At 44.6% G+C, this 72,089-nt stretch overlaps 1 protein-coding gene across 1 annotated transcript; it reads left to right on the forward strand.

Moving 5' to 3' along the window:
* The first annotated feature begins 13,893 nt into the window (after nt 1-13,893).
* LOC138645945 (parvalbumin beta-like) lies at nt 13,894-42,759 on the forward strand. Its single transcript, XM_069735423.1, has 5 exons — nt 13,894-13,975; nt 14,800-14,864; nt 34,613-34,745; nt 34,937-35,046; nt 40,976-42,759. The coding sequence occupies exons 2-5, from the start codon at nt 14,804-14,806 to the stop codon at nt 41,002-41,004; spliced, it is 333 nt and encodes a 110-aa protein (XP_069591524.1). The 5' UTR covers nt 13,894-13,975; nt 14,800-14,803; the 3' UTR covers nt 41,005-42,759.
* Nucleotides 42,760-72,089: the final 29,330 nt, after the last annotated feature.

The raw sequence follows: 72,089 nt of genomic DNA on the forward strand, positions 1-72,089 counted from the left end.
AACCAAACAATCAACTCTTGTTGACCGTTTGCTTCTGGCATTCCCTGCACACAGCGCCCGTGATCGTTCTCACACGAGCTGCAGGGGCCAGCAGACCAGAGGAGTTAGAGGGGCAGAAATCAGAAGTGGCGTTGGCCAGAGGGGTTTTCTGACCAGGTTGTGGAGTGATTTTGCTATGACCGCAGACAGGACAGGTACTGCAGCATCAATTCAAAGTGACAGGAGACAACATTTGTCCAGTATGGTTACAAACTATTTTTCATCCCTTATCGATGTTCTCCCTCAACCCTCATTCCCATTTGATTACTGGGCATCAAAATTAGACACCTGGCCAGAATTGGCAGAATATGCATTGCAGGAGCTTGCTTGCCCGGCAGCTAGTGTCCTATCAGAAAGAGTATTCAGTGCTGCAGGTTCAATACTAACAGAATAAAGGACTCGTCTGGCTACCCAAAATGTAGATGATCTAACCTTCATTAAAATGAACCACAACTGGATTTCGAAATCTTTTGCCCCACCTTGCCCGGCTGACACCTAGCTTTCCTATGAAAAGGTCTTGCCTGTGGACTATTCTGAATGCCTTTTCCAATCTCGTAATTTTCTGCACCTGATTGTCCAGCATACGACATGTTTACACCTCACTAAATGGCCAAACTCCCCACACGGGGCCGTGGTATCGACACTTGGCGACAGCACCCGTGAGAGTGCTGTTTGTCTGAAGAGGTGGGTGTGCCCGCTTTTGGTCGACGGCACTGCCACTGGGTCCCTCCTAGTACAATAAAGTGTCTCTGGCGGTGGTGGTGCGCACCCAACGTCAGACACACCTTTGTAATATGAGGGGCCCTGGGCCTGTACCGCCGGCCACAAGACAGTCCCCCCCCCCAGCTCAAACAGTGCTCTACCACTTGCAAAATTATCTCACAGCTCCACCAATGTTTAGTCTATGCGCTGACATCCTTCAATGCCTGCCACTGACAATACCATTGTATTGACATTTTTGTTATGTTAGGCCTTCGAAGCCTGTCTGCGGTCACTCCTTCCACTAGGCCTCCACTGACCACACCACTGCTGCCCGTGTACCCCTGGAACCAATTTAAAATTGCCTACAGCCATGTGTTATTATTTTAGGCCTTCGATGCCTGTCTGCGGTCACTCCTTACAATATGCCTCCACTGACCACACCACTGCTGCCCGTGTACCCCTGGAACCAATTTAAAATTGCCTACAGCCAGCCCAATTTTTTTATTTTAGGCCTTCGATGCCTGTCTGCGGTCCATTCTTTCTACTACTACTACACTGACCAGGCCACTGCTGCCCGTGTACCCCTGGAACCAATTTAAAATTGCCTACAGCCATGTGCTATTATTTTAGGCCTTCGATGCCTGTCTGCGGTCACTCCTTACAATATGCCTCCACTGACCACACCACTGCTGCCCGTGTACCCCTGGAACCAATTTAAAATTGCCTACAGCCAGCCCAATTTTTTTATTTTAGGCCTTCGATGCCTGTCTGCGGTCCATTCTCTCTACTACTACTACACTGACCAGGCCACTGCTGCCCGTGTACCCCTGGAACCAATTTAAAATTGCCTACAGCCATGTGTTATTATTTTAGGCCTTCGATGCCTGTCTGCGGTCACTCCTTACAATATGCCTCCACTGACCACACCACTGCTGCCCGTGTACCCCTGGAACCAATTTAAAATTGCCTACAGCCATGTGTTATTATTTTAGGCCTTCGATGCCTGTCTGTGGTCACTCCTTCCACTAGGCCTCCACTGACCACACCACTGCTGCCCGTGTACCCCTGGAACCAATTTAAAATTGCCTACAGCCATGTGTTATTATTTTAGGCCTTCGATGCCTGTCTGCGGTCACTCCTTACAATATGCCTCCACTGACCACACCACTGCTGCCCGTGTACCCCTGGAACCAATTTAAAATTGCCTACAGCCATGTGTTATTATTTTAGGCCTTCGATGCCTGTCTGCGGTCACTCCTTCCACTAGGCCTCCACTGACCACACCACTGCTGCCCGTGTACCCCTGGAACCAATTTAAAATTGCCTACAGCCAGCCCAATTTTTTTACTTTAGGCCTTCGATGCCTGTCTGCGGTCACTCCTTCCACTAGGCCTCCACTGACCACACCACTGCTGCCCGTGTACCCCTGCAACCAATTTAAAATTGCCTACAGCCATGTGTTATTATTTTAGGCCTTCGATGCCTGTCTGTGGTCACTCCTTCCACTAGGCCTCCACTGACCACACCACTGCTGCCCGTGTACCCCTGGAACCAATTTAAAATTGCCTACAGCCATGTGTTATTATTTTAGGCCTTCGATGCCTGTCTGCGGTCACTCCTTACAATATGCCTCCACTGACCACACCACTGCTGCCCGTGTACCCCTGGAACCAATTTAAAATTGCCTACAGCCAGCCCAATTTTTTTATTTTAGGCCTTCGATGCCTGTCTGCAGTCCATTCATTCTACTACTACTACACTGACCAGGCCACTGCTGCCCGTGTACCCCTGGAACCAATTTAAAATTGCCTACAGCCATGTGTTATTATTTTAGGCCTTCGATGCCTGTCTGCGGTCACTCCTTACAATATGCCTCCACTGACCACACCACTGCTGCCCGTGTACCCCTGGAACCAATTTAAAATTGCCTACAGCCATGTGTTATTATTTTAGGCCTTCGATGCCTGTCTGTGGTCACTCCTTCCACTAGGCCTCCACTGACCACACCACTGCTGCCCGTGTACCCCTGGAACCAATTTAAAATTGCCTACAGCCATGTGTTATTATTTTAGGCCTTCGATGCCTGTCTGCGGTCACTCCTTATAATATGCCTCCACTGACCACACCACTGCTGCCCGTGTACCCCTGGAACCAATTTAAAATTGCCTACAGCCAGCCCAATTTTTTTATTTTAGGCCTTCGATGCCTGTCTGCGGTCCATTCTTTCTACTACTACTACACTGACCAGGCCACTGCCGCCCGTGTACCCCTGGAACCAATTTAAAATTGCCTACAGCCATGTGTTATTATTTTAGGCCTTCGATGCCTGTCTGCGGTCACTCCTTACAATATGCCTCCACTGACCACACCACTGCTGCCCGTGTACCCCTAGAACCAATTTAAAATTGCCTACAGCCAGCCCAATTTTTTTATTTTAGGCCTTCGATGCCTGTCTGCGGTCCGTTCTTTCTACTACTACTACACTGAGCAGGCCACTGCTGCCCGTGTACCCCTGGAACCAATTTAAAATTGCCTACAGCCATGTGTTATTATTTTAGGCCTTCGATGCCTGTCTGTGGTCACTCCTTCCACTAGGCCTCCACTGACCACACCACTGCTGCCCGTGTACCCCTGGAACCAACATCAGAAAATATAAAAATAAGTATTTTGCTTATAAAAAAGAAAATACTGGAGAGATATCAAATGCAGACATTTTAACATTAAAAACAAACACATACAACAAAAATCTGGTACAGTACTAAAAATGGCCACCAGCTACAATAACTTTCTCCTGCAAGTAGTTAACTGAAAGTTTTTTTCAATTTAAAACACAGATATGGCATCCACCGAGTGTTGTCCTGTCGCGTCTTCTTTATATTATTGCCAAGAAGATGCAAAACAATGAAAATAATAAAATCATTATTTACCAAAAAAATAGAGTAAGTCAAAACCACATCGCAAATAAACATTCATTACAAATAAAGAAGCAGGGCGCGTCCGAGGGTGAGTATATACCTAATAAGAATATAATCACCCTCGGACGCGCCCTGCTTCTTTCCGACAGCCTTCCTTCCTAAGAATCAGCCCTTCCGTGGTGTAGAGAGAGGGTTTGTTACACTCCAAGGTGTTCCCCAGGTTGCCTTTCCTGAGCTTCGATCTTCATGCTCTCGTTTAGTAGTTGTCGGAAAATAGGCTGCATTAGGCCTACAAATTGGGTATGGGGTGGAGAGAGATGGTGTGTTACACTCCAAGGTGTTCCCCCGGTTTCCTTGCCATTGCTTCGGTCTTCCGGCTCTCGTTTAGTAGTTGATGGAAACTACGCTGCATTAGGCCTACAAATTGGGTATGGGGTGTAGAGAGATGTTGTGTTCCACTCCAAGGTGTTCCCCAGGTTTCCTCGCCAATGCTTCGATCTTCATGCTCTCGTTTAGTAGTTCTTGGAAACTACACTGCATTAGGCCTACAAATTGGGTATGGGGTGTAGAGAGATGGTGTGTTCCACTCCAAGGTGTTCCCCAGGTTGCCTTTCCTGAGCTTCGATCTTCCGGCTCTCGTTTAGTAGTTGTTGGAAACTACGCTGCATTAGGCCTACAAATTGGGTATGGGGTGTAGAGAGATGGTGTGTTCCACTCCAAGGTGTTCCCCAGGTTGCTTTTCCTGAGCTTCGATCTTCCGGCTCTCGTTTAGTAGTTGTTGGAAACTACGCTGCATTAGGCCTACAAATTGGGTATGGGGTGTAGAGAGATGGTGTGTTCCACTCCAAAGTGTTCCCCAGGTTTCCTCGCCAATGCTTCGATCATCATGCTCTCGTTTAGTAGTTGTTGGAAACTACACTGCATTAGGCCTACAAATTGGGTATGGAGTGTAGAGAGATGGTGTGTTCCACTCCAAGGTGTTCTCCAGGTTGCCTTTCCTGAGCTTCGATCTTCCGGCTCTCGTTTAGTAGTTGTTGGAAACTACGCTGCATTAGGCCTACAAATTGGGTATGGGGTGTAGAGAGATGGTGTGTTCCATTCCAAGGTGTTCCCCAGGTTTCCTCGCCAATGCTTCGATCATCATGCTCTCGTTTAGTAGTTGTTGGAAACTACGCTGCATTAGGCCTACAAATTGGGTATGGGGTGTAGAGAGATGGTGTGTTCCTCTCCAAGGTGTTCTCCAGGTTGCCTTTCCTGAGCTTCGATCTTCCGGCTCTCGTTTAGTAGTTGTTGGAAACTACGCTGCATTAGGCCTACAAATTGGGTATGGGGTGTAGAGAGATGGTGTGTTCCACTCCAAGGTGTTCCCCAGGTTTCCTCGCCAATGCTTCGATCATCATGCTCTCATTTAGTAGTTGTTGGAAACTACGCTGCATTAGGCCTACAAATTGGGTATGGGGTGTAGAGAGATGGTGTGTTCCACTCCAAGGTGTTCTCCAGGTTGCCTTTCCTGAGCTTCGATCTTCCGGCTCTCGTTTAGTAGTTGTTGGAAACTACGCTGCATTAGGCCTACAAATTGGGTATGGGGTGTAGAGAGATGGTGTGTTCCACTCCAAGGTGTTCCCCAGGTTTCCTCGCCAATGCTTCGATCATCATGCTCTCGTTTAGTAGTTGTTGGAAACTACGCTGCATTAGGCCTACAAATTGGGTATGGGGTGTAGAGAGATGGTGTGTTCCACTCCAAGGTATTCTCCAGGTTGCCTTTCCTGAGCTTCGATCTTCCGGCTCTCGTTTAGTAGCTGTTGGAAACTACGCTGCATTAGGCCTACAAATTGGGTATGGGGTGTAGAGAGATGGTGTGTTCCACTCCAAGGTGTTCCCCAGGTTTCCTCGCCAATGCTTCGATCATCATGCTCTCGTTTAGTAGTTGTTGGAAACTACGCTGCATTAGGCCTACAAATTGGGCATGGGGTGTAGAGAGATGGTGTGTTCCACTCCAAGGTGTTCTCCAGGTTGCCTTTCCTGAACTTCTATCTTCAGGCTCTCATTAAATTGTGGTTAAACGGAACAACTGCATTTGGCGTACTAGTTGGTTTGGGGCCTACTATCGGTGTCTGCCACTCCTTGCTGTTCTCCTGGTTTCCTGTCCTGAAATTCCGTTTTCAGGCGCTCGTTAAGTAGTTGTTAATGTTAGACTGCATTTGGCCTACTAGTTGGGTTGGGGCCTACTATCGGTGTCTGCCACTCCTTGCTGTTCTCCTCCACTGAACAAAGCTGTGCCGCCTGTTTACTACGGTTGCCAATTTTGAACTGCATTTCGACTACTTACTGATTTGGGCCTACTCTCTGTGTCAGCCTCTCATTCCAGTTGTCCTCCACTGCAATGCCCCCTGGTTATTCCTGTGTTACCAATTTTGAACTGCATTTAGCCAACTTTATTCTTTGGGCCTATATCTGTGTTTCCTCCTCATCCTGCCCATTGCCCAGCCAGTGATAGATGAGTCTGCTGGTACATTGACCCATAACGCAACATTCCCCGTGCACGCTACACAACAACATTGTGACCCTGCTGAAAGTCAGGTTGCTCTTCCCGCATACCATACCACCTTACACGGGGACAAAGAGGAAGGTGCAGATGAAAGTGCAGGTTCCTTCATCAGGTGGGGGGAGGAATACTAGTTGGCGACGTCACTGGCACAGGGCCTCTCATAGTACGCAAAAGTGTTGCTGCCGGTGGGAGGCGCCCCCGCCGTGCAAACACACCACTGTACTTTGAGGGGCCCTGTGCCAGTGCCAATGCCAACGAGTGGGCCCCCCCTGCTTGCTCAGGTTCACAGCACTTGCAAAGTTGAAATACTTACCTCTCCCTGCTCCACTGCCGTGACGTGGTCCAGATTTCCTGGGCCCACTAATTACTTGAACCAGCCCTACCCCACACAACTTTAGCCAAATGACCCCCAATTTCAAATGCCTTCCAATTATTATAAGGTAAATTACGCTTGACAAGCTTCATTAAGAAGAATGGATGGTTTTGACATTAAAATGGGCACTCTAGGTGTTTTCCTGGCCCCCACTCACTGCCGACTATGCTGCCCCATTGACTTGCATTGGGTTTCTTGTTTCGGTCGATCCCGACTTTACGTCATAATCGGCCGATTTCACTCGATCCGACTTTTGAGATAGTCGGGTTTCGCGAAACCCGGCTCGACTCTAAAAAGGTCAAGGTCGCTCAACTCTAGTTACATATAATTAATGCATAAAAGTTTCAGTACTTCAAAACATTATTAGTTTTGCTAATATAACAATAATTCAAATAACTTAAACATCTAAACACTACTGTGAATTATAATCATTTACAGAAATTCCACCACAAAATTTGATTCTCATCAAGTGACCACTTTTTTTTGCCTGTCTCTTGTTCTCCTGCATCAGATCCTCTCTACAGTTGTCCAACAGTAATCTGCAAGAATTGATGGATTCCATTTTCCTTGACATATTTTCTCCATAGCTGCAATATCTTGGTGAAATCTCTCAGTATGGCCCGATGCTACGGGGATGCTTTTTATTGCAAAAACTAGTTTTTTGCATCGCCATATTTTGAGAGCGATAATTTTTTCATATTTTGGCTGACAGAATCATTTGATGGCTTGTTTTTTGCGGGACAAGCTGACGTCTTTATTGGTACCATTTTCAGGCACATGACTTTTTTGATCACTTTCTATTATGATTTTGTGAGACAGGATGAACAAAAACCAGCAATTCAGGAATTGCCTTTTTTATTTTTTTTTTTTATACCATTCCGCGTGTGGTCAAATTGGTAAGGCAGTTTTACTCTTCGGTTCAGTATGATTATAGCGATACCCAATTTATATTTTTTTAATGTTTTGGCGCTTTTACACAATAAAAAACTATTTTATAGAGAAAATAATTATTTTTGCATTGCTTGATTCTGAGAGCTATAACATTTTTATTTTTCTGCTGATGGAGCTGTATGGCGGCTTGTTTTTTGCAGGACAAAATGACGTTTTCAGCTGAACAATTTTTATTTACATTTGTCGTTTTGATTGTGTTTTATTGCACTTTGTGTTAGGTGGTATGATGAAGTTTTTTGTTTTTTTATGGTGTTCACTGAAGGGGTTAACTAGAGGGCAGTTTTCTAGAGCAGGTCGTTATGGATGCGGCGATACCAAATATGTGTACTTTTAGTGCTTATTTTATTTATCTACATAGATAAATGTATTTATTGGAAAAAAAATGTTTTGTTCTTTAGTTGAGGATTTAAAAAAAATATTTTAAAATTTTTTAATAATTTTTTTTTAACCTTTTTGATATTGTACCAGGATGGGCCATTACTATATAGCATCAGATAGCTGATCTTATACTCTGCAATGCTTCTGCACAGCAGGGCATCAGAGCAGAATCTGACAAGCAGGGGAGGAGGCATCAAAGGTCCTGCTCTGAGCAGGCAGTGACACGCCACCTTCCCTGAAGGACCCTGCAGCCATCTTGCACCCGGGGATTTCCATGGAGACCATCAGGACAATGCCATCACATGCTCCTTGATGTCGCTGTCACTACTGACAGCGGTATCAGAGGGGTTAAATGCCCAAGATCGGTGCTAGCAGCGATTGTTCTGCCTTCCTCCACGTATGATGCTGTGTGGATTCCAGCATACAGATAAACCTTCACCCACTTCCTCAGTAAACAGACTGTATAGGTTCTTAAGTCTATTTCTTTTCTAGCTTCCTATCCAACCCCCAGTTTTACCAGAGTGTGAGGAGTGACCCAATAGATAGAACCTTTTGCTCCCCCTGGTGGCTGGAGTGTGAAGTGTAGTGTGTGACTGTGATACCTGGTCAAGTAAACTCTTTTAGTACAATCAGACGTACCATCACTCCCTCTGGTGGAAGAGCGACAATACTGCATGACCAGGACTCTGGGGCGCTGCAGCTGCATAACTATTCTACCACAAACATGAAGGTACATTTGTGCCTCACCGAAATCTGCTTATCAAGAGCAATGATCTGCAGGAAGAGAGCCAGGAACACCTGTGTAAGACTTAAAGGTCCAGAGGAAAATGGCTACAACATTCTTGTCCGGGAAAACAGGGGGCGGTTCTAGTCAGAACACAGGGCTTAAAGCGAAATGCTCCTGAATCCAGGAACAGGATGAATGTGTACCTAATGACCTCTAATGGTGACAACTGGTACTACATTGTGAATTAACTTCTGCACATTAATGGGCAGAACAACGATCATGGGCATTGCGGTGGAGTGTCAGATCTCACATACAGCTGAACCCTCATCTGATCGCTGTGGAGCTTAGCGTGAGGCCGCGTGATTGCGGCACCATACATATACTGCTGTTTGCAGGAACGCAACTCCAGCAGAGCAGTATATGTACGGAGCATGTCGAGAAGGGGCTAACACCTGCGGGTAGAGTGGTTCTCTACCCTTGGCTGTTAACTTGTTAAATCCCACTTTCAATCTCTGACAGGCGGGGCGTACATCAATCCAGTATCTGCTGATGAACCCAGTGTCTGCCATTATGATAGCCCAGTGAACGCCGGCCGATCATAGGAGATCGTGATTTCTGCTATACATAGCAGTGCTAATGTACTGCTGTGTATAGCACAGGCAATCACACAAATGCAGCTTCAAGTCTCCTAGGGGCACTATTAAAGTAAAAAGTGAAAAAAAGTTTTTACAAATATGAAAAAATAAAAAAACCCACAAAAGTTCAAGTTGCCCAACTTTTGCCCCATTGAAAATAAATGGTTAAGAAATGTACGATCTATCAAAATACAAAATAAATTACTCCAATCGTCAAAAAGCGTAATGATGAGACAAAAATCAAAACACCTGAATCACATTTTTTGGTTGCAGCAAAATTGCAATAAAATGCAATAACAGGTGATCAAAACATCTATCTACCCAAATGCCCTCACACAGGCTCATATCCCAAAAAATTAAAACGCAAGGCGTCTCAGAAAATGGCGAATAAGGCAAAAACATTTTTTCATACAAATTTTGGAATTTTTTTTCATCACTTAAATAAAAAAAATAAACTACTTGTGTTTCGTATCTGTGTACTTGTACTGACCTGGAGAATCATACTGCCAGGTCAGTTTTAGCGTATAGTGAGCATGAGAAATAGAAAACTCAGACAATTGTGGAATTGCACTTGAACGAAAATGAGAGCCATTATTCACAAATGGCGAAAACATGGAACAGTGGTGAACCTTCCCAGGAGTAGCCAGCTGACCAAAATTATCCCAAGAGCACAACGATGATCCATACTAGAGATCACAAAAGATCCCACAACAACATCCAAAGAACTTTTTTCCAACAGAGTGCTTTTGGTCCTACTGTAACAAGATAATCAGGTTTTAAATACATCAGATAGTCATTACATACATCAGTTAGGATTGCTCTATATGGGTATACCTTGACATTTGGTGGAGCAGCTTAGTATACATTTTTTTGCAAAAAAAAACGAATCAACCAAACACTCTGTTTTTTGCATCTTTTTACTAGCTCTTGCTTATTACTGTGATTTTTTTTTACAACAGAGTGTTTTTGGTCTTACTGTGCTCTTTTGTGTCTTCAAGTTTCTTGGTGGTGTGTGAACATGTTCCTACAGACTTGTTCACTGTGCAAGTAGCCCATGTGTTTCGCTTTCCATAATTATTCTCTTGTGTCTACAAGACTGGGGAGGTATCCACCACTCCTTGTGACTCATTTGCACAAAAGTTGTTCCATTCAACGTGTCCACATGGACATTCCCTCTCTGAACCCTGCTTATACAGATAATATACAGATGATCAGGTTTTAAATACATCAGATAGGGATTACATACATCAGTTAGGACTGCTCTATATGGGTATACCTTGACGTTTGGTGGAGCAGCTTAGTATACATTTTTTTGCAAAAAAACTTATCAAACAAATACCCTGTTTTTTCCATCTTTTTACTAGCACTTGCTTATTACTGTTTTTTTTTTTTTTTACAACAGAGTTTTTTTTGGTCTTACTGTGCTCTTTTGGGTCTTCAAACATCCAAAGAACTGCAGGCCTCATTTGCCTCAGTTAAAGTCAGTGCATGGCAGAGTTCCAAGACGAAAACCATTGCTATGCATTAACTTAAAAGGCTCATCTCAGTTTTGCCTTAAAACATCTTGCTGATCCCCGAGGCTTTTGGGAGAATACGACAAGACTGACAAGACAAAATTTGAGCTTTTTGGAAGGTGTTTGTCCCATTACATCTGCCGTAAAAGTAACACAGCATCTCAGAAAAGGAACTTCATACCAACAGTAAAATATGTAGTGTGGTGGTCTATGGCTATTTTGCTGCTTCAGGACCTGGAAGACTTGCTGTAGTAAATGGAAACATGAATTCTGCTGTGTACCAAAAAATTCTGAAGAAGAATGTCCGGCCATGTGTTCGTGACCTCAAGCTGAATTGCTCTTGGGTTATGCAGCAGGACTATGATCTAAAACACACCAGCAAGTGCACTTCTGAATAGCTTAAGAAAAACAAAAGACTTTGGAGTGGCCTAGTCAAAGTCCTGTTCTTTATAAAACCTTAAATACTGTAAATATTTATATCTTTGTTATTATAAGTGGATTTTTGCAATATATATCCTGACTCCAATATTAGCAGATTTAATTAATATGACATGTTCGTATACAACATCTTTCTGGACTAGTTAAAGTGATAATCTCAGTTATTATGGATATCTTCATTTTTTACTTATTACTGTTAGAAAAATGGTCCATATTGCTTTTATGTATTCTTATTTGATCAAAACACATATAAGGTGCAGGAAAGTATACCGTAAACTATAACTTTTTCCAGGTAGTGCACAATATACCTATTAACACATATGAAGTAATCTGCTAAAAAGTTAGTTTGTTCTCTTTGGCTTCTTTCAACATGCCCACTCTTGGTTAAAACTTGTGTCATTCCTCTTTGATCTTTAGGTTTGCCTTCCTGGTCTTGTCCCTCAGATGTTCTCTTTCTATTGCTGCACATATCTTTTGGTAATAAAGTTCTTTGTCTGCTCAAATGGCTCTATTTAGTCTTTTACTGATGTTGTCTGCATCCTGCTTGTTACCTTTTGCTTTTGCTATTTGTCCTTCTTCAGTTTGCTTTAGGGTCTCTTCTGTTAACCAAGACTGCGAGGGTCTCTTTTGCCTCTAGGGGAAGCAAAAGGGTAACTTGATTGCATAGACAAAGTTCCTCCCATCTCAACATGAAAATATTATCAAGGGACAGGGATTATTTCACACACATCCCTGACCACTGCTTCTGCGAAATAATTTAGTTTTAGTAAGAACTCCTTCTCTACTCCCCTATTATCTCCTCTTCGCACAATCGCATACAAGATTTCTCTCGTGCATCCCCCCTACTCTGGAATTCTCTACCACAACATATCAGACTCTCGCCTACCATCGAAACCTTCAAAAAGAACCTGAAGACCCACCTCTTCCGACAAGCCTACAACCTGCAGTAACCACCGACTGACCAAACTGCTGCACGGCCAGCTCTACCCTCACCTACTGTATCCTCACCCATCCCTTGTAGATTGTGAGCCCTCGCGGGCAGGGTCCTCTCTCCTCCTGTACCAGTTGTGACTTGTATTGTTCAAGATTATTGTACTTGTTTTATTATGTATACCCCTCCTCACATGTAAAGCGCCATGGAATAAATGGCGCTATAATAATAAATAATAATAATAATGCTATAACACTAACAATTATTTGATTTCATCTGAGTAGAATGAGTATTTATTCAAATGATAGGTAGGATAAAATTTCATGCCCCTGTGTATATTAAATATTTGGATACGTTGCTATAACATCATATGCAATCCATAGATGATTCTCACGAAATTGCATCTCCTGAAAAGATTATACTATATATTCAGTAACGCTAATATATCTGGGAAGGTGTCGAAAAAGAGTTGTTAAATACAGATCTATCCACACACAATTTTTCACTCATATGACTTATTCCTGTCAATATTGGTCTGAGTCAAAAGGTGATTTTATTTTTATTGATTTTTTAAATGAGTGATACAGCTCTGGCAAAACATTAAGAGACCACTGCACCATTTTATAAAAATCAGCTTCTCTACATGTCTGTCAGCCTGAAAAATAGCTTTTAAGCATGCCAAAGGAGTTAAAAATAAAATTCTTGAGTGAGGAAAAGAAGGGCTCAATTCTGGCTTTACTTGCAGAGGGACACAGTGAGCGTCATGTTGCCTCCATCCTTAAAATTTCGAAGATGGCAGTCCATTACAACAAGGTAAAGCAGCAGACATGGGGACAACAAAGCTACAAAGCAGCAGAGGGCAAAAACAACTCTCCACCGACCGGGATGACCGTCATCTTATTCGAATGTCACTTTGCAACCACAGGATGACATCAAGTGACCTACAAAATGAATGGCAAATGGCAGCTGGGGTGAAGTGCACGGCAAGAACACAGGTTGCCGATTGCTTGGCATGACAACCCGTAGTCTGCAGGAGACCCCTGTGGTTGTCATTGCTGGATATCCATGAGCACCACCCAGTGGCCAGAGCTTATAGCAAATGAGCATTTTGAAGTACACACAGCAGGGCTGAAGCCCAGCTATGTGCAGCACAGGTGATCAGAAGATCACAGGTTTTAGTCTCTCATTATAACAATTAATATTTCAGCGTTGGAAGGGACCCCAAATAAAAGAGCCACATTGACAGAATGCAGCATTAGTGCTGCACAAGGTGGCTCTTTTAGTTAAAAATGCTTTGTGGTGAAAAAACATTCAACATTTGTAAAGGGGGGGACAGGTTCCCTTTAAATAAAAAAGAACCTATACATGTTTAGTATCTACAAACTCGTAATGGTCTGGAGAATCATAATTGAAGGTCAGTTTTAGCATTTAGTGACCATGGTAATAATAAAATAAAAAAAATAGTGTGGAATTGCACTTTTTTTTACAATCTCACGGCACTTTGCATTGTTTTATGTTTTTCAGTACACAATATGGTAAAACCAATTAATTCAAAAGTTACAGAAACCATTTGTTTGCAGTTCTAAGCTACTTGTAGAAGGATTTGTAATTAGGTATGATGAAATCAAGGCTATTAATCTTCCTCCAACAGATAATAACTTTGTGACTTGTTTTGTTATTTAATGTGTTCCACCCTATATGTGGTGTATATATAGAGAGCGATGAGCGGTCTGTATAACTGAATATTTACTACATCGAGAATACAACTACATCGAGAATACAACTACATCGAGAATACAACTACATCGAGAATACAAGTAACAGGTGAGTATACTGATGTACAGCAAAAGATAATGTGGCACTGAGTTAAGGAAAAAATGTAAGAGATGTTATATAATTTTATCTAAAATTTACAAAAGTAAGATAGAAATAATAGCTTTATTGGCTGATCAGAAAAAAATAAAATTACAAGTTTTCCGAGGCCAGTGAATCTTTTATCAGGCAAGTTATGACAAACCTGCCAGATGAATGGTCCTTTAATCTAGAAAAACCTTCATATATAATTTTTTTGGTAAGCTTATAAAAGTATCACTACAGTAATACTTTTACCTTTTGGAAAAAAAAAGGTGTTAAAGGGGTTTTCCAGGCACAGGACAGAGGTTTTTAGTCCCTCTGACTGCAGATTTCCAAACTGTGACAGGGTGCGGTGAGGACGCCGTTACTACTGCCCACGCAAGTCAGTGGCCACGTGGCTGCAGGTACAGGTGTGTCTCAAAAAATTAGAATATCATTAAAAAGTTAATTTATTTCAGTTCTTCAATAAAAAAAAGTGAAACTCATATATTATATAGAGTCATTACAGAGTGATCGATTTCATGTGTTTATTCTGTTAATGTTGATGATTGAGAAGCACCTGTATGTGATTTGCATGCTTGCAAGAGTGCAGCATTTTTGTCCCAAGCTAGGACAATCCCTTTAATGTCACAGTTACGTATTCTGTAATATACGCACATTGTGAACAACTGACACTGGGTTAGAATAAAATATTGGATTTTTTTAATTTATAATCACTGCAACCCGTGAAGCAGAATAGTGAAGGGTTTGGAAATTTTTACAATTGTAAATTTTCTTTTTTTCTATACTTGCAGCACAATGTCTATGTCTGACATTTTTTCTGCTGAGGATATTAATAAAGCTTTTGCTCCTATAGATGGTAAGTGACAGATTACTTTATTTATCGTTTATTATAGTGGTTACTGTTTATTGGGCCAGGCTCAGATGAGCTCCATAGTATCACAGGGGGTTAGATTACACTATTCTCTGCCATTTTTCGGATGAGACTCACAGTTCATCCTTATTATATCCGTTTTTTTACGTATACATGGCAATTGTTAACAGAATAAACTATTTGGTCTTGTAGATTTTTTTCAATTTTTTTCAATTGTTGATGTATAAAAATGGAGGTATTATATTTTGTGGGTAATGTGTGGGTATGTGCACATGGACCTGCAGAGTTTTTTAACCCCTTTACCCCCAAGGGTGGTTTGCACGTTAATGACCGGGCCAATTTTTACAATTCTGACCAGTGTCCCTTTATGAGGTTATAACTCTGGAACGCTTCAATGGATCCTGGTGATTCTGACATTGTTTTCTCGTGACATATTGTACTTCATGACAATGGTAAAAATTATTTGATAGTACCTGCGTTTATTTGTGAAAAAAACGGAAATTTGGCGAAAATTATGAAAATTTCGCAATTTTCCAACTTTGAATTTTTATGCAATTAAATCACAGAGATATGTCACACAAAATACTTAATAAGTAACATTTCCCACATGTCTACTTTACATCAGCACAATTTTGGAACCAAAATTTTTTTTTGTTAGGGAGTTATAAGGGTTAAAAGTTGACCAGCAATTTCTCATTTCTACAACACCATTTTATTTTAGGGACCACATCTCATTTGAAGTCATTTTGAGGGGTCTATATGATAGAAAATACCCAAGTGTGACACCATTCTAAAAACTACACCCCTCAAGGTGCTCAAAACCATATTCAAGAAGTTTATTAACCCTTCTGGTGCTTCACAGGAATTTTTTGAATGTTTAAATAAAAATGAACATTTAACTTTTTTTCACAAAAAATGTAATTCAGCTCCAATTTGTTTTATTTTACCAAGGGTAACAGGAGAAAATGGACCCCAAACATTGTTGTACAATTTGTCCTGAGTATGCCAATACCCCACATGTGGGGGTAAACCACTGTTTGGGCGCATGGCAGAGCTCGGAAGCGAAGGAGCGCCATTTGACTTTTCAATGCAAAATTGACTGGAATTGAGATGGGACGCCATGTTTCGTTTGGAGAGCCCCTGATGTGGCTAAACATTGAAACCCCCCACAAGTGACACCATTTTGGAAAGTAGACCCCCTAAGGAACTTATCTAGAGGTGTGGTGAGCACTTTGACCCAACAAGTGCTTCACAGAAGTTTATAATGTAGAACCGTAAAAATAAAAAATCATATTTTTTCACAAAAATTATCTTTTCGACCCCAATTTTTTATTTTCCCAAGGGTAAGAGAAGAAATTGGACCCCAAAAGTTGTTGTACAATTTGTCCTGAGTACGCTGATAGCCCATATGTGGGGGTAAACCACTGTTTGGGCGGATGGGAGAGCTCGGAAGGGAAGGAGCGCCGTTTGACTTTTCAATGCAAAATTGACAGGAATTGAGATGGGACGTCATGTTGCGTTTGAAGAGCCACTGATGTGCCTAAACATTGAAACCCCCCACAAGTGACACCATTTTGGAAAGTAGACCCCCTAAGGAACTTATCTAGAGGTGTGGTGAGCACTTTGACCCACCAAGTGCTTCACAGAAGTTTATAATGTAGAACCGTAAAAATAAAAAATCATATTTTTTCACAAAAATTATCTTTTTGCCCCCAATTTTTTATTTTCCCAAGGGTAAGAGAAGAAATTGGACCCCAAAAGTTGTTGTACAATTTGTCCTGAGTACGCTGATAGCCCATATGTGGGGGTAAACCACTGTTTGGGTGGATGGGAGAGCTCGGAAGGGAAGGAGCGCCGTTTGACTTTTCAAAGCAAAATTGACAGGAATTGAGATGGGACGCCATGTTGCGTTTGAAGAGCCACTGATGTGCCTAAACATTGAAACCCCCCACAAATGACACCATTTTGGAAAGTAGACCCCCTAAGGAACTTATCTAGAGGTGTGGTGAGCACTTTGACCCACCAAGTGCTTCACAGAAGTTTATAATGCAGAGCCGTAAAAATAAAACAAAATTTTTTTCCCACAAAAATTATTTTTTTAGCCCCCAGTTTTGTATTTTCCTGAGGGTAACAGGAGAAATTGGACCCCAAAATTTGTTGCCCAATTTGTCCTGAGTGCGATGATACACCATATGTGGGGGGAACCACTGTTTGGGCACATGGGAGGGCTCAGAAGGGAAGGAGTGCCATTTGAATGCAGACTTAGATGGAATGGTCTGCAGGTGTCACATTGCGTTTGCAGAGCCCCTAATGTACCTAAACAGTAGAAACCCCCCACAAGTGACACCATTTTGGAAAGTAGACCCCCTTAGGAACTTATCTAGATGTGTGCTGAGCGCTTTGACCCACCAAGGGCTTCACAGAAGTTTATAATGGAGAGCCGTAAAAATAAAACAAAAATTTTTTCCCACAAAAATTATTTTTTAGCCCCCAGTTTTGTATTTTCCCGAGGGTAAAAGGAGAAATTCGACCCCACAATTTGTTGTCCAATTTGTCCTGAGTGCGCTGATACCCCATATGTGGGGGGGAACCACTGTTTGGGCGCATGGGAGGGCTCGGAAGGGAAGGAGCTCCATTTGGAATGAGGACTTAGATGGAATGGTCTGCAGGTGTCACATTGCATTTGCAGAGCCCCTAATGTACCTAAACAGTAGAAACCTCCCACAAGTGACACCATTTTGGAAACTAGACCCCCTAAGGAACTCATCTAGATGTGTTGTGATAGCTTTGAACCCCCAAGTGTTTCACTACAGTTTGTAACGCAGAGCCGTGAAAATTAAAAAAAAAAATCTTTCCCCCCAAAATTATTTTTTAGCCCCCAGTTTTGTATTTTCCCGAGGGTAAGAGGAGAAATTCGACCCCAAAAGTTGTTGTCCAATTTGTCCTGAGTACGCTGATACCCCGTATGTTGGGGGAAACCAACGTTTGAGCGCATGGCAGAGCTCGGAAGAGAAGGAGCGCCATTTGGAATGCAGACTTAGATGGAATGGTCTGCAGACGTCACATTGCGTTTGCAGAACCCCTAATGTACCTAAACAGTAGAAACCCCCCACAAGTGACCCCATATTGGAAACTAGACCCCCCAGGGAACTAATCTAGATGTGTTGTGAGAACTTTGAACCCCCAAGTGTTTCACTACAGTTTATAACGCAGAGCCGTGAAAATAAAAAATCTTTTTTTTTCCCACAAAAAATATGTTTTAGCCCCGAGTTTTGTATTTTCCCAAGGGTAGCAGGAGAAATTGGACCCCAAAAGTTGTTGTCCTATTTGTCCTGAGTACGCTGATACCCCATATGTTGGGGTAAACCCCTGTTTGGGCACACGGGAGAGCTCGGAAGGGAAGAAGCACTGTTTTACTTTTTCAACGCAGAATTGGCTGGAATTGAGATCGGACGCCATGTCGCGTTTGGAGAGCCCCTGATGTGCCTAAACAGTGGAAACCCCCCAATTATAACTGAAACCCTAATCCAAACACATCCCTAACCCTAATCCCAACAGTAACCCTAACAACACCTCTAACCCTGACACACCCCTAACCCTAATCCCAACCCTATTCCCAACCGTAAATGTAATCTAAACCCTAACTGTAACTTTAGCCCCAACCCAAACTGTAGCCCTAGCCCTAACCCTAGCCCTAACCCTAATCCTAACCCTAGCCCTAACCCTAGCCCTAACCCTAGCCCTAACCCTAACCCTAGCCCTAACCCTAGCCCTAACCCTAGCCCTAACCCTAACCCTAGCCCTAACCCTAGCCCTAACCCTAACCCTAGCCCTAACCCTAGCCCTAACCCTAGCCCTAGCCCTAACCCTAACCCTAGCCCTAACCCTAGCCCTAACTCTAACCCTAGCCCTAATGGGAAAATGGAAATAAATACATTTTTTTAATTTTTCCCTAACTAAGGGGGTGATGAAGGGGGGTTTGATTTACTTTTATAGCGGGTTTTTTAGCGGATTTTTATGATTGGCAGCCGTCACACACTGAAAGACGCTTTTTATTGCAAAAAATATTTTTTGCGTTACCACATTTTGAGAGCTATAATTTTTCTATATTCTGGTCCACAGAGTCATGTGAGGTCTTGGTTTTTGCGGGACGAGTTGATGTTTTTATTGGTAACATTTTCGGGCACGTGACATTTTTTGATCGCTTTTTATTCCGATTTTTGTGAGGCAGAATGACCAAAAACCAGCTATTCATGAATTTCTTTTGGGGGAGGTGTTTATACCGTTCCGCGTTTGGTAAAATTGATGAAGCAGTTTTATTCTTCGGGTCAGTACGATTACAGCGACACCTCATTTATATCATTTTTTTATGTTTTGGCGCTTTTATACGATAAAAACTATTTTATAGAAAAAATAATTATTTTTGCATCGCTTTATTCTCAGGACTATAACTTTTTTATTTTTTTGCTGATGATGCTGTATGGCGGCTCGTTTTTTGCGGGACAAGATGACGTTTTCAGCGGTACCATGGTTAGTTATATCTGTCTTTTTGATCGCGTGTTATTCCACTTTTTGTTCGGCGGTATGATAATAAAGCGTTGTTTTTTGCCTCGTTTTTTTTTTTTTTTTCTTACGGTGTTTACTGAAGGGGTTAACTAGTGGGCCAGTTTTATAGGTCGGGCCGTTACGGACGCGGCGATACTAAATATGTGTACTTTTATCGTTTTTTTTTTTTTATTTAGATAAAGAAATGTATTTATGGGAATAATATTTTTATTTTTTTTTCATTATTTTGGAATATTTTTTTTAATTTTTTTTTACACATTTGAAATTTTTTTTTTTTACTTTTTTACTTTGTCCCAGGGGGGGACATCACAGATCAGTGATCTGACAGTTTGCACAGCACTCTGTCAGATCACTGATCTGATAGGAGTGCAGGCTGCTTCACAGTGCCTGCTCTGAGCAGGCTCTGTGAAGCCACCTCCCTCCCTGCAGGACCCGGATCCGCGGCCATCTTGGATCCGGGGCTGGAGGGAGCAGGGAGGGAGGTGAGACCCTCGCAGCAACGCGATCACATCGCGTTGCTGCGGGGGGCTCAGGGAAGCCCGCAGGGAGCCCCCTCCCTGCGCGGTGCTTCCCTGTACCGCCGGCACATCGCGATCATCTTTGATCGCGGTGTGCCGGGGGTTAATGTGCCGGGGGCGGTCCGTGACCGCTCCTGGCACATAGTGCCGGATGTCAGCTGCGATAAACAGCTGACACCCGGCCGCGATCGGCGGCGCTCCCCCCGTGAGCGCTGCCGATCGCATATGACGTACTATTGCGTCCTTGGGAAGAAAAGCCCACCCCACATGGACGCAATAGTACGTCTAATGGCAGAAAGGGGTTAAGCAGAAGATGCTTCAGGAAACATTGGCATCATTTATAGGGGGTTTTCTGTCTTTTCCTGAACGTTTTTCCAATGGTATTGCCTGGCTCCTTTTTTTTTTATGGCTTTCCCATGGTTTCTGTGATTTTCTTTTTTTCCTGTCATTTTCTAGTCTGTTTTTTTTATTCTACTGAATAATAACATCTGCTATCTCACTAATGGGAAATTCAGTGTTCGCTGAATACAGATCTTACCTTAGATTTGACAATTTTAATTAATGGCTGATCAATTTTGGCAGAGAAAGAAGCACATTCTTCTTATAAGATATATTACAAAGTTACTGATTTTCATGTGTACTATTGATTTATTACCTACGACGGTTACTGTTTAACCCTTTCACACCTGAGCCTGTTTTCACCTTTGTGACCGGGCCAATTTTTTTCAATTCTGACTACTGTCACTCTATGTGGTAATAACTCTGGAACACCTCAAATGGATCCCGCTGATTCTGAGGTTGTTTTTTTTTTTCCATGACAAATTGTACTTCATGTTAGTGGTAAATTTAGAAACATTTTTTTTTTTTGCATATATTTGTGAAAATATTGAAAATTTGGCAAAGATTTAGAAATTTTTGCCATTTTCAAACTTTGAATTTTGATGCCTTTAAACCAGAGAGTTATATCACAGAAATGAATTAATACATAATCTTTGCCTCATGTCTACTTTACCTGCATCATTTTTTAAACATATTTTTTCTCAAAACCGCATTGTGCGAGTTTATTAACCCTTCGTGTGCTTCACGGGAATTAATGCAATGTGGAAGTAAAAAAATTAAAATTTTAACTTTTTTTTCCACAAAAATGTTACTTTAGCCCCAAATTGTGCATTTCACAAAAGTAATATGAGAAAATGCACCATACAATTGGTTGTGCAATTTTTCCTGAGTACGTCGATACCCAATACGTGGGGGAATACTACTGTTTAGACACATGTAAGAACTCGGAAGGGAAGGAGTACCATTTGCCTTTTGGAATGCAAAATTGGCTGGAATCATTAGCGGATGCCATGTCACATTTACAGAGCTCTTCATGTGCTTAAATAGAGGAAACTCAACACAAGTGACTCCAATTTGGATATTAGAACCCTCAAGGAATCTATTTAGATGTATGGTGAGCACCTTGAACTCTCAGGTGCTTCACAGAATTTTATAATATTGAGCAGCAAAAATAAAAAAAAAATCCAATTTTTCCCACAAATTTACTTTTAGTCCCAAATTTTTCATTTTGTCAAGGGTAACAGGAGAAAGTGGACACAGCTCTTTTCCTCCTCTCTGACTAATCTTATTTGCAGGCATTATACCTACTAATTCTATTGATATGCTTGATTGTTGTCAGGGTTGGGCTTTTGGATTTGTGAGCCGGGTGAAGTTTTTGAAATACAGAGTTCATATGTTTAAGATTTAACCATTGCACTAGCACTTTACTTTTTTCTACTCCTATGAGTTTCCTGCATTTCAGTATGCCCCCTCCGCCTTCATCATTTAAAAATCTTTACAGTTTGGGGATCGGCTGCCGGATGACACCAACTGTTACAGGTGTATCCTGCACATTTGAATGCTCCATCTTTTTAGGCTTTGCATATATTACATTCATCTATATCCCTTACTGTTGGATCGGTTTATATATTGCTGGGGTCCCCCTTTTTTGAAGGCTTTCTAGCCCTGTATTTTTTATGACTTGAATAAAAAGAAGAGGCAAAGCCTCAGCCAGCTTACCGATTCGCTTCACAGGTGCACGGAACTCGTTCTGACCAAACGTGTCTTCACTCCAGAGTATGAAAAAAAAAAAATTGTAGTTCCAGTTCCTTTAAAAATTTCCAATTCTTTATTAATCCATTAAAAATGCAAAGTCCTTGTACAGCGTGGATGTTGATACAGTGGATACAAATAAACAAGCAACGCGTTTCGATCAGATATGATCTTTTTCACAGCTTGAACTCGCCCTCATCTGTGAGTCTTTTTATTTAGTGTTACTTCTGTTCTTACATGGTTAATTAATCCACCTGGTAATGAATACCAGATCCACCCCCATTAGATTTCATTGGGAATTTCTAAAGCACTTATACTGCACACTATTAAAAATATACATGCACAACGCAATACACAAACATAGTGATAAAAATTTACAAATAGTGATACATCAGTTCATTTTTCCTGTTTAAGCCTTTCGGATGTCTCGTATGCAAGTTATAGATCCAGTAAGCTTCTTTCGTCAGAAGACGCCTTTTTATGTCACCTCCACGCACCGGTTTTTTAACCTGTTCTATTCCCTGTACCTTCATTGCGGACAAATTTCCCGCATGAAATGTTGTAAAATGTTTGGCTACCATTGAGATATTGAGGGCGGATCTGGTATTCATTACCAGGTGGATTAATTAACCATGTAAGAACAGAAGTAACACTATATAAAAAGATTCACAGATGAGGGGGAGTTAGTAGTGTATAATTCAGATTATTCGTCAAACTCAATCTGACAGGTGCCCCGCCCCCTATCAAAGTGTATCAAAGTGTGTAACCCCTCCCCTCCCCTTGTCTGACGGCTGGTATCCAGCTGTCCCTCCTTGTTTGATTCCCCCTTTTGATATCGTTTAATATAGTTTAATTTGTTGTAGTTTTGATATTATTCCCGTATTTTGTGGAATAACACATGTTTATAATTATAGCCTAGTCGTGTATTTATTTTACACGTGGTTTATAACACCTTTCTCATTTGTTTTATATTAGATTTTATACGTAGCCCCGAGTTTGATTCTGTAAGCTTTGTTTTATTCACAGTGTATTCATATAGTCCAGAACTTAAAGCTGTTTATATGTGTCTCTACTGAACACTAGTACTAAATGGTGAACATTAACTAAATGTTTATTTTCACAAACAGAGAATCTGCTGTGGGTCAGCGGTTTATAACACCTAGGTCAATTGTTGTTGTATTTGCTATCCCTTCATGCTGTTTGGCGATCTTTGTGAAGCAGAACTTTGTTTTATAACACATTTGTACCTGTATTGTACCTGAAGGTTATGTAGGCTTATCTGCGGTTCAGAGGTTTAAAGAAAAGTTAGTGTGTCCTGTAGCTGTCTATTTGTTTTTGTATTCGCTTCCTTAGAAAACTTATGTGTTTCGACGGATCATTAACAGTAAATTGTAAGCTGTGTTTATTCACAGTGTAGCAGATTTTCTCCTTGTGTCTGTATATATATACAACACACGCAAGTAAGAAGCGGTGTGTTTTATACAAATAAAAACCAAAGACACGATATTGTAAAAATGTAAAAAATTTTATTTCTCACAATAAAACAGCATCTCAAAGACATTTCAATACTATAAAAATTCTTACAGAATATAAAAAGTAAAAAACATTAAATAGTACAATGAACATACATCATTACACTTCTTACAAAATAATTAATATAGTGTTACAAGGCGAGTACAGCATTTTAGCCAGTACATTCTTTACATCGTGAGCCACATGGTTTGTAGCATCGGTAGAGACCTTTTTTTAGGTAGCAAAGTTCCACGTGTGGTACCTAATGACGGGGAATGTAAAGATTGAATTGTACGGGGTGCCGCCGCTAACTTCAGCGGTGTAGATACAGAGCATGTCTCACTGTTGGTAATTTTTAATTCATCTAAAAGCTTCCTAGTAGCGTGGTTACCCACAACTGTAGACGGCATATTTAGCTCGGCCATAGCCTGCATAAATGAATCCCAACCCGGCGGTAAATTTCTACTGTTCAGAGCATGACTCTGCGTTTTACTACGTACCAAATCCAGTAAGTTAGACCCGGGTATTACGGATCCTTTGAAAATAAATTCAGCATTATTATTCCATGCTGTGACATTTTTATTCTGCAGCAACCTGTTTAGTAAAAATTCAGCATTCTTTTTATATCTTTGGTTTATATGTCCGACAATTTCAGCGATCTCATGATTTTTATCAGAGTCGGTATTTGGCAATTGCTGCTGACCAGGATCAGGAGGGCTAACGAGATTTAAAGCCGTTACTTCTTTTGAGCTGTGCCTCGTATGTACCAAGTAGCGTTGTAGCACAGAGCTATACATTTTAATTTTCACATCATCGGGAATGTCACGACGCTGTAAAATGTCGCTAATTTCACCATCAAGGCGTCGAATAACACTGTCGCGTATGTTATCTGTAGTACCGGGTCTTAGTTTGTCTAGCTCCTGTTTGGGGACTAGATACATTTTCGTTGCATGCTCCATTATCTTCCGGCGATCAGGCTTGTTATTATTGGAATTGCAAAAGCTAAAAGAAAGCCGATAAACCCGCCGGCCTGTTTTAGTAGGCGCTTCTTTTTCTTTATGGGCTGAGATCTGTCGCTCAGGGTTTTTATAGCTTTACGCCACTTCTTTAATATACCTTTTTGGCGCTCTTTCAGCGGAATCCTGCCTTTTAAGATATTTAAAGCAATCTCGCCTATGGCTGTAATTAAATCATTGCTTGCATCGCGCAAAATAGACTTTCTGACAGCGGGGGTTGCTTTCACTAGGGTTTTTAAGAGAGCCCAGTTTCGCCGGAGCCTCTCAGACATCTTTACAGCACAACGCACACAGCGTAGAATGTCTGATACCGGGTAAAATTCACTTTTTAGAAGTGTTTTTCTTCTGAACATAGACAGCGGGCAATGCGGGTGGAAACAACCCAGTCCTTAAACGCAGATCCTCAGGAGTATTAGCTCTCAAATCTACAAGCAAATACCCGTAAGGCTCCCGCGTGGCATCCTCAAAAGCTTCTAGGAAAAAACGTGTTTTTCCGGGATACATCTGACGAGCTAGAGTTAAAATTTGTAATTTATCTCGGGGGTTATTAAAAAGCACCATGTACTTTGTGTTTAAATTTATCGTACGGCTTTTCTTACCCTGACAAAATATGTTTTGCACCAGGTAGAAAATGCTGAGATTTCTGTGGTGCACATACTTGGTAAAGGCTTTTTCTATCTCACAATTCTCACTAGCACTCTCCATGAGATCATCAACAATCGCCAAATTCACCTTCTCTGGTGGGAATAATTCGTCATCTACGAATGTATTCGGCAGACCCTCCACAAATCTGGCGTGGGGAAAAGAGAGAGAGATTTCATCATATAGTTTTTGCCAACACGAATAAAACCATACAATATTATCAGGTTTCTGAGAAAAATTAGCTTCAATATTATATAGCAGCTGTTTTACAAAATAGCTCTTTCCAGAATTAGACGGGCCTGCTAGAATGCACGAGAACGGGTGTTGCAGACGCGTATCCATCACAATACTCGACTAATACCCAAAAGGTAATGTTGTGAAATCGTCTAATAGTCGCCGCTTTGTATAAACGCACTTTTGTGTTTTGCGTAATGGCCTTGTTTCAATATCCCAGTACTTTTTATTTCTCACAATGGACGCCTGCTGTACGACAATACGTTTCTGAGTTTCTGCGGCAGAATTGCGCGGGTAGTCCAGAACTAGATCTTTCAGACTGTTGAAATTAATAGATTGAGAGTTACCAACATTTAGTGTTATCCCCTTAACTTTTAAGACAGTTTTACCGGTGTTGAGTTTGTAGCCGTAAGTTTTGGGGCCCGCGGATACAAATTCTGTGATGTGTGTACCATCGGGAATTTCACTGGTCAGCTCCCCCAGGTAATCGCCTAAAGGCGGTTGCCACTCACCATCTCTCTGTACAAAAATAACTGAGTCTGTGTCGTGATAAAGGCACCTCTCCTGCAGCCGGTCCAGCAGCGAATAGAGCTCTAACCGAGCATACGCTGTTGTAAAACACGCTATAAAAATGTTTGTGTTTTTGTTGAGTGTGTGGTGGCCTTTTGCATATTTCCAGTTAATGGTTGCGGTGTCATCATCAAGGAAATGTAACATCGAAATGTCATAGTAAGGCAGGAACAAATACTTAAAAAGCTCATCTGGATCCCTAACAATGCTGGTACATGATAGATTAGATCTCTGAGCAAACTTTCCCCATAAAGAATTTAAGAAAAGCTTGGAGATCTGTCGCTTAGCAGGGTTGACAGCTATATTTTCAGGCCATAATTGGACACCTTCTTTTTCAAGAAAAGAGTCAATGTACTGCCGTTTCTTGGCGTCATCAGTGCACCAGCTAGGATAACCAGAGGCTTCCTGATTCTTATACTAAGCAAATCATGGGTAATACGGCTAAGTCTTTCTATATTAATTATGCGCCACAAATATGATTTATGCGGTAAAACTATATTACACAGCCCCACTAAATATACCGCTACTGTATAAATATGACTATAAATATGTCTATGTTAAACAAAACACATGTAGTAAGTAAGCGCTGCATGCGCTAGTTAGGGCGTATTAACAGTTATTAACTACTGTATTACATAAATTATGTTATAATAGTTGCCCGCGGATAAGTCTTTCTATATTAATTATGTACCACAGAATATGTTTTATGCAGTAAAACTATATTATACAACGATACTAAATATGCAGCTATCCTCCAGTATAACACTAACTTATTAAACAAATAACACCCTTAATTATGGTTTAGAGATGCATAGTTAAATATAATTAAGCATTTGCGAATAATAAGACAACTGGCATATATACTTACATTTAGAATAGCTCTGCTTTTTTTAGTCTAGTCGGACTTCTGGTGAATGTCTGATGTACTGTAGTGGGACAGTCAGCTGTATTTATCCTGAGTGTCAGAAATCAGCTCACCTGTTAACACCCAGAAACACACCCAGTTACGCCCATCACACGCCTTCTGTTAACACCCAGAACACAACCATACATGCAATTAATGCATGCATTAACTCACGCATGATATAGCCGGATTAAAACAGGAATTTTTATACAGCTGAATTTCTGAAAGAAGCAGGCTGTTGATTAACGAGCCACAATCATTTTAATCAATCATGACGTCTAAATCGTATGATGCCATATTAGAAAAACAATATTTTACAAGCCAGGCACCCGGATCATTCTCGGATATTGACAAATTATTTAGATCTGCAAGAGCGTGCGGAATAAAGAAATCTGATGTTATTGCTTGGTTGAATAAGCAAGACACCTACACGCTACACAAGCCTGCTAGAAAACGCTTTTTGACAAATAAAATTTACATCTCGGCCATTGATGCGCAGTGGCAGGCGGATCTCGTAAGTTTAATTGACTATTCAAGGGAAAATGATAATGTCAAATACATCCTGACGGTGATTGATGTTCTATCGAGATACGCATGGTGCGTGGCCTTGACAAACAAGACAGGCGCTAGTGTCGCCAGATCGTTCGAATTAATATTTCAAAATGATAAGCGCATACCGAAGAAACTGCAGACGGATCGCGGCAAAGAATTTATAAATTCATCACTCAAGCAACTATGTAATACGCACAATATTCATCACTTTTTTACAAACAATGATGTAAAAGCCGCTATGGTCGAGCGTTTTAATCGCACATTAAAAACCCGTATGTGGCGCTATCTTACGCATCATAATACCTTTAGGTATATTGATATTTTACCGGATTTACTGCATAGCTACAACCATACGTACCACTCAACGATCCGCTGTAGTCCCGAGTCTGTGTCAGAGAGAAACGTGATGCAAATCTGGCGCAATATTTACAGTTCTACTATTACTAATAAACCGATTAAACCGTCTTTAACGGTTGGCTCTCATGTGAGAATATCGCGCTATAAATCGCCCTTCTGTAAGGGCTATGGAAGACATACAGCGAAGAGATTTTTTTAATTACCGCCGTCTCCAATAAATTTCATAAACCCCTTTATAAAATCAGTGATTTAGCCGGGGAGCCTGTAGAGGGGTCATTTTATAAGGAAGAGCTGCAAAAAATACCTATGGATGAGGATCGTGTCTACAGAGTAGAAAAAATTTTGAGAAAAAAACGTTTCAGGGGTGTGAGTCACTGCTTTGTCAAATGGCTGGGCTACCCCGAAAAATTCAATAGTTGGATCCAGGCCTCGGAGTTGACAGATATATAACCATGGAAGCGGGCTCATTTTTCGTGACATTACCCAGTAATTTGTCAATTAAAATCTACCCTGAAAACACAATATCTGAGTACAATACCAAGTTAGCGCGGGCCGTTCATCTTTCGGCAGATTATGAGGTGGCGTTAACGGAAATACAGTACCCCCATACGTGGAACACGTTTGATGCTTTTGAAGGGAGCTTCTACGCGGCTAAACACGGCGAACCGTTAGTACAGTATCACATAAAATCAGGATTTTACTCGTCCATTCCTAAGCTAGTTGGCACGGTCAATGCCTGAATAGAAGCGCTGTATTTATCTACGCCTGCCTACAGAATACGGTATGATGAGCTACGCCGCGAGGTGATCCTGACCGACCCATCCCCTATACAGTTTGCTCTGGGTACTAAGCTAAAATTTATTTTCGGACTGCAGACCGTCGATGACTCCCCCGTTGCTTTAATGCCGTGGAATCGCCGCTTTTACCCCGATTCAAAGGCTGGTTTTTATTCGCTTTTTGTATACACTGATATAATTCAACATCAACTTGTAGGTGACAGTTACGTTCAACTGCTACGAACCGTAGAAGTTAGCGGCGATGATAATGATATTGTCACGGTGCGCTACTCACGGCCCGATTACATACCGCTGTGCAAGCAACACTTTGACTCCATAAACATTACAGTCATGTCGGACCAGGGCACGCCAGTTAAATTCAGATACGGCAAGTGTATAGTGCGATTACATTTTAGACCTCGCCAGCATTGACACGATAAAATGTTGTCTCAAAGGGTGTATGGAGATCCTGCTGTTTATGCCCGCTACTATACTGCCCAGTCGGGGCACGGACTAGAGGGGTTCCGCGGGAGCGAGTACATGTATGGCTCTGGACTGGCAGGACTATTTAAAGGCTTATTTCGTCGCGCCGTGCCGCTTTTCAGAAAAGGCTTAGAATTAGTAAAACCACACGTTCGGACGGCTGCCCGGAACATCGCTGCAGATGCCGTGACATCAGCATCGACGGCCCTTATGAAAAGGATAAATACATCAACCCAGCAAGACGGCTCTGGGATAATCTATGTCGCTAAAAAAGCCCAAAAAAGAAAGCGGCGCGTTTGCCCTCCTTTACCGCCGATGCTCATGAATAAAACTACATCCAAGAGACGGCCCCGTCAGAAACGAGTAAGACGCTCTGCGGACGACATCTTCTAATCAGTTACCATGGCTTTCCTGCATGACGCTTCTGTAGAGTGCGCAAAATCTGAACTGGATATTTTTGCCGTACCACCGACTCAAACAAGTATCGAGAAATCTCTATTTGTAGAAGTACAGCCGGTTGCTGCTCTGTCAGACAATGGACCGTTGGAGTTTTACATATCTGGTAGCGGTGATTATTATTATGATCTGAACAACACGCTGCTGTACATAAGCTGTCGCATCGTGAAGCAGGATAATACGGCCATCGCCGATGGTGCGCGTGTGGCGCTCATAAACTACCCTCTAGCCACTCTTTTTAACCAGGTCGATATTACTCTGGGAGACCGACTTATCTCACAATCGGACAATCTCTACAGCTATAGAGCGTACATAGAGACCCTTTTAAATTACAGTTCACAGACGCTGGCATCACAATTTACAGCCGGTTTGTTCTATAAAGACACTGCGGGGCATCATAATGACAGGCGCCTGGATGGTGCAAATGCGGGATTTATCAAAAGAGCCAGTGCCGCCTCTCGCTCAAAACCCATCGACCTTTTGGGACCCATTTTTGGGGATATATTTAACCAGCCAAAGTTAATATTGAACGGCCTTGACCTTAAGGTTAAGCTGTCAAGAAATAAGGATACTTTCTGCCTCATGTCCGCAGAAGCCGAGCCGCTGAAGGTACAAATCTCGCAGGCGGCTCTCTATGTGAAAAGAGTGCAGGTATCACCGGCTGTCCGAATCGGCCACAGCCAGGTCCTCCTAGCCGCTACAGCCAAGTACGCTGTTGACCGAACATGCCTGAAAGTGTACAGCATCGCCGCAGGGACACGGATCACGAACCACGAGAACCTCTTCCTAGGACAGATACCAAAAACTGTTATATTGGGGTTTGTAGATAATGAGGGCTTCAGCGGTTCTTATACAAAAAACCCGTTGGACTTTCACCACTACCACGTCAACCACGCGGCATTATATCTGGATGGTCAGCAGATACCCGCGAGGCCTTATAATCCTAATTTTAATGCTGATTTAGCCATCAGAGAATATATGGCGCTTGCCCATATATCGGGCAAGCAAAAGGCTGATTGTGCCATGGCGATAGATTGTGAAGAATTTATGGCTGGCTTCACGCTATTTGCTTTTGATTTATCGCCTGATCAAGAGCCTGGAGGCCATTTCTCGCTCATTAAAACAGGTAATCTGCGTGCTGAAGTCCGCTTTGCGATAGCGACACCCCACACGATAAATATGATTGTCTTTGCAGTCAACCACACCATTCTGGAAATTAATAACAGGCGAGAGATCTTGTACGATTTTAATTAAGCAACGATGGACAGTCTGCAGCTTACAGTTGTAGCGCGGTCCGATAATTATACAGACCGCATATTCGCCGGTGTGTTTCCGTGTGATTTGCTTCCGGAAGAAAGAGTGACTCAGAGACCCGCGGCATATATTGTGAATACAGACCCGGCGAATCAAGCTGGTCGCCACTGGATATTAATCGTACTCTGCGACGATAAGATGGGCATATTTTTTGACAGTTACGGCTTCCGTGCGGATAATATTATCTTTCCACGCGCTTTTGTGACATTCCTGAACAAGAATTGTTATTCTTATTGTTATCAGAGCGCACAAATTCAAGATTTGTATAGCCGTGTATGCGGTCATTATTGCATATATGTATTATACCATTTAGCGCGAGGCTTTCCATTTAAGAAGGTTTTACAGCACTTCACGTCTGACTTGCAGAATAATGATCGAACCGTATCAGGTTTTGTGACATCAAGATTTTCAGACGCAGTCCTTTGTTCATCGTGTCGTTATCAGATTCCGCAAAGATGCATTTGTCAGCATTATGCTGTTAGTTAACTTAAAGTGTGTTTCCTTTTTTCTGTTTGTGTAAAGTGAGTGCGGTTAGCTTAAAATGTATTCTTTATTTCCAATTAGTTCTGACAATAAAACATTTTAATGAACATAACACGCTGTATGTAGTCGTGCAGATCCTAGGATATAATTATATACCATAACACCTCCAAGCAGCTGACCCGCAGATAACACCGCTGGGCCACAGATAACATCTACAGGCACAAATGTGTTATAAAACAAAGTTCTGCTTCACAAAGATCAGCAAACAGCATGAATTTGTACAAAAATATGACCCTCAGAAAACACAGATGACCCTCAGATAACACCTACATGCACAAAGATCACCAAAACAGCATTGCTTTGTACAAAAAAATATGACCCTCAGATAACACAGCTGACCCCAATTTAGTTAATGCATAGTAGAGGTACAAATAACTTCTCAGATGCCATCTTCAGGACACAAAAAAAGAGAAAGCAAATATCAAACATTCTGCGTTATAAAAACCAATGCCTGGGCACATGACCCGCAATAACCTTCAGGTACAATACATGTACAAACAGAAAAGCTGCCTCTTCTGCTTGTGAAAATAAACATTTATTGGGTACCAGCAATTGACCTAGGTGTTATAAACCTCTGAACCGCAGCAGATTCTCTGTTTGTGAAAATAAACATTTAGTTAATGTTCACCATTTAGTACTAGTGTTCAGTAGAGACACATATAAACAGCTTTAAGTTCTGGACTATATGAATACACTGTGAATAAAAAAAAAGCTTACAGAATCAAACTCGGGGCTACGTATAAAATCTAATATGAAACAAATGAGAAAGGTGTTATAAACCACGTGTAAAATAAATACACGACTAGGCTATAATTATAAACATGTGTTATTCCACAAAATACGGGAATAATATCAAAATGCAACAAATTAAAATATATCAAACTATATCAAAAGGGGAAATCAAACAAGGAGGGACAGCTGGATACCAGCCGTCAGACAAGGGGAGGGGAGGGGTTACACACTTTGATACACTTTGATAGGGGGCGGGGCACCTGTCAGATTGAGTTTGACGAATAATCTGAATTATACACTACTGGAGTTCAAGCTGTGAAAAAGATCACATCTGATCGAAACGCGTTGCTTGTTTATTTGTATCCACTGTATCAACATCCACGCTGTACAAGGACTTTGCATTTTTAATGGATTAATAAAGAATTGGAAATTTTTAAAGGAGCTGGAACTACAATTTTTTTTTTCATATTCTGGATTTTTTATGACTACTTGCTTTTATTAGATTAATTAATAACATTTTGTGCTTTAACTCTCCAGTTGGAGTCTCTTCATATCTGATAGCTGTCCTTATTGCTGTAACAGATATTGGTGTTTAATAGAAATACAGGCTGTCATGCTCATGTCAGGAGAGCCGCCGGCCTGTCCAAGTATTGCAATGCAATCGTCGCCAGTGTTATGCAGCAGTCTGTCAGCACCCTTACAAGAAAGAGTTCACTAGGTGAGGTGAATCCAGGGTGGGCACATGGGCCACCAACATTGGTGCAACAGACGGACAAGGCACGCAGGGCACACACAGTTAACTTGGTGGCTGGAAGCTGCAGGCAGCCAGGGGACATCCTGAAAATTGCATCCAAGTTACAGAGTTAGTGAAGTCAGTAGGAAAATAGGAGACTGAAGAACTGAACTGGAAGCCACAAGCTGATAGGAGGAGTCATGGAGTCCGCAGACAGGTAGCAGAAAAATCCCCAAAGCAACAAGAAAGTCTAAATCCCATGGAAGCCACAGGAGGCTAGGAGACATCCTTGACACCACCAGCAGACACACAGCAGAGGTCCTAGAAGACCAGAAACAGGGAACAGACAGACAGACAGACCACGGCCGGAGCCCACATCAAAGGGAGGGAGTCCCATATCGTCGTTCTATTACACCCGATGTCGGAAAGGGGTTAAAGACTCAGTTTTCCAATACGCTTTCAAAATGAAAACCCGCTCCTCCAAACTATATCTGTACATTAACAAATAAAGAAGGAACTCGGCAGGAGTGAAATGCAAGCACCAAACATAACCTACGGATGCACAGAAAGGTGTACAGCAAGTCTACCTCACCGTGGAGACCACCTACGGGGTGACAAGTTGGCGGGACCACTTGGTGTAAGGATGCTTTTTTCCGCTGACGCTGAGGTTCATTGCACTCTCGCTTCTTCTGAACCAAAGTATGTACAGTCCAAACTTCAGTGCAGTTGACCTCTTTTAGAAAGTACAGGAATTTTTTCTGTTTAAAGTAGAAAGTGAATAACCATGAACTATAATATGTCGTGAAAAAAAAAACAATTTCAGAATCACTGTGATATGTTGAAGCGTTCCAGAGTAATTACCTCATAAAATGACAGTGATCAGATTTGAAAAATTTGGGCCGGTCAGGGAGATGAAAACTGACTTCAGCATTACGGCGTGAATAGAAGTAGTAATCTGTTCCCTCATTTATCTGGCAGTCTGTCTTGAATTTTCTCAGAGTAAGAGCTCTACATGACTGTAAAAATTGGATGAGTGCTAGCCGTGGATTTGATGGATAGCACTTGTGCCCATGTTATTCTATGTGGCTGTGCACTTGTCCTGTTCTTTTCCTCAGGCTGAGTTGGTCAGATCAGCTGTCATGTGCTCAGCGCCATAGGTCGTAAAGGGGTTAATGTACTTGATAATTGTATGAAGGAATGCTTAAAAAAATCATGAAAAAAGGATGGAATACAATTTCTTAAAGGGAGCCTGTCGTAAAAAACCCACTATGATTAAATCTGCAAGATAATGGCATTTTATCACAGTGCGTTCACTGCAAAGAAAGTCTGGCTACTGTGAAGAAATGAACTTTATTTCTCCCAGAAGCCTTCCGCTTTTAGTCTTAAAGGTGCAGCTTCAGTCACTGCTCAGTATACAGGGAGTGTTAACTGTAACCGCGCCCCAGAACTGACTGACAGCAGCGTCAGCCGGCTGTCAGTCAGTGCCGGAACATGGTTACAGCTGCTGACCACTATATACTGAGCGGTGACTGAAGCCGCTCCGTGCATGCCTCTATATAAATAAATAAAGTTAATTTCCTCCTGGTAGCCGGACTTTCAGAGTGGTGGCCACACGGCTTTAAAATGCTACTAACTTGCACATTAACACCATAGCCTACGCCAGATTCCCTTTAAATTCATGTTAGTCCACAGTTATATTGCTTAAAATTATTGTTATTTTTTTTTTTAATAAAGCTGGCGATTTTTTTAAGCCGAGAATTTTCTTCCGGGACCTTCGTGTGAACGAAAAGTCTGCTGCACAAGTCAAGAAGGTGTTCGATCTCCTGGACCTAGAAAATGGTGGATACATTGAGGAAGTTGATCTTCAGTAAGGACACAGCTTAAATGCTTTATTCTACAATATCGGAAGTAGATTATTATATTGCATCATATACTGTATACAGTAAATCTGATAATATTGGAAACTTTTAACCAAGCACTAAATAATCCGAGATTTCAGTTATTATGATAACAAATCTGACAATATATAGACCCTTACAACAATATTCTTATTATCAGACTATTCCTGAAGAAATTCAAGCATAATGCCAGGACGCTGACTACTGCAGAGACGGCAGATTTCATGAAAGCTGGTGACCCTAACAATACAGGCAAAATTTCACTTGATGGTAAGAAGTTTTTTGTTTTACCCCCCTTAAAGGGACACTGTCACCTGAATTTGGAGGGAACAATCTTCAGCCATGGAGGCGGGGTTTTGGGGTTTTTGATTCACCCTTTCCTTACCCGCTGGCTGCATGCTGGCTGCAATATTGGATTGAAGTTCATTCTCTGTCCTCTGTAGTACATGCCTGCACAAGGTGCAATCTTGCCTTGCGCAGGCGTGTACTATGGAGGACAGAGAATGAACTTCAATCCAATATTGCAGCCAGCATGCAGCCAGCAGGTAAGGAAAGGGTGAATCAAAAACCCCCAAACCCCGCCTCCATGGCTGAAGATTGTTCCCTCCAAATCCAGGTGACAGTGTCCCTTTAATGTCCAATGACGAATATAGTCCTTCATTGGACGCCTCCCCCCATTTGGTGCGACCTCTGACAATGAGTCCGCACCTTTTCCGGGACATGACAGCTGATCTGATCAGCTGACATGTGCCCGGAACAGCCGTGGGTGAAATCGCGGCTGTTAACATGTTAAATGCCGCTGTCAAACTCTGAGAGCGGCATTTAACATGGACGCACAGGAAGCGTGTCCTTTCCTCCCCCCATCGGCGCCCGTGTCACATGACCACGGGTCACTGACGGGTTGGCATGACAACCCGGGATCAGGAGAAGACCCCTGTGGTTGTCATTGCTGAATTGCTATGAGCGCCACCTAGTGCTGCAGCCCTGCTCTTTGTATCAGAGGCAATCAGGCAAGTGCAGCTTCTAGCCTCCCATAGAAGATATTGAAGCTTGCAAAAAGTAAAAAAAATAAATAAAAAAAACGGAAAAAAAATGAAAGTTCAAATCATCCCCCTTTCGCCCCATTCAAAATAAAATAATTAAAAAATCAAATGCCAGTATTATGTTTGTTTGGTCGCTGCAACATTGCAATAAAATGCAATAACGGGCAATCAAAATAAAGTATCTGCACCAAAATGGTATAACTAAAAACGCAGCTCGGTGCGCAAAAAATAAGCCCTCATCTGGTCCCAGATCCCGAAAAATGGAGACTCTATGGGTCTCGGAAAATGGCAACTTTTTTTTTTTTTTTTTACAAACTTTGGAAAAAAAATTCACCACTTAGACAAAAAAGAACCTAGACATGTTTGGTGTCTATGAACTCGTAATGACCTGGAGAATCACAACGGCAGGTTAGTTTTAGCATTTAGTGAACCTAGCAAAAATGGAATTTTTTCCCCGTTTTCTGTTACACGACATAGTAAAACCAATAGTGTCATTCAAAAGTACAACTCGTCCCGCAAAAAACAAGCTCTCACATTGCCATTTTGACCAAAAAGTAAAAAGTTGTGGCTCTGGGAAGAAGGGGAACAAAAAATGAAAATGCAAAACCAAAAATACCTCTGGTTGTTAAGGGGCTTTAAATAAATATTTATATATGTTTAGGTCAAAGGCAGACACAAACTGCAAAGGACCCCTGTGCAGGAAATGTTTCTGGCCCCCACTATACCACAACAAAGTTATGTAAACTTATAGATTGTACTATTTATTACTACTACCGTAGTTTAGAACATAACTATCAATTCTAAGCAATACATATAAGTTCAATTTTTAACAGCAGCAGTCATGCAACTGAAATGTCATATTGGTCATACTGATCATGGTCTATCGCTTACTCAAGACTATGTGCAGCATGTCACCCCCATAGCGTCCCCATATTCAGCATGTCACCCCCATAGCGTCCCCATATTCAGCATGTCACCACATAGCCTCTCCATGTGCAGCATGTCAGCACATAGCCTCCCTATGTGCAGCATGTCAACGCTATAGCATCCCCATGTGGAGCATGTCACCCCATAGCCTACTCATGTGTAGCATGCCACAACCATTGCCTCACCATGTGCAGTGTGTCACTCGCACAGCCTCACCATGTGCAGCATGTCAACCCCATAGCCTCCCCGTGTGCAGCATGTCACCCCCATAGCCTCCCAATGTGTAGCATGTCACCCCCATAGCCTCCCAATGTGTAGCATGTCACCCCCATAGCCTCCCTATGTGCAGCATATCACCTCCATAGCCTCCCAATCTGCAGCATGTCACCACATACCCCTATGTGCAGCATGTCAACCCTATAGCATCCCCATGTGCAGCATGTCACCCCCATAGCCTCCCCATGTACAGCATGTCACCCCCATAGCCTCCCTATGTGCAGCATTTCATCCCATAGCCTCCCCATGTGCAGCATGTCACCTCCATAGCCTACCCATGTGCAGCATGTCACCCCATAGCCTCCCCATGTGCAGCATGTCACCCCCATAGCCTCCCCATGTGCAGCATGTCACCCCCATAGCCTCCCTATGTGCAGCCTTTCACCCCATAGCCTCCCCATGTGCAGCATGTCATCTCCATAGCCTACCCATGTGCAGCATGTCACCCCCATAGCCTCCCCATGTGCAGCATGTCACCCCCATAGCCTTCCCATGTGCAGCATGTCACCCCCATAGCCTCCCTATGTGCAGCCTTTCACCCCATAGCCTCCCCATGTGCAGCATGTCACCTCCATAGCCTACCCATGTGCAGCATGTCACCCCATAGCCTCTCCGTGTGCAGCATGTCAGCACATAGCCTCCCTATGTGCAGCATGTCAACGCTATAGCATCCCCATGTGGAGCATGTCACCTCATAGCCTACTCATGTGTAGCATGCCACAACCATTGCCTCACCATGTGCAGTGTGTCACTCGCATAGCCTCACCATGTGCAGCATGTCACCCCCATAGCCTCCCCGTGTGCAGCATGTCACCCCCATAGCCTCCCCGTGTGCAGCATGTCACCCCCATAGCCTCCCAATGTGTAGCATGTCACCCCCATAGCCTCCCTATGTGCAGCATATCACCTCCATAGCCTCCCAATGTGCAGCATGTCACCACATACCCCTATGTGCAGCATGTCAACCCTATAGCTTCCCCATGTGCAGCATGTCACCCCCATAGCCTCCCCATGTGCAGCATGTCACCCCCATAGCCTCCCCATGTGCAGCATGTCACCCCCATAGCCTCCCTATGTGCAGCATTTCATCCCGTAGCCTCCCCATGTGCAGCATGTCACCCCATAGCCTACCCATGTGCAGCATGTCACCCCCATAGCCTCCCCATGTGCAGCATGTCACCCCCATAGCCTCCCTATGTGCAGCCTTTCACCCCATAGCCTCCCCATGTGCAGCATGTCATCTCCATAGCCTACCCATGTGCAGCATGTCACCCCCATAGCCTCCCCATGTGCAGCATGTCACCCCCATAGCCTCCCCATGTGCAGCATGTCACCCCCATAGCCTCCCTATGTGCAGCCGTTCACCCCATAGCCTCCCCATGTGCAGCATGTCACCTCCATAGCCTACCCATGTGCAGCATGTCACCCCATAGCCTCTCCGTGTGCAGCATGTCAGCACATAGCCTCCCTATATGCAGCATGTCAACGCTATAGCATCCCCATGTGGAGCATGTCACCTCATAGCCTACTCATGTGTAGCATGCCACAACCATTGCCTCACCATGTGCAGTGTGTCACTCGCATAGCCTCACCAAGTGCAGCATGTCACCCCCATAGCCTCCCCGTGTGCAGCATGTCACCCCCATTAGCCTCCCCGTGTGCAGCATGTCACCCCCATAGCCTCCCAATGTGTAGCATGTCACCCCCATAGCCTCCCAATGTGTAGCATGTCACCCCCATAGCCTCCCTATGTGCAGCATATCACCTCCATAGCCTCCCAATCTGCAGCATGTCACCACATACCCCTATGTGCAGCATGTCAACCCTATAGCATCCCCATGTGCAGCATGTCACCCCCATAGCCTCCCCATGTGCAGCATGTCACCCCCATAGCCTCCCCATGTGCAGCATGTCACCCCCATAGCCTCTCTATGTGCAGCATTTCATCCCGTAGCCTCCCCATGTGCAGCATGTCACCTCCATAGCCTACCCATGTGCAGCATGTCACCTGTTATGAACAGGTGATTCAGAATCACAATGGACCTAGTGGTTAAGAGCACACAAAGTGACCTGATAGTTACTAACATAGGACGAGCTCTGAGACGTGGGAACTCTGCTGACCGCAATCCCTAATCCTATCATACCACACTAGAGATAGCCGTGGATTGCGCCTAACGCTCCCTATGCAACTCGGCACAGCCTGAGAAACTAGCTAGCCCTGAAGATAGAAAAATAAGCCTACCTTGCCTCAGAGAAATTCCCCAAAGGAAAAGGCAGCCCCCCACATATAATGACTGTGAGTTAAGATGAAAATACAAACACAGAGATGAAATAGACTTTAGCAAAGCGAGGCCTGACTTACTGAATAGACCGAGGATAGGAAAGATAGCTTTGCGGTCAGCACAAAACCCTACAAACAACCACGCAGAGGGGGCAAAAAGACCCTCCGCACCGACTAACGGTACGGAGGTGCTCCCTCTGCGTCTCAGAGCTTCCAGCAAGCAAGAAAAACCAATATAGCAAGCTGGACAGAAAATATAGCAAACAAAAGTAACACAAGCAAAACTTAGCTTATGCAGGGCAGACAGGCCACAAGAACGATCCAGGAGAGAGCAAGACCAATACTGGAACATTGACTGGAGGCCAGGAACAAAGAACTAGGTGGAGTTAAATAGAGCAGCACCTAACGACTTAACCTCGTCACCTGAGGAAGGAAACTCAGAAGCCGCAGCCCCACTCACATCCACCAGAGGAAGCTCATAGACAGAACCAGCCGAAGTACCACTCATGACCACAGGAGGGAGCTTGACCACAGAATTCACAACAGTCACCCCCATAGCCTCCCCATGTGCAGCATGTCACCCCCATAGCCTCCCCATGTGCAGCATGTCACCCCCATAGCCTCCCTATGTGCAGCCTTTCACCCCATAGCCTCCCCATGTGCAGCATGTCACCTCCATAGCCTACCCATGTGCAGCATGTCACCCCCATAGCCTTCCCATGTGCAGCATGACACCCCCACAGCATTCCCATGTGCAGCATGACACCTGCATAGCCTCCCCATGTGCAGCATGACATCTCCACAGCCTCCCCATGTGCAGCATGTCACCCCCATAGCCTTTCCATGCCCACCCTAACATCCCATACACATGAAAAAAACAATCACCACATACCCACCTTCCCGATTCCCGATGCTCTGCTTCTGCTCCTGTCTCGGTGACTCTCATGCGCTGACACTCCACAGTACACAGTACGTAATCGCGTTAGCTGTTTCACATGCTGATTGGCGGAGGAAGTGGCCAGGGGCCCCTCCTCCATCAATGCAGTCAGTGCAGATGGAGACAGCGTGTGGGTGGGCAAGGTGCAGCCTGTGGGCCTCTGGTTTCCAGCCCCACAGCTGTCTCGGTCCGCGGGCCAGACTGAGACAGCCAGTGGGCCAGATGTGGCCTGCAGTCTGCACTTTGCCCAGGTCTGGCTTAATGAAATTGTTAATGGTTTTGTGAGGAATGTTCTGCCACATTGAATGCTCTTGGGTACACAAATCATCAAAATCCGCTGCTGGCAGATCCCTTTGATTGACAGATAAAACTCATACCCATTATATAGGACATGATCACATGTATGTCTGAGGGGTTTTTTTGCAGACCTAGTGGTTTGCAAAAAAAAAAAAGGACTTGTTCTATTTTGATCCTACTCTAGGATCAAACTCACCAATGCAAGTCTATATGTTGGAGAAATTGCCAGTAAGCCATATTAAATACATCCTAATGTTCTCCAATTTTCATGTTTAACACAACTAATGGTGAGAATACTCATTTTCAAAACTGTTCCATGTATTCAGATTTCATTAATATGGGCTACAAAAATAGTATGAAAAATTGAATTTTTGACAAATAGTTAAATTTATTAAAAAAAAATAAAAAAAACACAGTTCTCTGTCTATTATATTTCAGGTTTCATGGCTATGGTGAAGGCATCATAAACAGAAGACTAATATCAAAAAGAATTTAATCCCAAATGTACACCGAACAGGCAACTTATTAATGGCTGACAATTATCTGTGCATTGTTAAAATGTCTGCATGTAAACTCTTTTTGCAATTATTGAAATATCTACCAACATAGAGGTACTCTCAGTATTTAAAGGGGTTGTCCACTACTTTACAAGTCCCTTTCATGTAATCTAACCACCACAGGTAAGCAATTCGCTAATTGTCTTGCTTTGCGGAATCCTGCTATAACCTGAGCGTTCTTTCTGGTCACATGATCTCTGGCTGAGAATCTCCTACTTCCTCTGATGACATGTCAGTACTGGGCTCTGGAAACTGAGACGGGGCGGAGCTTGCTGCACGGTTGGGCGGAGCTGTATTTAGCTCACTCTTAAGTGAATGCTGCCAGATCTCCCTGTAGACCTAGGCTATCACCCATCGCTTACTTGCATCTGTATGTATACAGCAATGTGTGCGTACATATGTACACACTGCTGAATAATCTGTATAATGTATATACACCCTTTTGCATTCCCTTTATAATTTGAATATATTCAGATTTCTCCCCTTCCAATCGATCAATCTCATCCATCTATTGACACATTCCATGCCATCCATCCATCATCCATGTCAGTGAGGTGGAGTAGGCAATAATCTTTATTGTCAGGGCTGGTGTAATGGTGCTTTGTGCATCATTCTATTCCCTACATTGTCCAGTACAGGAGGCCGGGATGGGGCTGTATGTGAACCTGCAGGAGGGGTGTAGGCAGAGTCACAGGTCTATGGTCACTGGTGGCTTACTGCCCAGCTCAGAGAATGATGGGAAATGTAGTAAGAATGGAGCAGAGGATTGTAAAAGCACCACTACAAAGTTGTTTATTTTTTATTTCATTTTAATTTTTTTATATCAAGTTGCCTGACCCTAGTCTTATACTTACCAGCCACTGTCTTCAGCCAGGACATAGGAAGCGAGGTAGAGAAAAATTAAGCAACATGAAACTTGACAGAAAAATTTTATGGGGTTATTTATGGGCATTTATCCTTAAGCACTTATTGCAAAACCAATACTTGAGGCAGGGTAGTGGACAACTTCTTTAATGCTATGTCTTTACTCCCCAATAAACCAGAGAGCACCCACCATAAGAACTACATACAGAGCACTGTACGTGTGTAATTTTTCTATTTTGCTTTAGCTAGACCTTAAAGAGTAATTGATATTTTAATTATTATTTTGTAAATCAACAATACATATGAAAATAAGCAATTCTGTAATATATCTTATCAGAGAAATCTGCTGTGTCCATGCTTCTGTGGTAGAAGAAAAGCTGAATTTTTGGATTTAAAAAACACAGCAAAAACACATCAAAACCTGAGCTTGTGACACTGCTTCTTTTCTGCTAAGAGTACAGGTTTTGCTGCAGAAAAAGACACTGAAACAATGTCTAGTGTGAACATACCCTTACCAGTTGGAGCCTACTATCTATTTTGGCCTTGAGTGAATAAGGGGTTAATATCAAAATAATTTGAGAATCATTATATTATCCTAAATATTAAATAAAAACCATCACAGACACAGTATATTATATCATCTCAATATATCGTTTATGATATTATGTTTTAGGATGCTAAAGGTGTTTATGGTGGTGGGTCTACTGCAAGAAAATGTTTCTAAAATAATCTATAATGTATCTACAGCTTACCTTACCCGAACGTTCCTTCATATAACAATAAAATGAAATGATGAAATTCAATCTGCCTCCAGCTGCCTCTTTTCCAAGCGCGTTGTAATTTATATTGTTCTCTTCAACTCCATAATGAATCCCTGACTGTATATAGAGGATCTGGGGGGTGGGTTTCAGGAATTAAGAATTCCATGGCCAAAGTTGGCCCATAAAGTAAGCTGTAGAAAACAGGTAACGACAACCTACTGTGGGCTATCCAGTGGCCAGTGAGAAATAAGAAAGATGTAAACCATTTGCATTTATCCATACTGTGTATTTATGTGTATAAATACTCGTACATATGCAGCGCCCCAGAGTCCTGGTCGTTGCAATAATGTCGCTCTGCCGCTAAGGGGAGTGATGTTATGTCTGATTGCACTAAAGGAGTTCACCTGACCAGGTATCACAGTTACACATTACACTTCACACTCCGGTCACCAGGGGGAGCAAAAGGCACTATGTATTAGGCCCCTCCTCACACTCTGGAAAAACTGGGGGTTGGATAGGAAGTTAGGACAGAACGCAGCCTGGGAGAGCTCCAGGGAGGACCTGTCAGGGGTGGGTTCATGGCAGGTGCCTAGCAGAAAGGACAGAACGTACGGAGCCGCGCCTGAACTACCATGCGGCGGTATCCTAAGGAAGGACATGAAGCGAAGGATATTGTGGAGAAGTGAGAAACGAAATCGCAGCACAAGGAGATATCCAGTAGGAGTCGTGCCCCGAGATCGGCAACATCCTACTGAGGTGCGCAGCCGGTGGCCGGAACGCCAAGGAAGTAACAGATTTCAAGCATTACTTCAAACAGCGGCAGGTGTTATGATCAGGTAATTCAGAACCACAATGGACATTGAAGTTCAGAGCACACAAAGTGACCTGACAATTACCAAAAACAAAGGACGAGCTCTGAGACGTGGAAACTCTGCTGACCGCAATCCCTAATCCTAACACACCACACTAGAGGTAGCCGTGGATTGCGCCTAACGCTCCCTATGCAACTCGGCACAGCCTGAGAAACTAACTAGCCCTGAAGATAGAAAAATAAGCCTACCTTGCCTCAGAGAAATTCCCCAAAGGAAAAGGCAGCCCCCCACATATAATGACTGTGAGTAAGATGAAAATACAAACACAGAGATGAAATAGATTTAGCAAAGTGAGGCCCGACTTACTGAATAGACCAAGGATAGGAAAGATAGCTTTGCGGTCAACACAAAAACCTACAAACAACCATGCAGAGGGGCAAAAAGACCCTCCGCACCGACTAACGGTACGGAGCTGCTCCCTCTGCGTCTCAGAGCTTCCAGCAAGCAAGAAAAACCAATAAAGCAAGCTGGACAGAAAAAATAGCAAGCAAAAATAACACAAGCAAAACTTAGCTTATGCAGGATAGACAGGCCACAGGAACGATCCAGGAGGAAGCAAGACCAATACTAGAACATAGACTGGAGGCCAGGATCAAAGCACCAGGTGGAGTTAAATAGAGCAGCACCTAACGACTTAACCTCATCACCTGAGGAAGGAAACTCAGAAGCCGCAGTACCACTCTCATCCACCAAAGGAAGCTCATAGACAGAACCAGCCGAAGTACCACTCTCGACCACAGGAGGGAGCTTGGCCACAGAATTCACAACAGTACCCCCCCTTGAGGAGGGGTCACTGAACCCTCACCAGAGCCCCCAGGCTGACCAGGATGAGCCACATGAAAGGCACAAACCAGATCGGCAGCATGGACATCAGAGGCAAAGTCCCAGGAATTATCTTCCTGACCATAACCTTTCCACTTAACCAGATACTGGAGTTTCCGTCTCGAAACACGAGAATCCAAAATCTTCTCCACTATATACTCCAATTCCCCTTCAACCAAAACCGGAGCAGGAGGATCAATAGATGGAACCACAGGTGCCACGTATCTCCGCAACAATGACCTATGGAACACGTTATGGATGGAAAAAGAAGCTGGAAGAGACAAACGAAAAGACACAGGATTAAGAACCTCAGAAATCCTATATGGACCAATGAAACGAGGCTTAAATTTAGGAGAGGAAACCTTCATAGGAATATAACGAGATGACAACCAAACCAAATCCCCAACACGAAGTTGGGGACCCACACAGCGCCTGCGGTTAGCGAAACGTTGAGCCTTCTCCTGGGACAAAGTCAGATTGTCCACTACATGAGTCCAGATCTGCTGCAACCTATCCACCACAGTATCCACACCAGGACAGTCCAAAGACTCAACCTGCCCTGAAGAGAAACGAGGGTGGAACCCAGAATTGCAGAAAAACGGCGAAACCAAAGTAGCCGAACTGGCCCGATTATTAAGGGCGATCTCAGCCAAAGGCAAAAAGGACACCCAATCATCCTGATCAGCAGAAACAAAACATCTCAGATATGCTTCCAAGGTCTGATTGGTTCGTTCAGTCTAGCCATTTGTCTGAGGATGGAAAGCCGAGGAAAAAGACAAATAAATGCCCATCCTAACACAAAAAGCTCGCCAAAACCTCGAAACAAACTGGGAACCTCTGTCAGAAAAGATGTTCTCTGGAATGCCATGTAAACGAACCACATGCTGGAAAAACAACGGCACCAAATCAGAGGAGGAAGGCAATTTAGACAAGGGCACCAAATGGACCATCTTAGAGAAGCGATCACAAACCACCCAAATGACCGACATTCTTTGAGAGACGGGGAGATCCGAAATAAAATCCATAGAGATATGTGTCCAAGGCCTCTTCGGGACCGGCAAGGGCAAAAGCAACCCAAATAAAAAAACCAATAAAGCAAGCTGGACAGAAAAAATAGCAAGCAAAAATAACACAAGCAAAACTTAGCTTATGCAGGAAGACAGGCCACAGGAACGATCCAGGAGGAAGCAAGACCAATACTAGAACATTGACTGGAGGCCAGGATCAAAGAACCAGGTGGAGTTAAATAGAGCAGCACCTAACGACTTAACCTCATCACCTGAGGAAGGAAACTCAGAAGCCGCAGTACCACTCTCATCCACCAAAGGAAGCTCATAGACAGAACCAGCCGAAGTACCACTCTCGACCACAGGAGGGAGCTTGGCCACAGAATTCACAACAGGCAGGACAGTTGATTTTAGGTTAGCTGTCTACCTTACATCACCTAAGCATACATAGGGGGCAAAGTTGGAGAGGGGCGTCTCTAGGGTCCCAGAATAGCTCCGAGCCTTCCAGTCAAACGAGTGTGTCCTATCCAGACAAAAACTTGGGGGACGGAGAGAAAGAGAAAGAACAGACATGAAAGTTGTGAGGACTATCCTGAATGCTCAGCAGGGAAGGACTACAACACACAGGCGCTAGTTGGTAGGCACTGATTTCCACCTGCAAAGGGAACTCTGAATGTGCCTTCGGACCGGCCGGACTCAGCCAGCCCAGTTAGCAGTGGTCTGGATTGCGGATCCTGAAGTCTTCAGTAAAAAGGTAAAGAGACTGCAACCCTGTGTCCTCGTTATTCACTGCGTCACACATCATCGCCACCTACACTACTGGGAAGCCCTGGGGATATACTTCACCTGTGGGAAGGTATACCATCTAGCTGCCATTCCATCACCCCCAGCGGACCCCCAAGCAGCGTCGGTCGCCCTGACCAAATACCACAGGTGGCGTCACGAACCCTTGACAAACTATCATCATCCCTTTTATTGGACGCCCCTTAGCAGGGTCACGGACCGGGTCCAGCCACCGTGACAACCCCAGCACCGAGACAGAGAGGACCGGTACCGAGTAACCCGCGGCCCTGCGTCTGGGGGCCCTCCAACTTGGCGTCACGAACAGGATGTACTTAAGCCTGAAGAATCAGGTCATGTGTGCCTTGGAACTGTGATTGAATTGTGCTTGAACTGTGATTTATTGCAAAGACTGAAGAAGAAGGGTGTGGAGTTGTGGGCGTGAATGGACTGAGAAGCGCAAAAAGTAATGACCACCAAGTCTAAATATTTCTGTACCTTGAGGACGTGTTCGTCAGCGGCCGAGATCCGCCTCCTGATCCTCAATGGTGGGTGGGGACCAAAGAAACGAAACCACCCACGAAGAAGAGAGCGGGAAAAGGACAAAGAGGACAGCAGCCACGTGGAGGACGCCATGACAAGTCACCCGGAGCCGGAGTGTGGGGTCGAAGCCGGAGACTCCCCCAGCTACCCGGAGGAGCACTGTGGCAGAGCCTTCACTGCTGATCCTGATTCCCTGCAGCTTGGAATGGAGGAGCTGATCGATCAACTCCTGCAGCTGCAGGTGGAGACCAAGTCCTTGCACCATGTGGCGCCTGCGGAAGATCCAGCGTCGCTGATGTCGCCCCTTGTGCCGCGAATGGAATCCATGCTGACACGATCGCAGAGCTCGCCATCGGCAGAGTCGGCCAACCCCGAGGACACCGTGGTGGCAGGTAAGGATGCCGATCCTGCCCCGGTGACTGAGGACCTGTTGGTGTGCCCGGTCGCAGTGCCGCCTCCCTACAGCACTCACCGCCTTCAGCGCTTTGACCCATGGGACCAGGTCACGGGTATGGAGCTGTTCCTTAAGGCCCCGATTGAGCCCACTACCCTGTCGGGTGAAGTCCACGCCGAGCGGACCATATACCGCTGGGTGAACCCCGGGCCAGATTTCATGGGGTCCCCTAGGGCCGAAAAGCAGGAGGGAGAGAGAGTGGAGGTCCTCAGCTGGGAAAGATATCAGGCCCAACTTGCCCGGGAGTGGGAGGAGAAGGAGGCGGAATACCAGGCCAAGCATCAGGCCTACGACCGGAAAGACCGGGCGGTCAAGGCCAAGGCCCGCAAGGACTGCAGCACGAACCCGGCCCCGCGGAAGCAGGGCCAAGTGGTAGCCTTCCGACCCCGTGGAGGCTGGGTGTTATGGCTGTTAATTCAGTACCACAATGGACAAAGGAAAAGGCAGCCCCTACATATAATGACTGTGAGTTAAGATGAAAAGACAAACGTAGAGATGAAATAGATTTAGCAAAGTGAGGCCCAACTTCCTGAACAGAGCGAGGATAGAAAAGGCAACTTTGCGGTCAACACAAAACCCTACAAAATCCACGCAAAGGGGGCAAAAAGACCCTCCGTACCGAACTAACGGCACGGAGGTACACCCTCTGCGTCCCAGAGCTTCCAGCTAGCAGAAAAAACAAATAGACAAGCTGGAATAGAAAAAACAGCAAACAAATAGCAAAGAGGAACTTAGCTATGCAGATCAGCAGGCCACAGGAACACTCCAGGAGGAAACAGGTCCAACACTAGAACATTGACTGGAAGCAAGGATCCAAGCACCAGGTGGAGTTAAATAGGGTAGCACCTAACGACTTCACCATATCACCTGAGGAAGGAAACTCAGAAGCCGCAGTACCACTTTTCTCCACCAATGGAAGATCACAGAGAGAATCAGCCGAAGTACCACTTGTGACCACAAGAGGGAGCTCTGCTACAGAATTCACAACAGTACCCCCCCCTTGAGGAGGGGTCACCGAACCCTAACCAGAGCTCCCAGGATGACCAGGATGAGCCATATGAAAGGCACGAACAAGATCGGGAGCATGGACATCAGAGGCAAAGACCAAGGAATTATCTTCCTGACCATAACCTTTCCACTTAACCAGATACTGGAGTTTCCGTCTAGAAACATGAGAATCCAAAATCTTCTCCACAATATACTCCAACTCCCCCTCCACCAAAACCGGGGCAGGAGGATCAACAGATGGAACCATGGGTGCCACGTATCTCCGCAACAATAACCTATGGAATACGTTATGTATGGAAAAAGAATCTGGAAGGGTCAGACGAAAAGACACAGGATTAAGGACCTCAGAAATCCTATACGGACCAATAAAACGAGGTTTAAACTTAGGAGAGGAGACCTTCATAGGAATATGACGAGAAGATAACCAAACCAAGTCCCCAACCCACACAGCGTCTGCGATTAGCGAAACATTGAGCCTTCTCCTGGGACAAGGTCAAATTGTCCACTACATGAGTCCAAATCTGCTGCAACCTGTCCACCACAGTATCCACACCAGGACAGTCCGAAGACTCAACCTGCCCTGAAGAGAAACGAGGATGGAACCCAGAGTTGCAGAAAAACGGTGAAACCAAGGTAGCCGAGCTGGCCCGATTATTAAGGGCGAACTCAGCCAAAGGCAAAAAGGACACCCAGTCATCCTGATCAGCAGAAACAAAGCATCTCAGATATGTCTCCAAGGTCTGATTGGTTTGTTCGGTCTGGCCATTAGTCTGAGGATGGAAAGCCGAGGAAAAAGACAAGTCAATGCCCATCCTACCACAAAAGGCTCGCCAAAACCTCGAAACAAACTGGGAACCTCTGTCAGAAACGATATTCTCTGGAATGCCATGTAAACGAACCACATGCTGGAAAAACAATGGCACCAAATCAGAGGAGGAAGGCAATTTAGACAAGGGTACCAAATGGACCATCTTAGAGAAGCGATCACAGACCACCCAAATGACTGACATCTTTTGAGAGACGGGAAGATCTGAAATAAAATCCATAGAGATATGTGTCCAAGGCCTCTTCGGGACCGGCAAGGGTAAAAGCAACCCACTGGCACGAGAACAGCAGGGCTTAGCCCGAGCACAAATCCCACAGGACTGCACAAAAGTACGCACATCCCGCGACAGAGATTGCCACCAAAAGGATCTAGCCACTAACTCTCTGGTACCAAAGATTCCAGGATGACCAGCCAACACCGAACAATGAACCTCAGAGATGACTTTATTCGTCCACCTATCAGGGACAAACAGTCTCTCCGCTGGGCAACGATCAGGTTTATTAGCCTGAAATTTCTGCAGCACCCGCCGCAAATCAGGGGAGATGGCAGACACAATTACTCCCTCTTTGAGGATACCCGCCGGCTCAGATACACCTGGAGAGTCGGGCACAAAACTCCTAGACAGAGCATCCGCCTTCACATTTTTAGAGCCCGGAAGGTATGAAATAACAAAGTCAAAATGGGCAAAAAACAACGACCAACGAGCTTGTCTAGGATTCAACCGCTTGGCGGACTCGAGATAAGTCAAGTTCTTATGATCAGTCAAGACCACCACGCGATGCTTAGCTCCTTCAAGCCAATGACGCCACTCCTCGAATGCCCACTTCATGGCCAGCAACTCTCGATTGCCCACATCATAATTTCGCTCAGCAGGTGAAAATTTCCTGGAAAAGAAGGCACATGGTTTCATCACCGAGCAATCAGAACTTCTCTGCGACAAAACAGCCCCTGCTCCAATCTCAGAAGCATCAACCTCGACCTGGAACGGAAGCAAAACATCTGGCTGACACAACACAGGGGCAGAAGAAAAACGACGCTTCAACTCTTGAAAAGCTTCCACAGCAGCAGAAGACCAATTGACCACATCAGCACCTTTCTTGGTCAAATCGGTCAATGGTTTAGCAATACTAGAAAAATTGCAGATGAAGCGACGATAAAAATTAGCAAAGCCCAGGAACTTTTGCAGACTTTTCAGAGATGTCGGCTGAGTCCAATTATGGATGGCTTGGACCTTATCAGGGTCCATCTCGATAGTAGAAGGGGAAAAAATGAACCCCAAAAATGAAACCTTCTGAACACCAAAGATACACTTTGATCCCTTTACAAACAAAGAATTAGCACGCAGGACCTGAAACACCGTTCTGACCTGCTTCACATGAGACTCTCAATCATCCGAGAAGATCAAAATGTCATCTAAGTACACAATCAGGAATTTATCCAGGTACTCTCGGAAGATGTCATGCATAAAGGACTGAAACACTGATGGAGCATTGGCAAGTCCGAATGGCATTACTAGATACTCAAAATGGCCCTCGGGCGTATTAAATGCAGTTTTCCACTCATCGCCTCGCTTAATACGCACAAGATTATACGCACCACGAAGATCTATCTTGGTGAACCAACTAGCCCCCTTAATCCGAGCAAACAAATCAGAAAACAATGGCAAGGGGTACTGAAATTTAACCGTGATCTTATTCAGAAGGTGGTAATCTATACAAGGTCTCAGTGAACCATCCTTCTTGGCTACAAAAAAGAATCCTGCTCCCAATGGCGACGATGACGGGCGAATATGCCCCTTCTCCAAAGACTCCTTCACATAACTCCGCATAGCGGCGTGCTCAGGCACAGATAAATTAAACAGTCGACCTTTTGGGAATTTACTACCAGGAATCAAATCGATAGCACAATCACAATCCCTATGCGGAGGTAGGGTATCGGACTTGGGCTCATCAAATAGATCCCGGTAATCAGACAAAAACTCAGGAATCTCGGAAGGGGTGGATGACGAAATAGTCAGAAATGGGACATCACCATGTACCCCCTGACAACCCCAGCTAGACACAGACATGGATTTCCAATCTAATACTGGATTATGGACTTGTAGCCATGGCAACCCCAACACGACCACATCATGCAGATTATGCAACACCAGAAAGCGAATAACCTCCTGATGTGCAGGAGCCATGCACATGGTCAGCTGGGTCCAGTACTGAGGCTTATTCTTGGCCAAAGGCGTAGCATCAATTCCTCTCAATGGAATAGGACACTGCAAGGGCTCCAAGACAAACCCACAACGCCTAGCATACTCCAAGTCCATCAAATTCAAAGCAGCGCCTGAGTCCACAAATGCCATGACAGAATACGATGACAAAGAGCAGATCAAGGTAACGGACAGAAGAAATTTTGACTGTACTGTACCAATGGTGGCAGACCTAGCGAACCGCTTAGTGCGCTTAGGACAATCAGAGATAGCATGAGTGGAATCACCACAGTAGAAACACAGCCCATTCAGACGTCTGTGTTCTTGCCGTTCAACTCTGGTCAAAGTCCTATCGCACTGCATAGGCTCAGGTCTAAGCTCAGGTACTACCGCCAAATGGTGCACAGATTTACGCTCGCGCAAGCGTCGACCGATCTGAATGGCCAAAGACAAAGACTCATTCAGACCAGCAGGCATAGGAAATCCCACCATGACATCCTTAAGGGCTTCAGAGAGACCTTTTCTGAAAATAGCTGCGAGCGCACCTTCATTCCACTGAGTGAGTACGGACCACTTTCTAAATTTCTGACAGTATACCTCTATTTCATCCTGACCCTGACACAGAGCCAGCAAATTCTTCTCTGCCTGATCCACAGAATTAGGCTCATCGTACAGCAATCCGAGCGCCAGGAAAAACGCATCGATATTACTTAATGCAGGATCTCCTGACGCAAGAGAAAATGCCCAGTCCTGAGGGTTGCCACGCAAAAAAGAAATAACGATCCTAACTTGTTGACCTGGGTCACCAGAGGAACGAGGTTTCAAAGCCAGAAATAGTTTGCAATTATTTTTGAAACTCAGAAATTTGGTCTTATCTCCAAAAAACAAATCAGGAATAGGAATTCTCGGTTCTAACATAGAATTCTGAACCACAAAGTCTTGAATACTTTGTACTCTTGCCGTGAGCTGATCCACACATGATGACAGACCTTTAATGTCCATTGCTACACCTGTGTCCTGAACCACCCAAATGTCTAGGGGAAAAAAACAAAAACAAAACACAGTGCAAAGAAAAAAAAATGGTCTCAGAACTTCTTTTTTCCCTCTATTGAGAATCATTAGTACTTTTGGCTTCCAGTACTGTTGTGGCTGGTAATTCAGTACCACAATGGACATAGAGGTCAGTGCACATACAGTGACCTGGCAATAACCCAAAAAATAAGAACGAGCTCTGAGACGTGGGAACTCTGTTGACCGCAATCCCTAATCCTCTCCAACACAACTAGAGGCAGCCGTGGATTGCACCTAACGCTGCCTATGCAACTCGGCACGGCCTGAGAAACTAGCTAGCCTGAAGATGGAAAATAAGCCTACCTTGCCTCAGAGAAATACCCCAAAGAAAAGGCAGCCCCCACATATAATGACTGTGAGTTAAGATGAAAAGACAAACGTAGAGATGAAATAGATTTAGCAAAGTGAGGCCCAACTTCCTGAACAGAGCAAGGATAGAAAAGGCAACTTTGCGGTCAACACAAAACCCTACAAAATCCACGCAAAGGGGGCAAAAAGACCCTCCGTACCGAACTAACGGCACGGAGGTACACCCTCTGCGTCCCAGAGCTTCCAGCTAGCAGAAAAAACAAATAGACAAGCTGGAATAGAAAAAACAGCAAACAAATAGCAAAGAGGAACTTAGCTATGCAGATCAGCAGGCCACAGGAACACTCCAGGAGGAAACAGGTCCAACACTAGAACATTAACTGGAAGCAAGGATCCAAGCACCAGGTGGAGTTAAATAGGGTAGCACCTAACGACTTCACCATATCACCTGAGGAAGGAAACTCAGAAGCCGCAGTACCACTTTTCTCCACCAACGGAAGATCACAGAGAGAATCAGCCGAATTACCACTTGTGACCACAAGAGGGAGCTCTGCCACAGAATTCACAACAGCTTGGGCTTCATTAAGGAACCAGGACTATATGCGGAGGTGTTCGTCAACCGCAGGCATGTAGAGTCGCATCTCCTAGAGGGACACCCAGACCGAGATCTCTACCTGGGAGACATCATCACGTATACCAGACACTTTGGGGAAAAGGGCTGGTTTGCCTTGAATGTCCATAAGAGGAAAGCTCCGGTAGCGCATCAGGCCAAGGTGGCACCTCAACCGTCTCCCGTAGCGACAGCGTCCCCGTGTGGCCAGGTCTCTGCAGTCACAACAACTACCGTCATCATCCCGACAGGAACGATTGTCCGGGCCGCCACCTGCACCGTTATCACTACTACCACCGTAGTTGCCAGGGAGTCGACTGCCGTGACGATCGGTGCTCCAGCTGCTCCTAAGCAAAGAACTGTGGGTACACAGACCCCTGTGTGGAGTGAGGGAGCCCCTTACGTGGCACCTGGTAGCTGCCAGTGTCCAGTTGGGCTACCTCCACCGGTGCTACCCCCTGAGTTACAGCACTAAACCTCGGAGAACTGAAACTGTAAATAGTTAACTGCTTCCTGCTTTTGCTGCCTTAAACCCGTCTAGGTTTATTTCTTAAAGGGATCCCTTTGTTGACCCGGGATCCCTATTGTTTTATGTTTTCTTTTGCACAAAGTTATCAGTGTTTCAAAAGACTGCCGAATTATGGACGGTGAATGATTCACGAACTGGTTTTGTAAATAGTTTGCACCTTCTTAAAGGTGCTCCCTACTGATTTTACATGAAAGAAGACTTTGCGAAGAGACTGTTCCTGATGACGAAGTGAAAGTTTATCTTGTCTTAAAGTTTATTAGTGACTTGTTGATTGATTGCACTACCTCAGAAGAGACTGATTTTTACTCTTAAAGGGAATGTTTACTTGTTGTACTTGATAATGTTACCTTAAGTAGTAAGATGGTAATAATGTTTACATGTAGCTAGAGAGCTAGTAAGTGAACCCGTAGGGGTTAGTGAGTCCTCCTGAGAACCATAGAGAGATGGTTTGCCGTGGACCTAGAAGAAGGGATACAGTAGGCCCAGACGAGTAGCTAGGCGGTCCTGCATGTGTGAAGCTGAAGAAGAAAAGAGAATGTTAACTTTGTACCATAGTGTTTTGTAGTAAGCCTTTAGTGGGTTCAGTGTTGTGAATTCTGTGGCCAAGATCCCTCCTGTGGTCGAGAGTGGTACTTCTGCTGGTTCTGTCTATGGGCTTCTTTTGGTGGATGAGAGTGGTACTGCGGCTTCTGAGTTTCCTTCCTCAGGTGATGAGGTTAAGTCGTTAGGTGCTGCTCTATTTAACTCCACCTGGTGCTTTGATCCTGGCCTCCAGTCTATGTTCTAGTATTGGTCTTGCTTCCTCCTGGATCGTTCCTGTGGCCTGTCTATCCTGCATAAGCTAAGTTTTGCTTGTGTTATTTTTGCTTGCTATTTTTTCTGTCCAGCTTGCTTTATTGGTTTTTCTTGCTTGCTGGAAGCTCTGAGACGCAGAGGGAGCACCTCCGTACCGTTAGTCGGTGCGGAGGGTCTTTTTGCCCCTCTGCGTGGTTGTTTGTAGGTTTTTGTGTTGACCGCAAAGCTATCTTTCCTATCCTCGGTCTATTCAGTAAGTCGGGCCTCACTTTGCTAAATCTATTTCATCTCTGTGTTTGTATTTTCATCTTACTCACAGTCATTATATGTGGGGGGCTGCCTTTTCCTTTGGGGAATTTCTCTGAGGCAAGGTAGGCTTATTTTTCTATCTTCAGGGCTAGTTAGTTTCTCAGGCTGTGCCGAGTTGCATAGGGAGCGTTAGGCGCAATCCACGGCTACCTCTAGTGTGGTGTGTTAGGATTAGGGATTGCGGTCAGCAGAGTTCCCACGTCTCAGAGCTTGTCCTTTGTTTTTGGTAATTGTCAGGTCACTTTGTGTGCTCTGAACTTCAATGTCCATTGTGGTTCTGAATTACCTGTTCATAACAGTACTGGAGGCCCAAAGTACTAATGCTTCTCAATAGAGGGAAAAGAGAAGTTCTGAGACCATTTTTTTTTCTTTGCACTGTGTTCTGTCTTTCTTTTCCCCTTTACATCAGGGTGATTCAGAACACAGGTGTGGACATGGACATTCAAGGTCTGTTCTCTTTGATGGATAATTTCGCTATAAATGTACAGAATATTCAAGATTTAGTGGTTCAGAATCCTATGTTAGAACCTAAGATTCCTATTCCTGAGTTATTTTCTGGAGATAGAGCAAAGTTTTTGAATTTTAAAAATAATTGTAAACTATTTCTGGCTTTGAAACCCCGCTCCTCTGGTGACCCAGTACAACAAGTTAAGATCATTATTTCTTTATTACGTGGCGACCCTCAAGACTGGGCATTTTCCCTTGCGCCAGGAGATCCTGCATTATGTAATATTGATGCGTTTTTTCTGGCGCTCGGATTGCTGTACGACGAACCTAATTCAGTGGATCAGGCAGAGAAAAATTTGCTGGCTCTGTGTCAGGGTCAGGATGAGATAGAGATTTATTGTCAGAAGTTTAGAAAGTGGTCCGTGCTCACTCAATGGAATGAATGTGCGCTGGCAGCTATTTTCAGAAAGGGTCTCTCTGAAGCCCTTAAGGATGTCATGGTGGGATTTCCTATGCCTGCTGGTCTGAATGAGTCTATGTCTTTGGCCATTCAGATCGGTCGACGCTTGCGCGAGCGTAAATCTGTGCACCATTTGGCGGTATTATCTGAGCATGAACCTGAGCCTATGCAGTGCGATAGGACTTCGACCAGAGCTGAAAGGCAAGAAAACAGACGTCAGAATGGGCTGTGTTTCTACTGTGGTGATTCCACTCATGCTATCTCCGATTGTCCTAAGCTCACTAAGCGGTTCGCTAGGTCTGCCACCATTGGTACGGTACAGTCGAAATTTCTTTTGTCCGTTACTTTGATCTGCTCTTTGTCTTCCTATTCTGTCATGGCATTTGTGGATTCAGGCGCTGCCCTGAATTTGATGGACTTGGAGTTTGCTAGGCGCTGTGGGTTTGTCTTGGAGCCCTTGCAGTGTCCTATTCCATTGAGAGGAATTGATGCTACACCTTTGGCCAAGAATAAGCCTCAGTATTGGACCCAGCTGACCATGTGCATGGCTCCTGCGCACCAGGAGGATATTCGCTTTCTGGTGTTGCATAATCTGCATGATGTGGTCGTGTTGGGGTTGCCATGGTTACAAGTCCATAACCCAGTATTAGATTGGAAATCAATGTCTGTGTCCAGCTGGGGTTGTCAGGGAGTACATGGTGATGTTCCATCTCTGTCTATCTCATCATCCACGCCTTCTGAGGTCCCAGAGTTCTTGTCTGATTACCGGGATGTATTCGATGAGCCCAAGTCCAATGCCCTACCTCCGCATAGGGATTCTGATTGTGCTATCGATTTGATTCCTGGTAGTAAGTTTCCTAAGGGTCGACTGTTTAATTTATCTGTACCTGAGAACGCCGCTATGCGGAGTTACGTGAAGGAGTCTTTGGAGAAGGGTCATATTCGCCCGTCATCGTCGCCATTGGGAGCAGGGTTCTTTTTTGTGGCCAAGAAGGATGGTTCGCTGAGACCTTGTATTGATTACCGCCTTCTAAATAAAATTACGGTCAAATTTCAGTACCCCTTGCCGCTGCTGTCTGATTTGTTTGCTCGGATTAAGGGGGCTAGTTGGTTCACCAAGATAGATCTTCGTGGTGCGTATAATCTTGTGCGTATTAAACAGGGCGATGAATGGAAAACAGCATTTAATACGCCCGAAGGCCATTTTGAGTACCTGGTTATGCCATTCGGACTTTCTAATGCTCCATCAGTGTTTCAGTCCTTTATGCATGACATCTTCCGAGAGTACCTGGATAAATTCCTGATTGTATACTTGGATGATATTTTGGTCTTCTCGGATGATTGGGAGTCTCATGTGAAGCAGGTCAGAATGGTGTTCCAGGTCCTGCGTGCTAATTCTTTGTTTGTGAAGGGGTCAAAGTGTCTCTTTGGTGTTCAGAAGATTTCATTTTTGGGGTCCATTTCTTCTCCTTCTACTATCGAGATGGACCCTGTTAAAGTTCAGGCCATTTATGATTGGACTCAGCCAACATCTCTGAAGAGTCTGCAGAAGTTCCTGGGCTTTGCTAATTTTTATCGTCGCTTCATCGCTAATTTTTCTAGCATTGCTAAACCGATGACTGATTTAACCAAGAAGGGTGCTGATGTGGTCAATTGGTCTTCTGCTGCTGTGGAAGCTTTTCAGGAGTTGAAGCGTTGTTTTTCTTCTGCCCCTGTGTTGTGCTAACCAGATGTTTAGCTTCCGTTCCAGGTCGAGGTTGATGCTTCCGAAATTGGAGCAGGGGCTGTTTTGTCGCAGAGAAGTTCTGATTGCTCGGTGATGAAACCATGCGCCTTCTTTTCCAGGAAATTTTCGCCTGCTGAGCGAAATTATGATGTTGGCAATCGAGAGTTGCTAGCCATGAAGTGGGCATTCGAGGCGTGGCGTCATTGGCTTGAAGGAGCTAAGCATCGCGTGGTGGTCTTGACTGATCACAAAAACTTGACTTATCTCGAGTCTGCCAAACGGTTGAATCCTAGACAGGCTCGTTGGTCGCTGTTTTTCTCCCGTTTTGACTTTGTGGTTTCGTACCTTCCGGGCTCTAAAAATGTGAAGGCGGATGCCCTGTCTAGGAGTTTTGTGCCCGATTCTTCGGGTTTGTCTGAGCCGGCGGGTATTCTCAAAGAGGGGGTAATTTTGTCTGCCATCTCCCCTGATTTGCGGCGGGTGCTGCAAAAATTTCAGGCTAATAGACCTGACCGTTGCCCAGCGGAGAAATTGTTTGTCCCTGATAGGTGGACGAATAAAGTTATCTCTGAGGTTCATTGTTCGGTGTTGGCTGGTCATCCTGGAATCTTTGGTACTAGAGATTTGGTGGCTAGATTCTTTTGGTGGCCGTCTCTGTCGCGGGATGTGCATTCTTTTGTGCAGTCCTGTGGGATTTGTGCTCGGGCTAAGCCCTGCTGTTCTCGTGCCAGTGGGTTGCTTTTGCCCTTGCCGGTCCCAAAGAGGCCTTGGACACATATCTCTATGGATTTTATTTCGGATCTCCCCGTCTCTCAAAGAATGTCGGTCATTTGGGTGGTTTGTGATCGCTTCTCTAAGATGGTCCATTTGGTGCCCTTGTCTAAATTGCCTTCCTCCTCTGATTTGGTGCCGTTGTTTTTCCAGCATGTGGTTCGTTTACATGGCATTCCAGAGAACATCGTCTCTGACAGAGGTTCCCAGTTTCTTTCGAGGTTTTGGCGAGCCTTTTGTGCTAGGATGGGCATTGATTTGTCTTTTTCCTCAGCTTTCCATCCTCAGACAAATGGCCAGACTGAACGAACCAATCAGACCTTGGAAACATATCTGAGATGTTTTGTTTCTGCTGATCAGGATGATTGGGTGTCCTTTTTGCCTTTGGCTGAGATCGCCCTTAATAATCGGGCCAGCTCGGCTACTTTGGTTTCGCCGTTTTTCTGCAATTCTGGGTTCCACCCTCGTTTCTCTTCAGGGCAGGTTGAGTCTTCGGACTGTCCTGGTGTGGATACTGTGGTGGATAGGTTGAAGCAGATTTGGACTCATGTAGTGGACAATCTGACTTTGTCCCAGGAGAAGGCTCAACGTTTTGCTAACCGCAGGCGCTGTGTGGGTCCCCGACTTCGTGTTGGGGATTTGGTTTGGTTGTCATCTCGTTATATTCCTATGAAGGTTTCCTCTCCTAAATTTAAGCCTCGTTTCATTGGTCCATATAGGATTTCTGAGGTCCTTAATCCTGTGTCTTTTCGTTTGACTCTTCCAGCTTCTTTTTCCATCCATAACGTGTTCCATAGGTCATTGTTGCGGAGATACGTGGCACCTGCGGTTCCATCTATTGATCCTCCTGCTCCGGTTTTGGTTGAAGGGGAATTGGAGTATATAGTGGAGAAGATTTTGGATTCTCATGTTTCGAGACGGAAACTCCAGTATCTGGTTAAGTGGAAAGGTTATGGTCAGGAAGATAATTCCTGGGTCTTTGCCTCTGATGTCCATGCTGCCGATCTGGTTCGTGCCTTTCATGTGGCTCATCCTGGTCGGCCTGGGGGCTCTGGTGAGGGTTCGGTGACCCCTCCTCAAGGGGGGGGGGTACTGTTGTGAATTCTGTGGCCAAGCTCCCTCCTGTGGTCGAGAGTGGTACTTCGGCTGGTTCTGTCTATGGGCTTCCTTTGGTGGATGAGAGTGGTACTGCGGCTTCTGAGTTTCCTTCCTCAGGTGATGAGGTTAAGTCGTTAGGTGCTGCTCTATTTAACTCCACCTGGTGCTTTGATCCTGGCCTCCAGTCTATGTTCTAGTATTGGTCTTGCTTCCTCCTGGATCGTTCCTGTGGCCTGTCTATCCTGCATAAGCTAAGTTTTGCTTGTGTTATTTTTGCTTGCTATTTTTTCTGTCCAGCTTGCTTTATTGGTTTTTCTTGCTTGCTGGAAGCTCTGAGACGCAGAGGGAGCACCTCCGTACCGTTAGTCGGTGCGGAGGGTCTTTTTGCCCCTCTGCGTGGTTGTTTGTAGGTTTTTGTGTTGACCGCAAAGCTATCTTTCCTATCCTCGGTCTATTCAGTAAGTCGGGCCTCACTTTGCTAAATCTATTTCATCTCTGTGTTTGTATTTTCATCTTAGTCACAGTCATTATATGTGGGGGGCTGCCTTTTCCTTTGGGGAATTTCTCTGAGGCAAGGTAGGCTTATTTTTCTATCTTCAGGGCTAGTTAGTTTCTCAGGCTGTGCCGAGTTGCATAGGGAGCGTTAGGCGCAATCCACGGCTACCTCTAGTGTGGTGTGTTAGGATTAGGGATTGCGGTCAGCAGAGTTCCCACGTCTCAGAGCTCGTCCTTTGTTTTTGTTAATTGTCAGGTCACTTTGTGTGCTCTGAACTTCAATGTCCATTGTGGTTCTGAATTACCTGTTCATAACAGTTCAGCCTATACGCCCTTAAAGGAAAAGTTAAATTATTGTTCAACGATTTGCACTTAGTAGAATACCCAGCTGGGTAATAGGAAATTATTGATAGTCAGTAGATTAGAATGTTATTTAAAATGTTTTGATATGTTCCTGTTTGTAACGTTCAAGTGACCTCACCTCCCATAAAGGGAAGCATTGTTATAATTACTTATTCATAGCATTTCAAAATTTTGTATGTCTTTTTCCTAACATGTATTGTTGTTCTTCTTTTCCCAGTCCGGGAGTACGGGATTTAACCGGGGTGGAGTGCAGCGCCCCAGACTCCTGGTCGTTGCAGTAATGTCGCTCTGCCGCTAAGGGGAGTGATGTTATGTCTGATTGCACTAAAGGAGTTCACCTGACCAGGTATCACAGTCACACATTACACTTCACACTCCGGCCACCAGGGGGAGCAAAAGGCACTATGTATTAGGCCACTCCTCACACTCTGGTAAAACTGGGGGTTGGATAGGAAGTTAGGTGTAACAACTCTGCTGGCATCACAGCATGGCCTCACATCTCTCACACAATCTTACCCACTGCTCCAGGCCATGATGTGCTTTCTCTGTAATGCCAGCTCCATGTTCTGTGTCTCTGCTCTGTACATGCTTCATGGCTATGTGTATAGGGGGCCGGCGCCTGAATTCTCTGGTTCTTATAGGAATCAGGTGCATCTGTCCAATCAGTTCCTGACCAATTACCAAGAGGCCTCCTGTATATAGTGCAGCTCCACCCTGTGGTCTGGGCCTGTGCAATGTGTTAGCTCAGTTAGTGTTTAGCTGCTGAGTTTGCCTGGCCTTGCTCTGAGTTATTTCCTCTGAGCTTTTCTCTGTGCTTTTGCCTTGTCCTTGTAGTCCGCCCTCCAGGAGGCAGAATATCCTGGTCCCTGTGTTTTTGTCCCTGTGTCTTGTTCTATTGCCTTGTCTGTACTTTGTCTTTTCTCGGTCTCCTTGTCTGTGGCTTTCTTCCCTGCTGTCTTTCCTTGTGTTTTCTGTCTGCTTTCACTCCGCACTCTTGCGGCTCTGCACTCAGACCTTGCTTCGCACTCTCTGGCTTTGCTCTGTGGCTCCGCTCTTTGCGGTTCCTTCTGCCCCGCTCTTTGCGGTGCTATCTGGCTCCGCCTCCTGTGTTTCTGCACTTGGCTCCGTTTCTGCTCTTGGCTCCGCCTCCAGCATCTCCGCTCTTGGCTCCGCCTCCAGCGTCTCCGCTCTTGGCTCCGCCTCCAGCGTCTCCGCTCTTGGCTCCGCCTCCAGCGTCTCCGCTCTTGGCTCCGCCTCCAGCGTCTCCGCTCTTGGCTCCGCCTCCAGCGTCTCCGCCCTTGGCTCCGCCTCTTGCGGCTATGTCCTTGGCTCTGCCTTCTCCTTCTCTTCTCTTAGTTCCACCTTCTACTTGTTACTTGGTCCTCCTGTGTGAACAGGTCCCTACTTGTTCCTTCATTCTCCTTTCCTTCTGGCTTGTTTCCGTACCTGCATCTTCTGTGTGTACAGGTCCCTACCTGTTCCTTCATCACACTCACAATATGACTGCACTCGGGTGTCATCAGAGTGCAGCCTGATTCATACACCACATCAACCCGTCCTGTGTATCCTGTGTTCCTGCCAGTCCTGCCGTTCCTGCCCTGCCTTCCATTCCTGTGTTCTCTGCAGTGCCTCCCAACCCTGTGTTCCTGCCAGTCCTGCCGTTCCTGCCCTGCCTTCCAGTCCTGTGTTCCTGCTGTCCTAGCCAGTCCTGTTTCCTGCCGTGTCTCTGCCAGCCCTGAGTTCCCTGCCGTGTCTCTGCCAGCCCTGTCTCAGCCGTGCCAGCCTACTCGTCTGTGTTCCAGCCGTGCTCTTCTGCCAGTCCTGCCCAATGCCCGCACCAATCCAGGTGTTCCTGTCTCCCAAGTGGGGTCAGCAGCCACAGCCAGACACCACCCTGGAGTAGCACCTGGCAGCTGCCTGCTGCACAAGCCTGACCTCACCATCAGAGGCTCCAGTGAAAACCCAGGCAGCTGTCATAGTCACGCCCTTCCAGGGTAGTCTGGTTTGTGGCACAGTGGGGCCACAAACCCCCCGAGCTCACGCCCACCAGTCAGGGCGTGAGCGTGACATTAGGACAGAACGCAGCCTGGGAGAGCTCCAGGGAGGACCTGTCAGGGGTGGGTTACTGGCAGGTGCCTAGCAGAAAGGACAGAATGTACGGAGCCGCGCCTGCACTACCTTGCGGCGGTATCCTAAGGAAGGACATGAAGCGAAGGATATTGTGGAGAAGTGAGAAACGAAATCGCAGCACAAGGAGATATCCAGTAGGAGTCGTGCCCCGAGATCGGCAACATCCTACTGAGGTGCGTAGCCGGTGGCCGGAACGCCGAGGAAGTAATAGACTTCAAGCATTACTTCAAACAGCGGCAGGACAGTTGTTTTTAGGTTGGCTGTCTACCTTACATCACTGAAGCAGACATAGGGGGCAAAGTTGGAGAGGGGCATCTTTAGGGTCCCAGAATAGCTCCGAGCCTTCCCGTCAAACGGGTGCATCCTTTCCAGACAATAACTTGGGGGACGGAGAGAAAGAGAAAGAACAGATACGAAAGTTGTGAGGACTATCCCGAATGCTCAGCAGGGAAGGACTACAACACACAGGCGCTAGTTGGTAGGCACTGATTTCCACCTGCAAAGGGAACTCTGAATGTGCCTTCGGACCGGCCGGACTCAGCCAGCCCAGTTAGCAGTGCTCTGGATTGCGGATCCCGAAGTCTTCAGAAAAAAGGTAAAGAGACTGCAACCCTGTGTCCTCGTTATCAACTGCACCACACATCATCGCCACCTACACTTCTGGGAAGCCCTGGGGATATACTTCACCTGTGGGAAGGTATACCATCTAGCTGCCATTCCATCACCCCCAGCGGACCCCCAAGCAGCATCGGTCACCCTGACCGAATACCAGAGGTGGCGTCACGAACCCTTGACAAACTATCATCACCCCTTTTATTGGACGCCCCTTAGCAGGGTCACAGACCGGGTCCAGCCACCGTGACAACCCCAGCACCGAGACAGAGAGGACCGGTACCGAGTAACCCGCGGCCCTGCGTCTGGGGGCGCTCCACATACACTAAGGAAAATAAGTATGTGATACGCTGCCGATTTACAAGTTTTCCCACCTACAAAGAAGAGGTCTGTAATCTTTATCATAGGTACACTTCAACAGTGAGACACAAAATCTAAGAATAAAAACCAGAAAGTCACATTGTCTACTGTATATACTCATGTATAAGCTGAGTTTTTTGTGCTGAAAACGCCCCCTCGGCTTATACACAAGTCATTGTCCAGAAAGCCGGCAGGGGAAGGGGAGCGGCGGAGCAGAGGCAGGAGCCGGTGGCTGTGGCTGTAACTGTGCAGCTGCTAAAGAGAAATTAATATTCATTTCTCTTATAGCGCACAGTGACAGCTGCAGCCGCCGGCTTCCAGAAGACATTATACTCACCCTCTTCCACGCTATCGTAGCATCTCGTTGGACCTGGCTCCTATAGCTCTTCCCGTGCTGAGCGATCACGTGGCACCGCTCATTAAGGAAATGAATATGCATGCATCTCCACTCCCATAGGTACAGTATGTGGAGGGTGTTCCAAAATCCCTGCTGCAGGGTGTGCAAACTTGGCCATGAACTACATGAAACATCAGACCTCTTTTATTGCAAACAAAGGTTTCTGTACCAAATATTAAGTTCACCTTTTCTATTATAACAAATACATATTTCATGCAGTAAAAATTAAATTAACTATGTAAAAATCATACAATATGATTTTACGGACTTTTTTAGATTCTGTCTCTCACAGTTGATGTGTACCTACGATAAAAATTACAGCATTTTCATTCTTTGTAGCAGGGAAAAGATCAACTGGCAAAATCGGCACAAAAAAATTAACGGAACACTAAAATACCACATCCCAGATATCACTGAATGAAATATTCTAGTTGCAAATCTTTATTCATTACATAGTGGAATGTGTTGAGAACAATTAAACATAAAAATGATCAGTGTAAATCAAAATTAATAACCCATGGAGGTCTTGATTTGGAACGACACTTGTCATGTTTAGACCCCTCAGTGTGTTTGGGATGCAGTTACCGACACCTGAGCCTTCAAGTCTGGTACAGGGTCAAGCTGAAGCTGTCAGTGTGTTGATTGACAGCCCCATCTGAGACTTGGAGGTGCTGGCTGTCTCCAGGTGTTCATTATCCTAGGTGATTGCCAGGCTATTTAACTGAGCTCTTTCTCCTAGACCTTTGCCAGTCATACATTCAACTACTGTGTGGTTTGTTCCTCTGTGCCTTGAGTTCTGTCTGTTGATCTTTTGTTGCCTGTGTGACTCTAGGCACTTCTCACGGCCAAGACATGAGTCAGGATAGTCAAGGAGTCCAAGGTCAGAAGCCATGAGGGGATGTCATTAACAGAAGGAAGAGACAAAAGCATAGTAACATTCTGACGTCAGAATACCAGGAGGATAGCGAATCAGAGCAGAAGGGGTTAAACAGACAGATGGTTAGAATGAGGACGAAGGTCAGGCAAAGAAAGATCAACATACAGAACTTAAGGCACAGAGGAAATGAACCACACTTGGCTGCATATACTCTGGCAGAGGTCTGGGAGTAACAGCTCAGTTAAGTAACATGGCAATCACCTAGAATAACGAACACTTGGAGACAGCCAGCACCTCCCAGTCTCAGATTGGATAATCAAGCTGTCAATCAATCAACAGCTCAGCATGCCCTTGTACCAGATTGGATGGCTGAGCTGTCAATAACTGTATCCCAGACACACTGAGGGGTGGAACCGTGACAGTACCCCCTCTTCTAGGGGGCCACAAGACCCCAGGCTTTCCAGGAAATTTTAGATCGAGGGCCCTGACTAACCGATCGGTCTTCACATCTTAAGTAGGGAACCAAGATCTCTCCTCTGGTCTGTATCCCCTCCAGTGGATGAGGTATTGGAGGAAATCTACAACTCTCTAAACCTCATACTCCTGGTCACCATCTACTGAAACCAGAGGAGGCAGGGATGACAGAGACAATGCAGAAGGGACTAACTCATTTAATATGAATTTATGGAGCAAGTTAGGGATGCAAAGAGATGGGGGAAGCTTCACTGTAAATGCCACAGGATTGACCACGTCTAGGATCTCATATGGACCAATAAACTTTGGACCCAACTTTGCTGATGGCACTTTGAGTTTAATGTTCTTAGATAACAACCAAACCTTATACCCAATCTTAAAAATATGACCCACCGAACATCATCTATTGGCCTTCCATTTTTGGCAAATCTAAGCAGTCCCAATATTCTTTTGAACCTCCCTCCAGACATCCCCAAGACTCTGTATGGTGACCTCCACCCCAGGGCATTCAGAACTAATCCTTGAAAATTCACCAAAATGGAGGTGAAAGCCATAACTACAAAAGAACAGTGAGGATCCGGTAGATTGATTTACTCGACTTTAAAAGCAAACTCAGCGAGAGATAAAAATGAATATCAGTCCACCTGCCGAGCTGCCACAAAGCACCTTAAAATTTGTTCCAAAGATCGATTTGTCCTCTCAGTCTGACCATTGTTTTCTGGGTAGTAAGCAGAATAAAATGACAAGTCAATCCCGAGATTACTACAAAAAGCTATCCAGAATTTAGAGACAAATTGTACTCCCCTACCAGACACAATGATCAGAGTGATCCCATTGAATCTAGACTACGAGATAATCAGCTTTCACATTCTTAGACCCTAGCCAGATTGTAATAGAAAAATTAAACCTAGAGAAAAATAAGGACTATCTCACCTATCTAGGAGTTAATCTTTTAGCTGGTTTTATGTAAGCTAAATTCCTGTGATCAGTGACCGCTGTAACACCCCTCCAAAAAGTGCCTCCATTCCTCAAAGGCCAATTTGAGAGCAAGTACCTCTCGATTCCCAACATCATAATTCCTCTCCGCCGTCAACATTTTTACATAAAAAAGCACATGGACACAGGTTAATCAGAGTTTTGGACCCCATTGATAAAACTGCCCCCACTCCAATCTCCGAAGCATCCACATTGAATGGTTCTTGAAGATCGGGCTGGATCAGAATGGGTGCAGACAAAAAACATTCTTTTAATCTTCCGAAAGCCCTGACAGCACCCAGCAACACAATGAGATTCTCCCCCTTACCTGTAAGGTCAGTAAGTGGTTTAGCAATCATCGAAAAAGCCTTGATAACTTTCCTATAATAGTCAGAAAACACTGCAAAGCCTTAAGATCACGAGGTTAAACCCAATTAATTATAGCCTGCACCTTCCCAGGTTCCATCTTAAACCCTTCAGCTGACAAGATAATCTCCAAGAAAGAGATTTCTAATTGAACAAAGAGTTCTCCCTTAACCCCTTCCCGACCTTTGACGCATACGCTGCGTCATGAAAGTCGGTGCCATTCCGACCCATGACGCAGCATATGCGTCATGGAAAGATCGCGTCCCTGCAGGCCGGGTGAAAGGGTTAACTCCCATTTCACCCGATCTGCAGGGACAGGGGGAGTGGTAGTTTAGCCCAGGGGGGGTGGCTTCACCCCCTCGTGGCTACGATCGCTCTGATTGGCTGTTGAAAGTGAAACTGCCAATCAGAGCGATTTGTAATATTTCACCTAAAAAACTGGTGAAATATTACAATCCAGCCATGGCCGATGCTGCAATATCATCGGCCATGGCTGGAAACACTTATGTGCACCCACCCCACCCCTCCGATCGCCCCCCCAGCCCCCCGATCTGTGCTCCGCTCCCCCGTCCTCCTGTCCGCTTCCCCCGTGCACCAATCACACCCCCCGCGCTCCAATCAAACCCCCCCGCACTCCGATCCCCCCCCGCACACAGCGACCCCCCCGTGCTCCGATCCACCCCCCCGCACAGCGATCCCTCACCCCGTGCTCCAATCCTCCCCCGTGCTCCAATCCTCCCTCCCGTGTTCCGATCCACCCCCCACCCATGCTCCGATCCACCCCCCCGTGCTCCGACGCCCCCCCGTGCCCTGATCTCCCCCCCCTTATACTTACCTAGCCGCCCGAGGTCCATCCGTCTTCTTTCCTGGGCGCCGCCATCTTCTAAAATGGCAGGCGCATGTGCAGTGCGCCCGCCGAATCTGCCGGCCGGCAGATTCGTTCCAGAGTGAATTTTGATCACTGAGATATAACCTATCTCAGTGATCAAAATTAAAAAAATAGTAAATGACCCCCCCCTTTGTCACCCCCATAGATAGGGACAATAAAAAAAATAAAGAATTTTTTTTTTTTTCACTAAGGTTGGGGTAAGAACTAGGGTTAGGGTTAGGGGTAGGGTTAGGGGTAGGGTTAGGGTTAGGGGTAGGGTTAGGGCTAGGGTTAGGGTTAGGGTTAGGGGTAGGGTTAGGGTTAGGGGTAGGGTTAGGGGTAGGGTTAGGGCTAGGGTTAGGGTTTCGGTATGTGCACACGTATTCTGGTCCTATGCGGATTTTTCCGCAGCGGATTTGAAAAATCCACAGTGCTAAACCACTGCCGATTTATCGTGGATTTACCGCGGTTTTTCTGCGCATTTCACTGCGGTTTTACAACTGCGATTTTCTATTGGAGCAGTTGTAAAACCGCTGCGGAATCCGCAGAAAGAAGTGACATGCTGCGGAATGTAAACCGCTGCATTTCCGTGCAGTTTTTCCGCAGCATGTGTACAGCGATTTTTGGTTCCCATAGGTTCACATTGAACTGTAAACTCATGGGAAACTGCTGCGGATCCGCAGCATTTTCTGCAGCGTGTGCACATACCTTTAGAATTAGGCTATGTGCACACGGTGCGGATTTGGCTGAGGATCCGCAGCAGTGTTCCATCAGGTTTACAGTACCATGTAAACATATAGAAAACCAAATCCGCTGTGCCCATGGTGCAGAAAATACCGCGCGGGAACGCTGCGTTGTATTTTCCGCAGCATGCCAATTCTTTGTGCGGATTCCGCAGCGTTTTACACCTGTTCCTCAATAGGAATCCACAGGTGAAATCCGCACAAAAAACACTGGAAATCCACAGTAAATCCACAGGTAAAACGCAGTGCCTTTTACCCGCGGATTTTTCAAAAATGATGCTGAAAAATCTCATACGAATCCGCAACGTTGGCACATAGCCTTAGGGTTGGGTTGGAATTAGGGTTGTGGTTAGGGTTAGGGGTGTGTTGGGGTTAGGGTTGTGGTTAGGGGTGTGTTGGGGTTAGGGTTGTGATTAGGGTTACGGCTACAGTTGGGATAAGGGTTAGGGGTGTGTTGGAGGTAGAATTGAGGGGTTTCCACTGTTTAGGCACTTCAGGGGGTCTCCAAACGCAACATGGCGCCACCATTGATTCCAGCCAATCTTGTATTCAAAAATTTAAATGGTGCTCCCTCACTTCCGAACCCCGACGTGTGCCCAAACAGTGGTTTACCCCCACATATGGGGTACCAGCATACTCAGGACAAACTGCGCAACAATTACTGGGGTCCAATTTCTCCTGTTACCCTTGAGAAAATAAAAAATTGCTTGCTAAAACATCATTTTTGAGGAAAGAAAAATGATTTTTTATTTTCACGGCTCTGCGTTGTAAACGTCTGTGAAGCACTTGGGGGTTCAAAGTGCTCACCACATATCTAGATAAGTTCCTTGGGGGGTCTAGTTTCCAAAATGGGGTCACTTGTGGGGGGTTTCTACTGTTTAGGCACACCAGGGGCTCTGCAAACGCAACGTGACGCCCGCAGACCATTCCATCAAAGTCTGCATTTCAAAAGGCACTACTTCCCTTCTGAGCCCCCACGTGTGCCCAAACAGTGGTTTACCCCCACACGTGGGGCATCAGCATACTCAGGAGAAACTGGACAACAACTTTTGTGGTCCAATTTCTCCTGTAACCCTTGGGAAAATAAAAAATTCTGGGCTAAAAAATTATTTTTGAGGAAAGAAAACGTATTTATTATTTTCACGGCTCTGCGTTATAAACTTCTGTAAAGCACTTGGGGGTTGAAAGTGCTCACCACACATCTAGATAAGTTCCTTTGGGGGTCTAGTTTCCAAAATGGGGTCACTTGTGGGGGGTTTCTACTGTTTAGGCACACCAGGGGCTCTGCAAACGCAATGTGACGCCCGCAGACCATTCCATCAAAGTCTGCATTTCAAAAGTCACTACTTCCCTTCTGAGCCCCCACGTGTGCCCAAACAGTGGTTTACCCCCACACATGGGGTATCAGCGTACTCAGGAGAAACTGGACAACAACTTTTGTGGTCCAATTTCTCCTGTAACCCTTGGGAAAATAAAAAATTCTGGGCTAAAAAATTATTTTTGAGGAAAGAAAACGTATTTATTATTTTCACTGCTCTGTGTTATGAACTTCTGTGAAGCACTTGGGGGTTCAAAGTGCTCACCTCACATCTAGATAAGTTCCTTTCGGGGTCTAGTTTCCAAAATGGGGTCACTTGTGGGGGGTTTCTACTGTTTAGCCACATCAGGGGCTCTGCAAACGCAACGTGACGCCCACAGAGCATTCCATCAAAGTCTGCATTTCAAAACGTCACTACTTCACTTCCGAGCCCCAGCATGTGCCTGAAAAGTGGTTTACCCCCACATATGGGGTATCAGCGTACTCAGGAGAAACTGGACAACAACTTTTGGGGTCAAATATCTCCTGTTACCCTTGGGAAAATAAAAAATTGCGGGCTAAAATTCATTTTTGAGAAAATAATTTTTTTTTTTTATTTTCATGGCTCTGCGTTATAAACTTCTGTGAAGCACTTGAGGGTTCAAAGTGCTCACTACACATCTAGATTAGTTCCTTTGGGGGTCTAGTTTCCAAAATGGGGTAATTTGTGGGGGATCTCCAATGTTTAGGCACACAGGGGCTCTCCAAACGCGACATGGTGTCCGCTAATGATTGGAGATAATTTTCCATTTAAAAAGCCAAATGGCGTGCCTTCCCTTCTGAGCCCTGCCGTGCGCCCAAACAGTGGTTTACCCCCACATATGGGGTATCTGCATACTCAGGACAAACTGGACAACAACATTTGTGGTCCAATTTCTCCTATTACCATTGGCAAAATAGGAAATTCCAGGCTAAAAAATCATTTTTGAGAAAAGAAAAATTATTTTTTATTTTCATGGCTCTGCATTATAAACTTCTGTGAAGCACCTGGGGGTTTAAAGTGCTCAGTATGCATCTAGATAAGTTCCTTGGGGGGTCTAGTTTCCAAAATTGGGTCACTTGTGGGGGAGCTCCATTGCATAGGCACACAGGGGCTCTCCAAATGCGACATGGTGTCCGCTAACAATTGGAGCTAATTTTCCATTCAAAAAGTTAAAAGGCGCGCCTTCCCTTCCGAGCCCTGCCGTGTGCCCAAACAGTGGTTTACCCCCACATATGAGGTATCGGCGTACTCGGGAGAAATTGCTCAACAAATTTTAGGATCCATTTTATCCTATTGCCCATGTGAAAATGAAAAAATTGAGGCGAAAATAAATTTTTTGTGAAAAAAAAGTACTTTTTCATTTTTACGGATCAATTTGTGAAGCACCTGAGGGTTTAAAGTGCTCACTAGGCATCTAGATAAGTTCCTTGGGGGTCCAGTTTCCAAAATGGGGTCACTTGTGGGGGAGCTCCAATGTTTAAGCACACAGGGTCTCTCCAAACGCGACATGGTGTCCGCTAACGATGGAGATAATTTTTCATTCAAAAAGTCAAATGGCGCTCCTTCCCTTCCGAGCCTTACCATGTGCCCAAACAGTGGTTTACCCCCACATGTGAAGTATCGGTGTACTCAGGAGAAATTGCCAAACAAATTTTAGGATCCATTTTATCCTGTTGTCCATGTGAAAATGAAAAAATTGAGGCTAAAAAATTCTTTTGTGAAAAAAAAGTACTTTTCATTTTTACGGATCAATTTGTGAAGCACCTGGGGGTTTAAAGGGCTCACTATGCATCTAGATAAGTTCCTTGGGGCGTCTAGTTTCCAAAATGGGGTCACTTGTGGGGGAGCTCCAATTTTTAGGCACACGGGGGCTCTCCAAATGTGACATGGTGTCCGCTAAAGAGTGCAGCCAATTTTTCATTCAAAAAGTCAAATGGCGCTCCTTCCCTTCCAAGCCCTGCCGTGCGCCCAAACAGTGGTTTACCCCCACATATGAGGTATCAGCGTACTCAGGACAAATTGGACAACAACTTACGTGGTTCAGTTTCTCCTTTTACCATTGGGAAAATAAAACAATTGTTGCTGAAAAATCATTTTTGTGACTAAAAAGTTAAATGTTCATTTTTTCCTTCCATGTTGCTTCTGCTGCTGTGAAGCACCTGAAGGGTTAATAAACTTCTTGAATGTGGTTTTGTGCACCTTGAGGGGTGCAGTTTTTAGAATGGTGTCACTTTTGGGTATTTTCAGCCATATAGACCCCTCAAACTGACTTCAAATGTGAGGTGGTCCCTAAAAAAAATGGTTTTGTAAATTTCGTTGTAAAAATGAGAAATCGCTGGTCAAATTTTAACCCTTATAACTTCCTAGCAAAAAAAAATTTTGTTTCCAAAATTGTGCTGATGTAAAGTAGACGTGTGGGAAATGTTATTTATTAACTATTTTGTGTCACATAACTCTCTGGTTTAACAGAATAAAAATTCAAAATGTGAAAATTGCGAAATTTTCAAAATTTTCGCCAAATTTCCGTTTTTATCACAAATAAACACAGAATTTATTGACCTAAATTTACCAATAACATGAAGCCCAATATGTCACGAAAAAACAATCTCAGAACCGCTAGGATCCATTGAAGCGTTCCTGAGTTATTACCTCATGAAGGGACACTGGTCAGAATTGCAAAAAACGGCAAGGTCTTTAAGGTCAAAATAGGCTGGGTCATGAAGGGGTTAAACT

This window comes from Ranitomeya imitator, chromosome 7, assembly GCF_032444005.1.
Source record: "Ranitomeya imitator isolate aRanImi1 chromosome 7, aRanImi1.pri, whole genome shotgun sequence".
Taxonomy (NCBI): Eukaryota; Metazoa; Chordata; class Amphibia; order Anura; family Dendrobatidae; genus Ranitomeya; species Ranitomeya imitator.

Coding starts and splice junctions, on each gene's coding strand:
- LOC138645945 (XM_069735423.1), top strand. CDS start 14,804: ATGTCTATGTCTGACATTTTTTCTGCTGAGGATATTAATAAAGCTTTT. Junction 34,746..34,936: donor ATTGAGGAAGTTGATCTTCA/GTAAGGACACAG, acceptor TCTTATTATCAG/ACTATTCCTGAAGAAATTCA. Junction 35,047..40,975: donor AGGCAAAATTTCACTTGATG/GTAAGAAGTTTT, acceptor ATTATATTTCAG/GTTTCATGGCTATGGTGAAG.